Source organism: Bactrocera tryoni, unplaced genomic scaffold (genome assembly GCF_016617805.1).
Source record: "Bactrocera tryoni isolate S06 unplaced genomic scaffold, CSIRO_BtryS06_freeze2 scaffold_25, whole genome shotgun sequence".
Lineage (NCBI taxonomy): Eukaryota > Metazoa > Arthropoda > Insecta > Diptera > Tephritidae > Bactrocera > Bactrocera tryoni.
Window position 1 is genome coordinate 14,909,239 of NW_024395977.1, and position 72,089 is coordinate 14,981,327.

The window sequence follows — 72,089 nt, forward strand, 5'->3', positions numbered from 1 at the left end:
ATTTTTCTGTTTGTATAATTTGATAATAAAATGTTTTGCCCCACAGAAGCCTCAACCTCATTTTAACGTTCTGTCAAGCTTCATTTTTGTGAAATCGCCACATGAAAAGCAAAACTGTACGAGCTGGATGTCAAAAAATGTAAACAAAGAGAGAGCTGTTTCACTTGGTATTGCACATTTTGCTCGAACCTTTGAGAATTTACTCGCTCTTGTCAGTGTGTTGTAGCTTAGCAAACGTTAAAACGTTTTCTGTCTAAATTTGACATTATCTATATAAATTATCTATATTATCTATCTATATAAATAAAAATGAATTGTTGTTCGTTAGTCTGATTAAAACTCGAGAACGGCTGTGCCGATTGAGCTGACTTTGGTTTTAAAATGTTTGTCGTAGTCCAGGGTAGGTCTAAACGGTGACTTATTTGCTCAAAAATTACGAGTAAGATAGAATAAAACGACAATTCCATTTTCCCATATAAAAGTTGACCACTTACTTGCTGTCAAACATTTGACGGTATTTGTACTCTCAGTTCCACTCGAATTGAAGAATTAATGCGTTCAACTTAACAAGACTTTTGAATCGACAACATAATATCAACTTTGCTCATAACATCGTGTATTTAAATTTCAATTTCAAATTTCAAAATATATAAATATAATTTATGTGTTGACATGTTTGATGGTGCCAACCTTACAGTGTTACCAACTCTCAAAAATCCTTTTATTATAATAACGGGGCATCTCTGCCAGTGCAGACTCCACATTGCTCATTGCTTACTAGATATATAATACTACATAGTTTGCCATATATCGTAAGCTAGAAGCTGTCTCTTCAGCAGTTTAACAGCGCAGTTTTCATTTATATGAAAATTTCGAAGAGGGAACATATCCCATTTCCACATATGCCGACGGCATTTTAATTTTGGTAATATGAAAATTAGAAGAGCGAGTTAAGACATTATTGTGTTATATTATAAAAATAAAGTACATTTTCAAAATAACATTTAATATTTAGTATAATATTGTTAATTTATAGAAATATTATGCAAATTGGGTTGGGAAGTCTTAAATTTAAAAAACTTATACAAGCATAAATCAAAATATCTTTTCTCATTTTAAATTTATTATTTTAATTGGTATATAAAAGTTATGCCACAATTATTATATATTAGTCCAAAAATATAAATTCTTATTTTTCCCAGAAATACATTTGTAAAAAAAGGATCTTTATCCTTTGTTATTGTCTTATTTTTTCCAAAAATACATTTGTAAACAAAAGGATATTTATCCTTTTTTTATGTTCCCCACAAAAGATTTAAGGAGTTCAAGAGCTCAAAACGTGCCCTACATCAGCTACCTACCCGACGGCATTTCGCAAATGATAAAATAAATTTTTCAAGAGCTCAAAGCATACGCTACATCATCTCGAACCTACCTACCCTACGCTTTTGCGCAAATGATTATATCATGATAGCAAATGCCCACATACAGATTTGGCAATGGCAATAACAGTTAGTATTCTATAAATCTATCCTGTCGAGATGCCCTGTAATAAGTGTATCCGAACGTTCCATTGTTTTGTCATCTCATGTAAAAAGCACGTGTATCCGAACGTTACATTGTTTTGTACATACATTTAGAGACTTTGTGCTGCGCTCCTACTTTAACTTCCTTGGTTTTGTCATCTCATGTTAAAAAAAAGAAACATTTAATTGGAGAAATAAGAAAGTAATAAGTAAGTAATAAGTGTATCCGAACGTTCCATTGTTTTGTCATCCCATGTAAAAAGCACGTGTATCCGAACGTTACATTGTTTTGTCCATAAATTTAGAGACTTTTTGCTGCGCTCCTACTTTAACATCCTTGGTTTTGTCATCTCATGTTTAAAAAAAATAAACATTTAATTGGAGAAATAAGAAAGTAATAAGTAAGTAATAAGTGTATCCGAATGTTTTGTCCATAAATTTTGAGACTTTTTGCTGTGCTCCTACTTTAACAACCTTGGTTTTGTCATCTCATCTTAAAAAAAAGAAACATTTAATTGGAGAAATATTGAAATACTGCTAAAAGTGATTTTCTTCTCGCTGCTTACAATGCCGAGGAAAAGAAAACGACCTGACATAGGTCGTCGAAGTCGTGTAAATGTGCAATGAGCTACTTTACGCTCCAACCGCACTAATGACCAGCAAGATGCTGATAATGATAACAGTCGTACAAGTATGGGAGAATTACGTTCAAGAGTAAATAACTATCAAGTGGATAATGGGAGAATGGAACGAGTTCGTGCACATCGATCACAACAGCAGCGAGCACGGGATAACGAATTTAATCGATTCCGCAGACGCAATGCTCCTGTAAACCTCGAACGAAGAGCATTTTCCTACGATCCGGAATTTGATTATAGTGCCGACAAATCTGTGACGATTGGATAAATGTCAATCATTTGTCAACATTGTAAAGCATTAAGGTACAGTAGTGAACCTGCAGGATTATGTTGTGCTGGTGGCAATGTACAATTGCCTCAATTGGTTCCACCACCTGAACCGTTACACTCATTAGTTAATGGGATGGAAAGTGAGTCTAAACACTTCTTGTCTAACATCCAAAAATATAATAATTGCTTCTAAATGACATCGTTTGGTGCAACGCATATAGTACAAGACGGGTTCATGCCTACTTTCAAGGTAGTATACCATAATTGTTTTAGTGAAATTCTAATTTGTATTTTTATCACAATTAATTTAACCAGTTCTTAAACAATTACAGATACAAGGACAAATTCATCACCTACTGGGGGCAATGCTGCCAGTGCCAGATGCAGATCATAAATTTTTGCAAATTTATTTTATGGGCAATCAAGATGTGGAAGTTGATACACGTTGTGGTCATAATCCAACTGTCAAGCGAATCATTGTCCAACAACTGCAAACATTTCTTCACGAGAATAATGAATTAGTGAAGATGTTCAAAATGGCACTGGATCGGATGCCAAACAAAACACCTGCTGGAGAGCATGCAAGGAGGTTTAATTCACCGACAATAGATGAAGTGGCTATTGTCGTTGTTGGAGAGAATTTGCAATCAAGAGATATTGTACTTCATCGCCGGAACAATGAATTGAAACGTGTATATGAAACGCATAGAGCTTATGATGCTTTACAATACCCATTAAATTTCTGGCAGGGAGAAGATGGGTATTATTTTAATATCAAAATGGTTAATCCAACAACAGGTAATTAGATTATACAAAATAAAATATTTTATATGTTCAATATATAAATGTATTTTTTTTATCATATGTACTTCCAGGTGCTGATACACACAAAAAAGTCAGTGCCATGAATTATTATGCATACAGACTCATGATCCGTGAAGGTGAAGTAAATCACATTTGTATGTGTCAACGGCTCTTTCATCAGTATGCAGTGGACATCCAGTTAAAATTGAGACTGAAAGATTGATATACATCCGTCTTAACCAACAGCAGCTTCGATCTGAAGAGTACATTCATCTTCGCGATGCAATCAATGCTGACGGCAATGTAAATAATGTAGGAAGAATGACAATTTTACCGGCCACTTACATCGGAAGCCCGCGCCACATGCACGAGTACGCTCAAGATGCGATGTCTTATGTTCGAAAGTATGGCCGTCCAGACCTATTTATTACATTCACCTGTAACCCACAATGGATTGAAATAAAAAAAGAACTGCTACACAACCAAACACCACTTGATAGGCATGACATCACAGCCAGAGTTTACAAGCAAAAATTAAAATCTTTAATGAATTTCATTACAAAGCATTGTGTGTATGGCCAAGTACGTTGTTGGATGTACTCTGTTGAGTGGCAAAAGCGTGGTTTGCCACATGCTCATATATTAGTCTGGTTGGTTGACAAAATAAGGCCAGAAGAAATTGATTCCATTATTTCAGCCGAAATTCCTGATGAAACGGTTGACCTAAAATTGCATACGATAGTAACTAAACACATGATACATGGACCTTGCGGAGTTTTCAACAACAGCTCACCCTGTATGATCGACGGCAAGTGCTCCAAACGGTACCCGAGAAACTTGCTTGCTGAAACCATCTCGGGAATCGATGGTTACCCATTGTATCGTCGGCGATCAGTTGAGGACGGTGGACGATCTGTAGATGTCAAGATAAAAGGACAAGATTTTCATGTAGACAATCGTTGGATTGTGCCGTTCTCGCCCATATTGTCCAAAACTTTTGAAGCTCACATCAACGTGGAATTTTGTAACTCTGTGAAATCCATAAAGTACATATGTAAATATGTTAACAAAGCTAGCGACATGGCCATGTTCGCAGTAACAAACACAAATGATGAAGTGTCTCACTATAAGATGGGTCGCTATGTAAGCAGCAATGAGGCTATTTGGCGCATATTTTCGTTTGCAATTCATGAAAGACATCCCACTGTATTGCATTTGGCAGTTCATTTAGAAAATGGACAACGAGTGTATTTCAACCCAAACAACGCTGTGGATAGAGCGGCACGTCCACCTGTGACCACATTGACAGGTTTCTTCTCAATTTGTGCAACTGATCAATTCGCTCGCACTCTGATGTATGCTGATATGCTGTGCTACTACACATAGAACGCATCATCAAAGTCTTTTCAGCGTCGTAAACAAGGAGCACCACTTGAAGGATATGAAAATGTATTTGCCACAGATGCTATAGGCCGTATATATACAGTACATCCTAATAACGATGAATGTTATTATCTTAGGTTGTTATTGGTGAATGTTCCTGGTCCGACATCTTTTCAACAATTGCGAACAGTTGATGGACATCTGTGTGCGACTTACCGTGAGGCGTGTCAATTATTACGGTTGCTTGAAAACGATTCGCATTGGGATGATACGCTCAAGGATTCCGTGATATCTTCATCGCCGCATCAAATTCGCACACTGTTTGCGATTATAATATCGACATGTTTCCCCTCAAATCCGAATGATTTGTGGATGAAATATAGGGATGACATGTCTGAGGATGTGTTGCATCGCGTGCGTTGTGAAACTTTGAATCCTACATTGGAAATTACGGCTGAGATTTACAATGACACATTGATCATAATAGAAGATATGTGTTTGTTGATGGCAAATAAAGTATTGTCGTGTTTGGGCCTGACAGCACCCAATCGTGCTATGCAAGATGCATTAAACCATGAGTACGATACTCAAGCTATGACCGAAGCAGTTCGCACAACTGTTCCGCAATTGAACGAAGAACAAAGGATTGCGTACGATCGTTTAACACAAGCTGTAAACAGTGGGTCTGGGGGGATTTACTTTCTTGATTCTCCTGGGGGTACTGGGAAAACGTTCCTAATTTCATTGCTATTAGCAAAGATCCGATCGCAAAATGAGGTAGCCCTAGAGTTGGCTTCATCTGGAATAGCAGCAACTTTATTAGAAGGCGGACGAACTGCACATTCAGCCTTAGAATTACCATTAAACATGCATATCAACGAAAGGCCAGTTTGCAATATTGCCAAAAATAGCGCTATGGCGAAGATTCTCCAAGTGTGCAAATTGATAATTTGGGACGAATGCACAATGGCCCACAAGAGGTCGCTGGAGGCACTAGATAGGACGTTAAAAGATTTACGTGATAAACAAAACATTTTTGGTGGAGCTATGATACTGTTGTCAGGTGATTTTCGTCAGACTCTTCCAGTAATTCTTCGATCGACTGTTGCTGACGAAATAAACTCATGTCTAAAATCATCAAATTTGTGGCGGCACGTAAAGACACTACAATTAACTACTAACATGCGAGTGTTTTTGCAACAAGATCAAACTGCGACTGTGTTTTCGAAGCAGTTGCTGGATATTGGCAATGGTAAGGTCGCAGTTGACAGCTCGACCGGATTAATGACTTTTCCCACAGATTTCTGTCACTTCACAGAATCGAAAAAGGAGCTTATTCAGGGTGTTTTTCCGGACATTAAACAACAATATAATAACCACGATTGGCTAAGTGAACGAGAAATATTGGCAGCAAAAAACAAAGATGTCGATGATCTCAATGCTACCATTCAGAATTTCCTTCCAGGAGAGTTGTTTACGTTCAAATCAGTTGACACGGCCACAAACCAGGATGACGTAGTCAACTATCCTACAGAATTTTTAAATTCATTGGACTTGCCTGGACTACCACCATATAATTTGAAATTAAAAGTAGGGTCAGTTGTCATCATGCTGCGTAATATTAATCAACCTCGACTTTGCAATGGAACGAGATTGGTTGTGAAGAAACTCATGAATAACATCATTGAAGCTAAAATAATCAAAGGAAAATACAAAGGAGAGGATGTCTTAATCCCACGAATACCTATGATTCCAACGGATTTGCCATTTGATTTTAAGAGGTTGCAATTTCCCGTGCGTCTGGCGTTTGCGATGACCATAAATAAATCGCAAGGCCAATCGTTGCAAGTTTGCGGAATAAACTTGGAGTTTCCCTGTTTCGTACATGGACAATTATACGTTGCGTGTTCGCGTGTCGGAAAACCAACATCCTTATTTATTTACGCACCGCAAAAAAAAAACTAAAAATATTGTCCACCAGAAAGCACTATGTTAATTAACTGTGTATGATCATAACTGTGTTGTATTTAATTTAAGCAAAGATTTGTTTATCATGTTCACGGTCCAGAAACGAGCACATTCAAGAAAATTTTAAATTTTTTTATATGAAGTGTATAAATATAAATAAATGACTTAATATGTATATAATATGTGCATTTGGATCCTTAATGTCAACGTGTATTAGTAACTCTTTATTTCCATCAACTTGGAGAACCACTTGGCTCGCCAGGACATAATAATATGGTGGAAGTACTAGGCGACTCGGACAAATCTGATTCGATCAGAACATTATCAATGTTGAGCTGCTGGCTGTCTTCAATAACATCAATATCTACCAGAACATTCTTGATGTTGGGCTCTTCAATAACTTGAATGTCCTGTATGTCTTCGGCCGATAAATTTAATTCACAGAATGTCTCCTCAGATGATGAAGATGGCATTGTAGAAACGTGTTTTGGTTTAGATAGCAGCTTTTGCTTCACGCGTATTATTCGTTCTACATTCTTACCACACTACGATTATGTTGATGCGACGAATATCTTAATAATAATTTAATACAATCTGGACAGTTATTATTTTTTTTCTGCCGATCCATCCAATTTTTACAAAACGGACAATGCATTTTAAGGAGTTGAGGGATATATAGCTTCACTATAACTATATTATAGTTGTTTGAATTCTTTATTTTCTCGATGACAGATGTAGTTCTTCTTCTTTTCCTAACCATGGGCATCGTCAAAAAAAAACGGCAGATGTAGTTTGATAGTTATAGTGTAAATATTTGTCAGTATTCAATCAAAAAAAAATTGCCTATGGTAAAATGTCACTTGAAATGTTAACGTCTCTTTGCTGTGCATCTATACTATAATTCTTTAATACTCCTAAAAATCTAAAAGCAGCAAATTTCAATAAAATTAAAAAAGTATTGTGTCGTGTGTTTGTGACTTACTAAATATGCCTCCAATAATTAGGCGGTGCGAAGTTCGCCGGGTCAGCTAGTTATAAAATAAAATTGCTTCCGGTATTTGGCTTCACCTTCACAATCCTTTGTGTAGTGTAGGGTTTAATCAAATTGACTGCCTTGTTCTTTTTCGGAATATAGCTACAAATCGAAACGAGATTATCGTGAAACCCGAAAAGAGTAGAAAGCAACGGACGAGACGGATTTTTTTTTCAAGTCCAATGGTTGCCAATCGTTTGGCTCCTGTTAGTGTTGTGAAAAAGTTGTCAGCTACTATTGTACTGCCGGTGTTTTCTTACCGTTTCACAAGTTTGAGCAATACATTTTCTCCTTGGTTCACTTCACGCTCTCCGCCATCCTTTTTTCCCGTGTACAATATACCTTGCAATGGGTATTTTGTTTGTGAGTCATATGCCCACCAGATTTTCACACCGTATATGGCTGGTTTTGATGGTATGAATTGCGTAAACTTTGTCTTGCCACGATACGGAAACAATTGCTCATCAATCGTTAAATTTTCATGCGGCTCATAGTTTCTGGCGAAGTTTTTATTTAAAAAATTCCATATATCGCGAATTGGTGCAGCCTTATCAGATTGTAGTCGGAATGAACGTGTGCGGCCATCATCGAAACGGATACATCGCGTCAATAACTTGAATCGTTTGAGTGGCATCGCCGCTCGAAAGATGGGAAGAGCATCAGTTTGCCACAAAAGTGGTGTAAACTGCATATTATTGTGCGTTACACCAGAAGCAATAAGAATGCCAATAAATGCATAAAGTTCGGTGCTAGTGAAATCCACCCAAACTTTAGGTTTTGAGGTTAGATTTTCTGCATTCCATTTTGCAAATTGGTCTCTTCCATAACGATTTGTTTGACTGATGATAATTAATGAAATATTGGTAGTAAAAAACTGTTTGAATACCTAAATGGGAACAGAGTTTTGTTGCTTCGATCCAGGTCTAAAGCGCATAATATTGTGTGCACGAGTACGAATTGCTTCATTAGGCCCTTTTTTTCCATTCTTTCCCATCTTTACCGTAGTAAGAAGCTTCAGTAGCAGCTGGAGTTTCACGCTCTTCTTCTTCTACACCATCGATTACTTCCTCTTCGTCGCTATCTAATATTTCATACGGCTCGATTTCGATTTCATTTTCAATATCCGATGCATCTTCAAATGGCACATAATCGACATCTCTATCATCGTCATCGCTTTCGAATGGATCCACTTCTTCACGCACAATATCATTATTTTCATTTTGAATGTCATTTACCAATGATGATGTTAAGCGAACAACATCTGCACTGATGTTTCTAGAACGTAATCGTGTATTATACTAGTACACATATTCCACTTCATCACTCATTATTATAACCAAAGCGAGCAGAATAATAAAAAACAAGATGAGAACTGGCGCGAAATATACGTATTTTCACAGTAATATGTTGTGCGTTGAACTACATATCTGTCATCAACTGACTTGCATAATACAAAAGAATACAGAAAATGAGTTCATTAGAGAGAGGGAAGAAGAATACTGTAGCAAAAATAAACACACAAAATCCTGGTTTTGTTTGTAAACACACTCTTCTTTTGACTTTCCCTCTTTTTTTCTTCTTTCGCATGAACAAGTCGAGCGCAAAGAGCTCGCTATAGACTCGAATGAACATATTTATGCATGTGAGTATGTTTATATGAGTGCTAGATAAACATACAAACCAATTTGGACAGGTAACGAACATGAAAACAGATAAATCAACCATGCGAAGTGATAGAAACATACCAAAGTTCATATATTTTCATACAAAATATATGGGGTCTAGCCAAGCACCATTGGTCTTCAAGAATCGACTATTACCTCGGTTTCATACAAAAATTGTGGTTTTTAATATCTAATAATTAACAAACACTTTGCGCTAAACTTTCACACGTTCAAGTAAAAGAATATTGAAATAAGATTTACGATTTTTTAAAGGTAGAACTGATTGTCATAGTCGGGCTCGGGTGTCACCCCTGACATTAAATTTAGCATATCAAAATATTTTTTTTATACAAATAAAAAAAATTAATACTAAAGCTTAAAATGGGCATAATTTATATCAAAAAAGTTTACGTACACTAATGATTATTTATATAAATCAAAAGTAATTACAATAGTTTTAGCGGGTTTTGGCCTACAATTTGTTGCTAGTATTATCCCAAGATATCGAGGTATGCTCCCCACTCAATTTCTAGATTTATTTCCGAATAATTTGACCCACTAAGTCCATGATTCAGCGTTTTGGCCTTGTTTTGATGAAATTCGATGTTTTCGAACACGATTTTTCAAAAAGTTCCAGATGTTTTGAATAGGATTAATGTATGGTGATTGCGGGACCTATGGATTTATTTTTAATTCCAAAACAACCCTGCACATACAAGATGAGACGGGTGTTTTGGGTCGTTATGTTGTTATTAATAGAAGTGGCCACTATTAACAGCCGATTCAAACACACTTAAAGTGTAAATTCTTTTCTTCAAATGTTCAGATACATATGCTTTTCCATTTTTAAAATGTACCAAAAAAAATAAATCCCCAAACAGTAGGAAATGTGTTGAATAGTGCTGGTTTCCATAGACGAATCGCACGTCGTAAAGCAAACATAAGTATGATTAATAAAAAGAACAGCTCGGCGGTTGCTAAACAATATTTAAATAAAACGTATTGATTTTGGGAAAACATTGTGTTCACCGTCAAATCAAAATTTAATATAATGTATTTGGTTCGAAAAGATCACGAAAGATCGAATAGTGTGGAGGAAGATCAATGAAGAGTCGCAAAGAAAAATGTATTGCCACGGTAGGAGTAATGTTATGGTTTGGGGGTATGTGGCTGCATCTGGAGTTGAACATTTGGATTTTTTTAGTAAAAATAAAAAAATTGTATTCGTTTAGGCCTTCGAATTTAATTACTTCTCAACAGAAAACATGGCATAATGCCATCATTAACCATATCATGTGTGTCGGGCATAGTTTAGGCGAATTTCTTTTCCCAACTTGTTAAGTGATGGTTTTTTCCTTTCTAAATATGTATGTAGCTTTCTTAATCACTGTTTGAATATTCGGTTTGTTAGTTTGATTTTCGAGGAGGAGTCGTGAGAATTTGAAGCATCTCTGGATATGTCCTTCCGAAAAGTTCTTTCCATATGTTTCTTTATTTCGAAGAAAATAATTTTAGTTCAGCTATATATACTACATATATTTCGATTTTGAAATTTCCCTTCACAGTTAAAACAAGTCCTCTTCCCATATTGTACAACGATTTGAAGAAAACTGTTTTATTATACACTAGAAAAAATTTAAGACCATGGTTGCAATGACAATTAAAATCGTATTTAGAGGCGCTTATCTAATAATGCAAAACAGGAGTATGTTTTATCTTCGAACTTAAAACAAACCTTGAGTAAAGATATAAAGGTACTTCCCATACGCTATATTTTGCTGTCAGTGAGATCGTATCAATTTAAAAGCAACAAAAATATTTACGAATTTGCTTGCAATAGAAAACTAGGGGAGGGCATTAAAACTGAACGAAAGGGGACGCTAATCTGATATCGATAGTGTAAATAAAAAGTGGAAGATTTCAAGTTCTGTATGCTTGCAAGCCACTTTGGAAGTTCCAGCAAAAACTCAAGAGGTAGCATTTCGAGAAAAATACAGTATAGTAAAAGATACAAATTGTGTAAAACACAACATTCAATTCGCAACAGCCCAAAATTTTTACAAATGAATGTTGAAACCTGAATAACCACAATAAAAAATAATGGTAATTTTAATTGTCTAGCACTATCGCATTGCTTTAGGGATTGCAAAAGCAAATATTCTAACAGAATATGCAGGGGACACAGCAGTCTTCTGCATAAGGAATTCACTCGCCAGTCCCCATCCCACCGCAATGATCAAGAGCATCAAACCCGCCAACCATAATTCCAATACAAATTCGCAAGCCTACATAATCCTCTTGTAATTCAATGAAGGAAAAATCCATCACCCACTTAACTCATGTATGAATCTGATTTTTCTAGGCACTGCTTTAGTTCAAGTTTTTCACAAAGGGCAAAACCAAAACTTGTGAACTCATCCTTTGTTCAACAACAAAAAAACTCATGTGCTTATCTTAACAACATTAACCGATAACTTACCCACTCACTCCGGTTTTAGCTTAGCTGACCCTCACTTCTTTAAACCCAGGCCTGTGGACGTCCTTATCGGAGGTGACGTGTACCCACAATTAATTCTTAGTGTTGTACAAAGAAAGGTACTAGGATCACTACTACTACAAAAACTGAATTTAGTGGGATTCTATCTTGAACCATACTCAAACAACTCATCGAACTCTCAATAATGTCATTCTTCAGCCAAATGTCCCTAGATAAGTTATTCACACAATTTGGTAAATGGAAGAAGTTCCGAGAAAACATATAACCTCAATATTAGACACCTTGTGTGAACAAAATGATCAATAAGCAACTTAGAAACTCAGAAAGGCGTTTTGTAATAACATTACCCCTTAAAACTTTTGAAAACATAGAGGTATGCACATAGCATATGATCCAGCGGAGAAAACGCTTGCATATTATCTGCCACATCACGCAGTTATTAAACCCGATCGGCCCAAACAGAAACATCAATGATGTACTATACGAGTACATTGGACCTATTTTTCAAGCAGACATGGTAATATTAGTGGTAAAATGTGGTTACATTTAGTTTTAATTGTACATATTTAGCCATTCATACACTAATTAAATTAGCAGATGATGTATAAGAAACCATCAATTTGAAGCGGAATGTACGCTGATGATGTACTTGCGAGATGGGAAGAGATGAACTCATCGGTAACTGTGTAGTCCGTAGGATTTGCTCTACGTAAATGGTCTTCAAATGATCCAAAAGTCTTACCAGGAATCCCAAAAGAGCATTTATTGGACCCAAACTTATTTAGTTTACCGGAATCCAATAGCAGCTACTTAGATACTAGAAATAAGATGGAATGCCAAAATGATGCATTCTTCTTTCTTGTTAACCACATATAGGATAAGACATCATTTACAAAGAAAGAAGTGTTATCGTTGATTGCTAGGTTGGCTCAACCCAATAATAGTCACAGCCAAAATAATAATACAGCAGCTATGGCTTGATATTATCAACTGGGATGAGAGTTTTAATCCTTAAATCTTTTTCAATGGAAAAATTTTAAAAAGAATTACAAAGCTTTAAACCTCATTGAAATTTCTCTATGGACCCACTTCTCAACATCGGCGACCATTGATTTCCACGAATCCTCTGACCCATCTGAAGAAGCCTAGGCTGCAACCCTATATACATATAAGCGTTTCTACCCATGAAACTTTTTGCAAGCATAAAAGGTATATCCTTACCAAGGCTAGAGCTTTGCGGAGCAGTTTTTCTATCAAATCTGGTGGATGTGACCTTACCACAATTAAACATAACCCAATATCACAGTCACTTTTGGGCAGACTCAACCATTGTTCTTTTCTGACTTCGGAAACCCTATGTTTATGTGCGTCCTCTGCTTCGTACAGAGTCGGTACAATTACCAAAAAAGTTGAAACCGAAAATTGCAGTCACATTGAAAGAATAACCCAGCAGAACACCTCTGGAATTGGCGAACAATATTACGGACCCCAATGGCTAAAAATTGACCATTAACATTGGTCAGTAACGCAAAAACCGCCGAGGGCATACTAAATTGGTTCTCCTCTTTACCCAGAGGCTTTCGAGTTATAGTATAGATTTTGTTCGAATGCTTCACCCAACAGAACAGAAATAACTGCAGACGAGTTCAAATCTACTTTATTTATAAATGAAATAGTTTTGAATTTGTTAATAAGGGATTGTGTTACCCTTATGTATCTTCACCAATTGGACACGATGAGGCATTGACTCCACCAGTTCTTTTAGCACAGACATATCAATTTTGTCCCATTCGGTTAAAATGGCATGCTTTAGTTGCTTAAGGCTGTCATATTGCTTGGAAGATGCATTAATTTTGCCTGAAAGAATTCCCCATAGATCCTCGATCGGATTCACATCTGGACTTAAGGCAGGCCACTCCAGCAATCCAATTTTCCGAGAGTTAAAGAACGCCTTTTTCTTCTTCGCAACATGGATCGGTGCATTGTCTTGCTGAAAAATCCATTCATCGCCATGTAAATCATCAGCAAAATCAAGAAGTTCGTTTTCCATCAAATCAATCTAGATTTCTGTCGTACCGTTAGTAGAACATAAGTTATAGAGACATGACTCCCACAGTAGCCCCAGTGTAAGCAGAAGCCGAGGTACAGTGTAGCGATCAGCGTGCGCTCTCTTAATGTGCATACATACCTTTTAGAGAAGAAAGAGGAAGTACACACAGAAAGTACGGGGTGCTATTACCCATACAGCGTCACTTGCTTGGCTTGAACTCATTCGACCAAAATACATACACGTGAATCAAGATGTTGTACAAAGCGGAGTTAATGGCGCGGTTGTTGAGGCCCATTATATCAATATCATCGACGTACGCAAACAGCTCTATACTCTTATGAAAGATGCTACCTTCCCTATTTAGTTCCGCAGCTTGAATAATTTTCTCCAAGAGTAGATTGAAGAAGTCACGCGAAAGGGAGTCACACTTGTCTGAAGCCTCGTTTGGTATCGAACGGCTCGGAGAGGACCTTTCCGATCCTGGTGGACCTTTTGGTATTGCTCAGCGTCAGTTTACACAGCCGTATTAGTTTTGCGGGGATACCAAATTCGAATACCAACATAAACATTGATTATTGTCGGAACACTCACTTTTAATTTAAACGTTCATTTTTAATTATAAGACCTATATTTTTCAAAGGAACCAATAAATTTACTAAAATTATGGCATGGTGTTTTTTCTTCTAATTAGCACCTATTTATTTTAGGAAAAGAACTTTAAAAATCATAATTCTTAACGCAATAATACTTTCTTTTTCTAAATAGCACCTATTTTGGGATAAGAACTTCAAAAAATATAATTTTTGGTTGTAATTTGATTCGTATTTCAAAATTTAAATGATGGTAACGCTTCATTGACCACTGATGTATACACCTAATATGACAATTTCAAACTTCGAGTTGTATATGTAACTATATTTAATATTTTATTGTAACTAAGAACATGTTTTCTTACATGCCATGTAATTAGCGACAATATGAAAGAAACCGGTCTAGACATTGGTCTAAATCTCATAACTCTAATACGAGTATAATAATTTCATATCCTATGGTTCAATGTTTTCCTATATCTTATATATAAAAATAAGTTGGGTTTTTGTCTGTTCGCTATATCTGACTAAACCGTCACATGAAATGAAAGATGGCCGGAACCACTTTAAAAGGAATCCAATTAGGATAGTTTGTAAAAAAAATTAGAAAAAGTGCAGTTTTAACCGGCTTACGAGCGTAAATTAAAAAAATAATAATTTCTTATTTATTACAAACTAGCTGGCCCTAGTAAGTCACAAACACACGACACAATACTTTTTTAATTTTATTGAAATTTGCTGCTTTTAGATTTTTAGGAATATTAAAGAATTATAGTATAGATGCACAGCAAAGAGACGTTAACATTTCAACTTACTTATATCAGCTTCAGCAATACTGTCTTCTTCTTCACTAGCAATGTACCATACTTTTCAGAAGATTCACCATCTGGCAATTCTTCCAACAGTATCCACAATGTCTACCATTATTGTCTGTATTTGGGTTTCTGTCAGAACGACAAATTTGCTGAATCAGATCAAAACTCCATCGAAATCAGTCAAAATACCCACCGATGCTCGGTTACGTTTCATTTTATAAAATATCTAGAATGCCTGTCGTTTTACACAAAAATTAATTGGCAAAAATGGCGCGAAGCTTCCTCTAGCCACTTTGAACAGCAGATGGACACTGAAAGACCTTATGCTGCCCACACGTTAGACTTGATTCTGCCATGTTTTATAACAAATTATAAAAAAATATCTTGCACTTTTTCAAAGCGATTTCACTCAATGCAGGAATTTGTAATCTCTTTTATGAAATACTAGCTGACCCCGCAGTCGTTGCCCTGCGTGAAATTATGTGTTTAGAAATGAAAAAGTTGAATTTATCATTTCACTTTTTTTTCAATGCACTGCAGCTTGATAAACAACATTTTTTGGTTTCTGTTCCGGTGTATAGGAAAGATTGTTTTCCAACTCGTGAGCAGGCCACGTATATCTGGCCGAGTGAAAAACATAGCATTTCCAAATGTATACCATACACTATGCGACTATCCTTGTGTCTCAAATGCAATTTTCACTGGAAACTGAATACGTTTGAACTGAAATGGCAAATCGTTAGAACTCAGAGGAATTCGTAGAATCAAGCATTCTGCCCCTTTGTATTCGATAGCTGTGTCACAATCAGTCAGGTTCCATTACACAGTTTCGGCGCCTGAAGATTGTGGAACATAATAACGACAGATCCAACTTTGAGACGCAAATGATGCGGTGGCATACCAAGCCTATTCAAAGAATTTAGAAATTCCACGATCGATCAATTTGTATGAGCGCAAGTCTCCCGGAATTTGACTTTGAATCTTCCAGTTTAAGTCAACAACATCAGTATTTTTGGCAGCTAACATTGCGCGTGCACTTAAGGAATTGTAGTTACGATAATTTGTCCAATGTCCGAATATTCGTGATGAGTTCATCTTTGGTGAATTGGTAAAGGGAAGATGGAATTGATATCAAACCACCGGAAGTATCAACTGGAATTTACCCATTTCCAATTCTTAGCGAATACGATGTAAAATGTCTTCGGCAATGTCATTTTTGTTCGTATTCCATAATTGACGCTAATTTGATGGCTGATCATCGCGAAAAGTGTGCGAACTTCATTCCAGTGATTATCATGTTCCAGCAAATGTAATTGCAATTGTATGTATAATATCAAGATATTGCCGAATAGAGCAAGTTCTTGCAAACGGTTCACTGACAAAATTTGAGAAAAAACTTGTAAATGTTAATTTTGTTGCTGGGGGTGTTTTCTCTGTCTGTACTGTATTCTCTGTGCTGAAATAGACTATATGGTCATTCTCCAAATTAACTGCGAGACGCGGAAAAGTCGGAAAACGTTCATGAATCGCAAAAGTAAATATCACACAAAGCGCTTTATTGTAGTTCACGTATCCACCGTATCGTTCAAGATCAGTAACCGCCATGTTGCTTCCTTTGGTGACGTATTTACACACGTATTTTATCGATTACACCAAACTGCAATACGCAACATTGACATGACTTTTGAATGTGAATTAGACAACAGTGGCGAATATGGTACGATCCATATGTTGTCGACTTGGATGTGTTGTTAACTTTGATATTCACGCCTCTAAATTCAATGCTAAATGTTCGGCCATTGTCATCTGGTGAGCGACGCTGATGTATTGGATATCCATCATTTCTAGTTTGTGTTTCCGAAAGAAAAGCAACTGGATAGTGTTTCTTACATTTATTGTCATACATACAAACCGAAGTATTGGTTTCGTATAATTCTGCTTCTATCTCTGGGTCAGGAATTTCTGCAGAAATGATTTCATCAATTTGATTTGGTGTAACCACCATCCACCATCCAAAGAAGAATATATGCGTGCGGCAAACCTCTCTTTTGCCACTCAACAGAGTACATCCAGCATCTAACAGCACCACATATACGTTGCTTTAAGATAAAGTTGACAAAACATCGCAACTGTTGTTTGAAAAGTTGTCCTCTGACATCGTGACGATCGCTTGCTGATTGCCCGCGATCCATAATTTCATTCGTATGTCATCGCATCCTGGGAATACTCTGTCATGTGCCATGGGCTGTCAATATACATACTTATGTTGATGCCAAAACGAACGCGACCTCATCGTGGCATCGTAACAAATTTCAATCTGTAATTGAGCACTTTGTGTGAAACACACATAACGTTTTCACGGTATAAATTTCAATAATTTTTTTTTTTTAATTACCTGGAATAAAGAAAGCAAACGACAAATTTGACAATTGAAAAACAAAAGGAAAAAAGTTGAAAAAAAAAGTTTGTATGAAAAAAAGTTATTTTTTTGGAATTGTCCAACTTTCCGACTTCACGAAAGGCATACGGTTTTTTTATTTCTAAACTTTCCTCGATCCACAGCGAACAACCTCTGAAAATTTCATCAAGATTGGTTCAGCTGTTCTCGAGCATTAGCGTTACTAACAGCATTCATTCGATTGTCTGGGAAAAAGAAGGGGGGAAGGGCTCGTTTTAGGGGTTTTCCGGCAATTATTCGAATTTTACCATAAAAACCATCCTTGAGCCTCAACGAACATTTTAAAAAAGCATTGGCAAAATTGGTCCAGGCGTTTTTGAGTTATGCGCCAGCATTTAAAATCATGTTCGGTTTTATTTCCTTTTTAAAATCGTATTTGAAAATTTATTTTCTTCATATTTTTTTTCGAAAAATTTTACAGAATTTTCTTAAGTATTCTCCTTGTTTCTGCGGAGACCTGTCCAAATTAGTGGTAATCACCGAAATCGGTTCAGGCGTTCTCCAGTTATAAGCGTAGTAACTAACGTCACTTTCCTTTATATAATAGGTTGTCAAAAAAGTCTTGCGGTATTTTCGCTAGTTGGCGCTGAAAGCGCGTAGTTCTAGTTTTATCTAGTGGAAAAATTTTAATCCACAGGTACAGTACAAAATTTTTCCGTGTCAGGGAGACCAAGGAGTACACGTAGTGTCGAGAATATTGCTGCCGCTAACGCATCAATTGAGAAAGATCAGTCACTCACACGTCGTTTTTAAACTTAGGGAATCTCTGTGACGTCGTTTTATCGAATTTTGCAAAAACATCTTAATTATCCAGATTTTCATCCAAAAATCATCTTCAGCGATGAGGCTCATTTCTGGCTGAACGGCTTCGTCAATAAGCAAAATATGCATAATTGGCATTGTATCCCGAAAAATTATGGTTTGGTGCGGTTTATGCAAAAATCGGTCATTTTTGGGCAGTGTTGCCTACTCGAAATTAATAAATTCACCTAAATGCACGAAATTTTTGTGCATTACACATGGACCAAATGCGCAAGTTAATACAAATTAAGCACGCTTATAGCATTGACAGACGGCAGCGTTAAACCAGATTAATTGCATTTTTCGGGATTAATTCAGGAGTTACCACAGCTAACTCCGTTGCTGAATCCAAAAATAACTCTCAAAATTTTAAGGAGTTTGTGAGATTTTCGTTGGCAACATTGTTAAAAATGGCTAATTTTCGTCTATTGTGAATGAAATACAAGCAACCCTGACAGCTGTTTATCAAATTCTCAATATAATATCAATAAAACTTCTATGTTATGATGCAGTTTTAAAAATAATGTGTTGATATCCTTTTGTAAAAAAAAATGGTTTGGTAAAAATTGGTCGGCTAACAACCGTAATGTTTATCTTCCATGAATTTTCATTGAAAATATTATAAAAAGGACAATGAGCTGTTTATGAGAGTTTCAAACTCGCATATCTGCCGTCTGTCACCTACAAATTTGGATCTGATTAAGAGCACAGTTAATCCGGATTAACGCTGCCGTCTGTCAAGGCTATTAGTCTAATTAGGTCTTTCGTCCGTCAAGGTTGTTATCTCACGAAATAGCCCAGTCAATTAGCCGCCTTGGTCGTGTGATATGACCTATGCCAACAAGCCAGCGACGTTTGATAAACATCGTACGAATATCGAAGCTGAAATTGCAGCAGTATTGGCTGTTTTATGCTTGAAAACCTTCGAAAATTGGGTTCAGCGTTCGACTTCAGCAAGCGTGCCTGTGCTGGCCATGCAAAGGCAATCGAGTTCCGTACATAATGACATTCATTGATATTCCAAACCGTTTTTGTTAAAACAACTTTTGTAGCGCTCTTATTGAAAAACTCGTTATTAACATGCTACATATTAAAAACGCAATCATATAGAGTAATGTCACCCGGAATTTCGAAAATTCTGATATTAGTTATATAGAGACTAAGTCAAGTGGAGGATGGAGCCATGTGTAGAAGTTCACGCAAGTGAGGAAAGTTCTCTGATCGCCATTCACTTGGGAGTGGCCAGAAACGATTCTTTTACACATGGCTCAAGCAGCTCACAACTTCCGGTCTTTGACCAAGTATCCTCTGGGTAGCCTAAGAACATCCGTTCGAAGGCGAGCTAATGTGAGAAGGCGAAACATCCCCTGCTTAGGGTTGTGCGCTGGGTTTGGGACCCGCCACGTAAAAAACACCCCAATGAAAAGAAAGCGACAGCCTCGGAAGAGAAACCCCCTTTTGATGACGACCATGGCAAACGAAATAAGGACTACGAAATAAGGGCATGCACCTGGAATGTCCGGACCCTTAATTGGGAAGGTGCCGCTGCCCAGCTGGTTGATGTCCTCGCGAAAATAAAGGCTGACATCACCGCCGTCCAAGAAATGCGATGGACGGGACAAGGACAGAGAAGAGTAGGTCCTTGTGACATTTACTACAGTGGCCATATAAAGGAGCGCAAGTTTGGTGTTGGATTCGTGGTGGAGAGAGACTCCGTCGCCGAGTACACTATCATTCACTCCGGTGAATGAACGTCTAGCCACAATCCGCATCAAAGCGAGGTTCTTCAACATATCGCTGATTTGCGCCCACGCCCCGACGGAAGAGAAGGACGATGTGACCAAAGATGCCTTCTATGAGCGCTTGGAGCGCGCTTATGAGAGCTGCCCCCGCCACGATGTCAAAATCGTGCTTGGCGACTTTAACGCCAGGGTGGGCAAAGAAGGTATATTTGGCACTACGGTCGGTAAATTCAGCCTCCATGACGAAACATCCCCAAATGGGTTGAGGCTGATTGACTTCGCCGGGGCCCGAAATATGGTTATCTGTGGTACTAGATTCCAGCGCAAGAAGTTACGTCAAGCTACCTGGCTGTCTCCGGATCGAAAAGCCACCAACCAGATCGATCATGTTGTGATAGACGGAAGACACGTCTCCGGTGTTCTAGACGTGCGTACGCTACGAGGTCCTAACATCGACTCGGAACAAACACAAGGAAGGTTCGAGGTCGAGAAGCTGCAATCACAACAGACAGCCGAACGATTTGCTACTATCTTGTTGCAGCCAAGATACGCACCCGCCTCTGTGCAGCAAAAAACGCACGTCAACAAACACAAGGAAGGTTCGACGTCGAGAAGCTGCAATCACAACAGACAGCCGAACGATTTTCTACTCGGCTTGCACTCCTGCTCTCTGAGAGCACTCGTCAACAACTCGGTATAAGGGAACTGTGGGACGGCATTTCAAATTCCTTACGTACAGCTGCAACCGAAACCATTGGTTTTCGGAAAGAGCAAAAGAACAGTTGGTACGACGAGGAGTGCCGTGTCGCAGCGGAGAGAAAACAGGCTGCCTACCTCGCAACGTTACGATCGACCACTACACGTGCGGGATGGGATAGATACCGAGGAAGTTGAAGAGGGAAGCGAGACGCATTTGCAGACAGAAGAAGAAAGAGGCCGAAATGCGTGAGTACGAAGAGCTTGACATAAGCTGGCCGACAGGGGTAATGTCTCGAAAATTCTACGAAAAAAATGCGGCGGCTTAGCAGAAGGTTTCAAGACCGGAGCATACTCTTGTAGAACCCCCAAAGGTGATCTAGTCACTGATGCCCAGAGCATACTTAAATTATGGAGAGGAACACTTCTCCAGCCTGCTGAATGGCAGTGAACGCACAACACCAGGAGAAGAAGAACCCGATTCCCCAATCGATGACGATGGAGCAGACGTTCCATTACCCGACCATGAAGAAGTTCGAATAGCAATTGCCCGCCTCAAAAACAACAAAGCGGCAGGGGCCGACGGACTACCGGCCGAGCTATTCAAACTACGGCGGCGAAGAACTAATAGGAATTGCATGCATCAGCTTCTTTGTAAAATATGGTCGGACGAAAGCATGCCCAACGATTGGAATTTAAGTGTGCTATGCCCAATCCATAAAAAAAGGAGACCCCACAATCTGCGCCAACTACCGTGGGATTAGCCTCCCTGAACATCGCATATAAGGTTCTATCGAGCGTATTGTGTGAAAGATTAAAGCCCACCGTCAACAAACTGATTGGACCTTATCAGTGTGGCTTCAGACCTGGAAAATCAACAACCGACCAGATATTCACCATGCGCCAAATCTTGGAAAAAGACCCGTGAAAGGAGAATCGACACACACCACCTCTTTGTCGATTTCAAAGCTGCTTTCGACAGCACGAAAGGAGCTGCCTTTATGCCGCGATGTCTGAATTTGGTATCCCCGCAAAACTAATACGGCTGTGTAAGTTGACGCTGAGCAACACGAAAAGCTCCGTCAGGATCGGGAAGGACCTCTCCGAGCCGTTCGATACCAAACGAGGTTTTCAGACAAGGCGACTCCTATCGTGTGACTTCTTCAACCTGCTTCTGGAGAAAATAGTTCGAGCTGCAGAACTAAACAGAGAAGGTACCATCTTCTATAAGAGTGTACAGCTGCTGGCGTATGCCGACGATATTGATATCATCGGCCTCAACACCCGCGCCGTTAGTTCTGCTTTCTCCAGGCTGGACAAGGAAGCACAGAAAATGGGTCTGGCAGTGAACGAGGGCAAAAACGAAATATCTCCTGTCATCAAACAAACAGTCGTCGCACTCGCGACTTGGCTCTCACGTCACTGTTGACAGTCATAACTTTGAAGTTGTAGATAATTTCGTCTACTTAGGAAACCAGTATTAACACCACGAACAATGTCAGCCTGGAAATCCAACGCAGGATTGCTCTTGCCAACAGGTGCTACTTCGGACTGAGTAGGCAATTGAAAAGTAAAGTCCTCTCTCGACGAACAAAAACTAAACTCTATAAGTCGCTCATAATTCCCGTCCTGCTATGAGTAAAACACCCTCTGTAAATTTCATTGAGATAACACACTTATTGGCCGATATATGTAGTACAAAGTCACTCGGAAGATCGAAAATTTTTATATTAGATATATGGAGCTAAGGGAAATATTTGCTCGAATCAACCCATTTTCGGCACACACACACACCATTGCCAGGGAAAAATTATACTTGAATTTCAATTACATATAGTGTATATTCACACATTGACCGATATTTTCAATCAAAAGTCAACAATAGATACTTGAGTCCAAATATCTGGTACCTAGGGGGTTGAAGAATTAGTATTGGATTTGAAAATTTTTAGGTAATATGGTGGCACACACTAAAGCCATTATTCGTGCAAAGTTTTATCCCGTTCCTTCAATTACTTCTGAATTTCTGTACTTGAAAGTGAAAGAATTAAGTGAAATTTAAAATTGTGCTATATGAAAAGTAGGCGGGGTTGTTATCCGATTTCGTTCATTTTCATGTTGTGTCTAAGAAATATATGTATAAGAAATGTTTGGTCAGAAGCATGTCACTGTGCAAAATCGGATGACCGTGACCATGAATTAGGCTATTCACCTTTGTGAGAGCACCGCTTATGCATATGTACATCAATTCTTACATCCATATACATATGTTACGGTTTTCTATGATTTGTACATAATTGCATTTTTTATGTTCTCAATTTTCACTTGCACTTTGCAAGCAGGTATGTATATTCATACATTTTTCATACCTACGCCCTCATAAGCATATACGCACAAGCTTACATAGCTAATAAGAAAATTAAGAGCAAGAAGGGATAATAACCGTTGCTAGCATAATATTAAGACATTATTAGTACAGCATTAGGATAGTTAAGAGTGAAATAAAATTAATGCATAATAAAACTTAAATCAAATAAAATCAAAATATTAACTTGGCATTAATCTATTATTGGGCTCCTACATAATTTGGCGACCGTGACAGGACATGTGTTCTACATTTATTATTTTCGATCAAGAAATGCCAATAAATTAATGTCTAAGTTAATTTAAATAATTCGTTTGTGTAGTGCTGGCAACAGCTGGCTTTGCGTTTGTTCAACCAAACGGAATTTGGCCACATCATCTCATCATCAGAAGATGTGTAGCGGTATCCAACAACCTTAATTAACGGATAATTACGGGGCATCTCGACAGGATAAAATTTATGTTATACTAACTGTCAAACGTATTGCTATCGCCATTGCCAAATCTGTATGTGGGCATTTGTGATCATAACATAATCATTTGCGCAAAGGCGTCGGGTAGCTAGGTTCGAGGATGATGAGGAACAATCGGCTTTGTCCTCGCTAATTCAAACGCGTTCAACGATTCTTCGCAACCTACATAATATAAAGCAGCGAATTGCTTGTGAAAAAGTCAAAAATGATAGGCATGTATCCTATCCTACTGTCCTACTTTCAACAAATTTGTGACGTCCAGAACAATATTGAAGCTCTTTCCCCGTCAGACCAATCTAGAGCAGAAATTGAAAAAACGTACATCTCAACAAAATCTAAAATACTTTCGTTAGTCAACCCCAGAAACCGCGTTTCTGAGTTGAACACTAGCATTTCCAACGCAACAACTTTTGGAAATATCAGCAGTTCACATAATCGATTGCCCTCACTAAAATTGCTTCAATTTGACGGGAAATAGTATTCTATATGCATAGCCTAAACCAGGGATGGGCATATTAGCCCTCAGTGGCATTTTGCCCGTGCGGGCACGAGTGCACATTTTGAGGGCTAGGTGAGGGGATCGTCGCGGGAATTAAAGTTTACACTTTATTATTTTATAAAAAAATATATTTTTAGTTCCGTAGAGCGATCTTTATTTAATCACTTAATGAACAGAAAAAAAGATGTTGTATACAAGCGGGTGCTTGTGTTTATACAAAAAACTTAGCTTCAAAGTAATATGTTTATCAGTTGTAGTTTTGTGGTTTCTATTCTATTGTGGAAAAGTACTGAAGTGGAAAAGTACTGATGTGGATGACAATTAGTTTAGTTATTTGGATAGTGTTATCTTATAGTAAGTGATGTCAGCTTACTGCTAGGCAGATATATATGTGTGGTAGCTATTATCAGTTGGGTTCAGTGTAAGTCATGTATTAACTCCCCCCTCCTTTATTGAAAAGATCTCCTGATCTTTTTATACGCTTGTGATTGCATCTTTCTTTAGGAGATGTTCCAATCCGTGAGCCTTCAGTATTTGTTCATACCTTTTTTGTTGATTTTCTTTAAGTTTTAGAGTTTTACATCTCAATATGGCATAATACAATTTAAAACTTAAGTATATTGTTGTAGCTAGTATACATATAATTATTAGGGTTACAAATATGTTTTGAATTGGGTGTTCTTCGTATGGTATAATAAATTTATGTAGTTTTTCAATGTTATTAAATTTATATTTTGAGTTTGATTGTAATATATCTAGGAATTTAATATTATTTTCTTCTTGTGACAGGATATATTTTTTTATTTCCTCGTTTTGATTGTGAAATGTTATATTAATTAATTTTATATTTTCTTTAAACTGCACTAGGTATGTTCCTGTGATAGTTTCATTATTTATTTTATTTTTACCATTTATTAAAATATTTCCTTCATTTATTTCAATTATTTCTTCATTTGATTCTTCTTTTACATTTCATTGTGCTTTGAGGTTTAATAACATTGTTATTGTACAAGTATCTGTTTTAGTTTCTTGGCATATAAATTTTGATAAAATATTTTTACAATTGTTAATTCTTTTTATTTCGTTTTTATATTTAGATACTTTATTGTCTAATTATAACTTCCCATGTCGATATGCTATTGGTGTAATATCATATGTTTCACATTTTTGTTTAATTATAGGGTATTTATATATAATAATAAATGTGTTATTAATTCTACAAGTGTGTATATCCGAATATTCCATTATATTTATTACAGGAATGTCTGAATTCTCTAATTTAATAATTTTTTCTATATCTTCCGTGTTTAACGATGCAGAGTAAAAGTTTTTATTTTTAGCGAAATTGATTGTTAAAGTTAAGTCTTCAAGTTCTTTGAGTATTTCTTGTAGCATTACTTGTTGATGAATTGTTTTATAATTAAAGGATTCCAACAGTTTTTCGAAGTGAGTGTTGATTAACCTCTGTTTATTATTATTTTTTACTATATCATTAATTTGTTGTTTTATTTTTATCATATCGTCATGATCTGGTACGCCTGTTATAAAACTAAGTGCTGATCCTAAGAAATTTATGCTCCGTTTCTTTTCTTCTAATTATTAACTGATTTTTAACACTTCTATTCTGTTGACTAAGGCTATGTCCCTATGTAATTCCGGAGAGTTTTTAGCTAATGTTGAGAGTGTGTCATAATGTTCTAAAATTTTTGTTAAGTTTATCATGTGATATAAGTAATCTGATTCATTATAAATGTATGACGGATATGTCTCGGTTAAAATAAACTTTTTATTTTCCACATTAGTTATTTGGTATTGTGGTGATTTGTTCACTAGAATTATTAACAATATTATCGGGTAAGTACGCATTTCGTATGTTATCTTTGTGAATTAGTTTTATTTTTCGTTGTAAGCACCGTATTTTCTTTATTTTCTTGTACTATGTGTTTAATATATCTTTTGTTATATTTTTGTCTTCTCACTTTTCTCATAAATTATTTGTCCTTGTTTAAAATCTTTTTGGCTTCTTTTTTTATTATGGTATTCTAACATACGTTCTTGGTTTTTTTCTATATTATTTTTCACTTTTTCGTTAATTTCCTTTTGATTTAAAATAAGTCTACTGGTTTTTCCTTTGTCACCTAATGAATAGTCCTGTTATATTCCTTGACTGCTGAGAATATTTCTTCTTCCATGGTTGTAGTTCTGTCGTTAGCTTAGCTAAAGTCCTCGCGATTTCTAATATCGTTGAATGTAACCTTTCTACTTGTGCGTTGGAAGTTGAATGATTATTTGCTGTCTTTTCGTGTTTAATTTGTAATTTATTTAATAATGCGGTTGTGCCTATGCCGACGAATATGCTTTCATTATCGGTCATGAGTTCGGTACAGTTCGGAAAAATTTGTGATAACACTTCTTCTATTATTTCATGAAAATGTAGTTTACTTCCTAATTTACGAAAATATGCGTATTTAGTAAATCTATCTATAGAAGAGAGATAACTTTTGCCATTTATATAAAATATGTCCATTTGTACTGATGTGCCTGGAGTATTTGGTACTGGGCTTTTCCTAATAATTGTTTAATTGGTTTCCTTTCATATTTATTCTCCATGCAGTTGACACAATTTTTCACTATCTTTTCTGTGTCTCGTTTTAGTGTTGTGTGTCAAGTTTCTAATATTTCTTTATAGTTGTTTGAGGAGCGTTTCTGTGTGCTCTCTCTTGTGTAAAGTCTAATATATTTTCCCTATCTTTTTGTTCTATTATATCATTGTAGTTTGTTTTTGTGTAAATGCTTTGTAGTAGGTTGAAAATATGTTTGCTATCTTTTCTTTGTGTTTATGCCACGTCTCTAGGAGTCAGTGTGGAATGCTGTTACTATTTTAGGTTTCATTATTTGTTTTAATGTTTTGAATCATATATTCTTCCAGTGTTATATTTTTATTTATTTTCATGCCCTGGTTTGTATTTTAGCTTGGCACCTGACATTATGTTTATTTGTCGTGATAAAGCGTCTGCTACAATATTTTCATGCCTGGTTTGTATTTGAAAACTGGCACCGTATTCCTCTATCAAATTTTTCCATCTCTTTAATTTAGTATTCGGGTTTTTTTCTGATATGGAAAATATTAAAGACTGATGGTCTGTGTATATAGTTAGGTCTGCTATTCCGTATAAATAATTTCTAAATTTCTGTAACGCCCAAATTATGGCTAACATTTCCTTTTCATTTGTAGAATAATTTTGTTCCGTTTTCGTCAATGTTCTTGATATGAATGATATAGGATTTCTTCCTTGGCTTAGTACTGCTCCTATTGCGTAGTTACTAGCATCTGTGGTTAAGTCAAATCCTTTATTAAAATCTGGTTGATATAGTTCAACTTTTTCTTTTAATTTATTTTTTATTTCATTTATAGCATTTAGTGCTTCTTTATCTAATTGTAACTTTACGTTTTTACTTTTATTTTTTGAAATATTTCCGTTTTCTCCTCTTAGGTAAATTGTTAATGGCTTTCATATATGTGCGAAGTTCTTCACGAATTTCCTATAATAGGAGGCTAGTCCTAAAAATGATCGTAATTCCTTTAGTGTTTCAGGAATTTTATATCTATTTATTGCGTCTGTCTTACTAGGGTCCATGGTGATTCTTCCGTTATGGATTATGTGTCCCAGAAATTCAGTTGTTGTTTGAAAAAAATTTGATTTTTCTTCCGAAATCTACATATTTGCGGAGTGTAGTGTTTGTACTATATTTGTAACATCTTTGATATGTTGCTCTGGGTCAGCAGAGTAGAACAAGACGTCGTCGATATAGACATATGCACACTTCCCAATATATGTTCGGAGAATATCATCCACACATCTCTGAAATGTTGCCGGAGCGTTCTTTAATCCAAACGGTAATCGAAGGAACTCATATTTAGCTCCATTTACCGAGAAGGCTGTTTTTTCCCTATCTTCTGGTTTAATTAATATTTGGTGGAATCCAGATTCCAAATCTAGTCCTTTCTTTGAAACTGTCCATATTGGTGAGTTGTATGGACTCTTGCTTTCTTCAATAATGTTGTTTTTTAATAATTTTTCTATTTCTTGCTTTACGAAATCTTGGTCTGCATAAGGGTATGGATATTGACGAACCCAGACTGGCTCTTTAGTCTCTGTCCTAATTTCTGCTTGTATCGTTGTTGTACACGGTAATATCTCATTATTATAATTATTCTTCATTAGCTCGTGTATTTCTTTTTCATAGGTTTTATTCCCTATCGTATAATTAATTTTTTCTTGATTCCTATTCTGTAGAGTACTCTCCTGTTCAAATGATGCCGAGTAGTCAAATAGATCTATTCTAGCTTTCATTTTACGTAAGGGTGCGAACAGAGTGGCCGCTTGTTGCCGAGCCGAGCCGACTGACGCTTATTGCGAGAACCAATGCGAGAAAACTGGTATTATACAAATTAGTACAAATAAGCGCGAACAGGTCATAGTGGGCGCCGAGCTGGTCAGACCGCAAAGCTGGTTGAATGCGAGAAAACAGTTTCAAAGCGTATTCCAGCGCCGACAACATTGTTTATTCTGCGAAAAGCTAGTTTTGGACATAAAATTCTTTGGAAAAAGTGAAATCATGAAAATCATATGCTGTCATTCATCATTTAATGGCATTCTTGTTGAACTTTTCTTGAGTACAGTCGTGTGTTTTGGTTTATTTAAAATGAATGTAGAACAATTAATAAGTGAAGTTTTTTCTCGGCCGGCTTTGTGGGATCAGAAAAATAAATGTTATCATAACCGTGTTTTAGTGGAAAAGCTATGGATGTCCGTTGCTTCAGAAATGAAAATACCAAGTAAGTTACATTGAAATTTATTATATTTTATTCATGCATACGAAATTACAAAATTTATCTCTTATTAATATACCATTTTTGACACTTGTTTTATTGAATTCTTTTATGATTTTTCCAAAATGTTCTTTTTGCACTTCTTCCTTTAAATTTTCATCTAATCCTTCTAAATCAATAATTATGTTGTGTAGAAGGCATATACATTTTACAATGAGTTCAGCGAACAAAGGATCCGTTTCAATGGGTTTCCATAATATTCTGAACCTTGCACTTAATAACCCAAAGGCGCATTCAATGCACTTTCTAGCTCTTGAAAGCCGGGCATTAAAATATTCATGGTCTTCCGTTATCTCCTTTCGGCTATACGGCCTTAACAAACATTCTATGTATAGTAAACATATTATCCCATAGAACTTGGGTTGTCTCCTTAACAATAGCTCCTACTGTTGACTTGCCTAGCCGAAACGAAAAAGCTAGTGAGGCAAATGATGCTCCAGTTGCCAGAAATCTAAATAAGAAAGTTAAAACAAAAATTGTTATTTAAATTTATATTATATTATTTGTATAATTTTTTGTATTTTATTGTTTAAATTCATGTATGCATATAATTTTTATCATATTTTAATTATATGGTTTTATTTGATTTTGCAGAGGAAGACTTAAAAAAAATGGAAGTATTTACGCGATCAATTTCGATGTGAAGTACGCAAAATTCCAACTCCACAATCGGGGGATGCCGCATCACAAATTACTTCGAGTTGGCCTTATTTCAATTCTCTACTGTTTTTAAAGGACCAAATGAAATACAGAAATTTAAGTGGTAATTTAAAAGCGTCAAGTGTAAAAGCTATCCAAGAAGAGGTTGAATATGAAGAAGAAATTGAAGATATTATCAACACTTCACAAGTCGAAGAAACAAGAGATCTGTGCGACAATGACGAGTTCAGCTGTGAAGTTCCATCGAAAAAAAAAAATACCTCTAACAGCACTGCCCAATTGTTGGAAATTGAAAAAAGAAAATTGGCACTGCTGGAAAATAAAAAAATGGAAAAAAAGACTGTATTGGATGAAGATGAAGCATTTTTTGTAACTCTTTTGCCGCATATTCGGAAGTTGGACCCAGAGAATAAATTTCTGTGTCGAATGGAAATACAAAATGTACTTTATAAATACGTGTATGCAAAAGTTAAAAATATGCCCACACTGTCCAATGAAACTTCAAGATACGCGCCTTTGTCTTCACCAATCAGCGTTTCTTCTGAAAGCTACCAGATAAATTCTTTAGACCTTAGCACAACACCTTGTTTTCAACCGATCTCATTTACCACAGTTGAAGGTACAAATATACCATCAACTTCATCATCATTGGTTCCAGACCAAAATACAATGGAAACTGTAATTTATTCATCTATAAATTCCTCTTAATTAATTTATATTATTTATTTTTAATTTTTTTGTTTAATTTTTCTTTTTATTTATAAAAAAATGTATTCATGAATTTAATACGATATAAACTGAATTTAATACAATAAATACAAATATATAAAACATAAAAAATTTCTTACCTGAAAGTTACTATCAAGCGTTCACATGGACATATTGGTACTTTAATAAAATTACTCCACTTCTTTTTTAATTTATCACCAATATTTTCGAGAATATAGTCGAAAGTTTCAATACTCATTCGAGTATATTCTTTAAACTTGGCAGGATATTTTCTTAAATCACTATATAAGTGATGAAATTCTCCAAATTCACTTCGTTTATCATTTATTGGATGTTTTCCAAATGATTTTTTATTGATAAAATACTTTAAAACAGTAGCCGAAGCTAAATACTCATCATCTGACGAATCCATATCTTTTCACTTCAATTTCACAAACACGAATGAACAACAAACCCAAATGCATACATAAAACACAAATAATAGATAAAATATCAGCGCTGATTCTCGCATCCACTATGCACACTCAAACTTGTTTCTCGCATGAACAAGTTCTCGCAATAAGCGTCAGTCGGCTCGGCTCGGCAACAAGCGGCCACTCTGTTCGCACCCTAAGGCGTTGCGTTGCACTTCTTTTGATAGAGCTTCTATCACAAATTCATTTTTGTGTGACATTTCTATCTTGGATAATACTCCGTTGAGTGCTTGATTCAGGTGATCGTAGTATATGTGGAGAGGTTTTTCCCCTTGTCGTATTCTCATCATATCTTCCTCGAGTACATAGAGTGGGCGTTGATCTGCATAAGAGTCGTCTAGGGGGTCTATGATTTCATCGAAGTTTAGCTTTGTGTTGTTGTTGATGAGGATTTGTGCAGCTCGTCCTGTGATCTTTCCTCTGAGAAGGATGAGGGCTTCAGTGTAAATGTTTCGTCCACGAAATATTTTCACATTATTCATTAGAGTTATTGCTAGTTTTCTCCAATTTCTGTATTCGTGAAAATCTCCACTAAACACTGTTATTGCTGATTTGAAGAGTCCTAAGTCGACTTCTTTGGGATTAGTGTATGTACAGATTTCATCCTAGGCTTCTATTATTGGTGTATTACCTATTTCAGCTTCGGCGAATTTTTTCTGTAGGTCTTGCACGATTATTTGAAGTGCTACGATTTCTGCAGCGTGTTCAGCCATTTGGTTTGTTGGACCGGTTTGAAAATTTGCTTGAATTTTAGTTACTGGATTCAACCTTATTTCTTGTCCTTAAAGGATTTTTGTATCGAATCCTTTGTTGTTGACAGGTCCTTTTTAGTTTTGGGACACTTTCCTAGGATATGTTTTTATATCCTTCACTTGTTAAGGAATTTATTCTGATTCCTTTTTATTAGTGTGTCCCTGCTCGGGCGCCAATTAAAGTTTACACTTTATTATTTTATAAAAAAATATATTTTTAGCTCCATAGAGCGATCTTTATTTAATCACTTAATAAACAGAAAAAAAGATGTTGTATAAGTTAACACCAAAGATATTAGTAACCCCACAGCCAACTTCCGGCACGTGTCTTAAGAATAGTTAACATTCAAATTCCCGGAATTAATTGCAATATTGGTTGTGCCAATTTTTATGCAACGGAAATCAATAATATTGCATTATTGCAGAAATATTAACTTTCCAAAGAATAGCTTGGGCAAAGCGCAAGCTGAAACAATATTGCTATTGCAGCAGTCTGCTCAGTACAATAAACTGGTGATGCAAATAATTAAGTGCATAGCCCTAGCTTTAATATAAATATAAGTACTTGTAAACTAGATCAGTTGGGCAGTTGTTAATTTAAACTCAATAAACGCGGAATCGCTGTCCGCCTAAAACTAAAATTGTATTTTTTTTCGCTCTCACGAAAGTGATTGCGTAACTGGCGCCCGAGCTAAATACAAAACGTAAAGTTTTGTATAATATACCGCGTAAAGCGTGAAATCAAAAAAAAAAAAAAAAAAAAAAACAAGTAAGGAAGGGCTAAGTTCGGGTGTCACCGAACATTTTATACTCTCGCATGGTAAAGTGATAATCGAGATTTCATTATCCGTCATTTACATATTTTTCAAATACCGTATTTGTGTAAAGTTTTATTCCGCTATCATCATTGGTTCCTAATGTTTATACTCGTATTATACAGAAAAGGCATCAGATGGAATTCAAAATAGCTTTATATTGGAAGAAGGCGTGGTTGTGAACCGATTTCAGCCATATTTCGTACATGTCATCAGGGTGTTAAGAAAACATTATATACCGAATTTCATTGAAATCGGTTGAGTAGTTCCTGAGATATGCTTCTTGGTCCATAAGTGGGCGGCGCCACGCCCATTTTCAATTTTTAAAAAAAGCCTGGGGGCAGCTTCCTTCTGCCACTTCTTTCGTAAAATTTAGTGTTTCTGACGTTTTTTGTTAGTCGGTTAACGCACTTTTAGTGATTTTCAACATAACCTTTGTATGGGTGGTGGGCGTGGTTATTATCCGATTTCTTCCATTTTTGAACTGTATATGGAAATGCCTGAAGAAAACGACTCTGTAGAGTTTGGTTGACATAGCTATAGTAGTTTGCGAGATATGTACAAACAACTTAGTAGGGGGCGGGGCCACGCCCACTTTTCCAAAAAAATTACTTCCAAATATGCCCCTCCCTAATGCGATCCCTTGTGCCAAATTTCACTTTAATATCTTTATTTATGGCTTAGTTATGACACTTTATAGGTTTTCGGTTTCCGCCATTTTGTGGGCGTGGCAGTGGACCGATTTTGCCCATCTTCGAACTTAACCTTCTTATGGAGCCAAGGAATACGTGTACCAAGTTTCATCATGATATCTCAATTTTTACTCAAGTTACAGCTTGCACGGACGGACGGACAGACGGACGGACGGACGGACAGACGGACGGACAGACGGACGAACAAACAGACATCCGGATTTCGACTCTACTCGTCGCCCTGATCACTTTGGTATATATAACCCTATATCTGACTCTTTTAGTTTTAGGACTTACAAACAACCGTTATGTGAACAAAACTATAATACTCTCGTTAGCAACATTGTTGCGAGAGTATAAAAAACTATAATACTCTCGTTAGCAACATTGTTGCGAGAGTATAAAAAAAAATTTTGTAACGCGTAAAGCATAGAACGTCGTATACCTAAAAGTACCGGTAGTGCGCGAGTGGCAAAATCTGTGGTAAAATCAAGTGAAATACAGTAAAAACGTTAACTTTGTGCTGTGACCTTTAAGTGATAAACTAGTGACAGTGTGCTAGTGCCACCCTGCAGCAAATTACCCAAAACTGAAGAAGCAAAAAACCGCAGTTGTGAAGGCCCCTTAGTAGCTTCGGCAAAAAGGTGGTATTATGTACCAGCCTACACTCTAGGAAAAAAAAAAAATTAAAACTGATAGTTAAAATAACGAAGATAACTAATTAAATTTATCGTCACCATAAAAAAAAAAAAGCCTGAAAAGCGACAAGCAAAGTAACAATATAAACAATTAAAATACATTCTAAAACAAACCATTTAAAGCTAAAAAAGGCTTCAAAATCAAACTCCTAAGGGAAACAGTGAGAAAAAATTAGTACAATAAAAAGTACTAAAATCACCTATAGCCAACAATTGTACTATCCCCAGCGACTACAACCGTTATATCTATACCAAGAATTGCATCAATCAACATCTCAAGAGGACACCAGCCCTGAGAAGAACATCAGCATCCAGGAAGCAGGATCAATATTAAAGTAAGAAAAATTTTAAAGTAACAATATTATATTAACAATTATAAGATGGCAAATCCAGACAATCTTGTTCGCCCCTCAATTCTCCAAAATAATGCAACACCTACTCCTCAGGCGGCGCGAAACGCTCAATTGAGCATTGACGACTTAACGACTCTCATAGGAAACATAGCAACAGACATTTTTAGGCAACAAGTACCACAAATAGCACAGTCAGCTCTTAACCCAAATGCTAGTTTGTCTTTAGCAACTGACCAAACTATAGAAGAAACCCACAGGACAAATTTAATAGACTTAGATAGGATACCCGACGTCGTTAAATGTTTGAAAGAATTTACCGGTCACGCAGGCGAATTTAATTCATGGAGGAAAAGCGTAGATCTGATCCAAAAAATATACGAACCCCTAAGAGGAACCCCAAAGTATTACGGTATTCTTAGCGTGGTTAGGAATAAAATAGTGGGCAACGCAGACATGGCGCTAGAATCTTATAACACGCCTCTCGACTGGTCTGCTATAACAAAATGTCTTTCCATGCATTACGCCGACAAACGCGACCTGTCCACACTAGAATACCAAATGACCACTCTTATACAGGGACGAAATACAGTCGCAGAATTTTACCAGCTAGTTTACAAACATCTGTCCTTAATTTTAGATAAAGTAGGTTGTCTCGAAATGAGTAATGAATCCTTGCGGATGATGACACAATCCTACAGGGACAGAGCATTAGATACCTTCATAAGAGGGCTGAATGGCGACCTCCCAAGGCTGCTAGGAATAAGGGAACCTAAGTTGACCTGCCCCAGGCCCTTCACCTATGTCTTAAGTTGGACAACCAAAATTTCCGCACGACTCATGCGCATACCTTAAAAAGAACGTACCAAAATAATCAAACCTTTTCAAGAAGGTACCCAATACAAGCTCAAAGGCAAGAGTTTTACCCTCAATTGGCACATATGCTACAAATATACCAATTGGACAGGCAACAACCGCCTGTACAAATCCCAAATATAAACGCTCCCCCCAGGCCACCTAAGCCTCAACCAAGGCCAGAGCCTATGGAAGTTGACCAGAGTATACACTCGCGTAGAATTAATTATATGAATAGGTCACATCGGAACCAACTCCAAGGCAAGAGACCGCCATCGGTCACTAATTATCAGCCAAACAAAAATCAGAGGACTTTCCACATAGATACAACGGCGGTCGAGCAAAGCGAAGATGGAAGTGTTCAATACGGGGAGCCAAGTGACATCCATTTTTTAGCATGAGTAGCTCTTCGCTCCCTTATTTCGAAGTGAAGACGGAGAGCGGTAACATTCTGAAGTTTTTAGTCGATACAGGATCTTCTAAAAATTATGTTAAGCCCGAATTAGTAAAAAAACGCATAGAAAACGAGAGTCCCTTCTATGCTAGATCTATTATTGGTGATATAAAAATCAGCGAGCATACATACGTGAAACTTTTCAAAATCGAGGATAAAATAAGATTTTATCTAATGCCTTCTATTGAAAAAACATTTGATGGTATTTTAGGGAACGATACGCTTAGAGCACTCAAAGCAATAATACACACCGACAAAATTATATGGTATTAAGAAACGGTTTTACTGTTAGCCTTAAACAGCTTCCTTCGCAAAGTGTCAACGTTATTAACATAAAAGAAGAAAATTTGTCTCTCTAAACAGAGAGAGATGTTATGAGAAAAATCGTGAATACACATCCCAAGCTCTTCTCCGAGCCCGACGAGAAACTTACTTATACGACTAAAGTCGTTGGACAAATCCGGACTATCAATGACTCTCCTGTTTACACGAGATTCTATCCCTATCCAGCATCATTAAAAAGTGAGGTAGAATCGCAAGTAGAAAAACTTTTAAAGGATGGCAGTATAAGACCCTCTAGGTCACCGTACAACTCCCCTGTGTGGATTGTACCTAAGAAAGCAGATTCAGCGGGAAACAAACAGTACCGCATGGTCATAGATTTTAGGAAACTAAATGCTGTCACAACCGCGGACAGATATCCAATACCTGAGATATCAGAAGTTATATCTCAACTGGGAAACAGCAATTTCTTTACTGTTCTCGACTTAAAAAGTGGTTTTCACCAGATTCCACTAAAAATCTGATATAGAGAAAAACTGCATTCTCTATTAACAATGGCAAATATGAGTTTACAAGGTTACCATTTGGCTTAAAAAACGCCCCATCTATCTTCCAACGAGCGCTGGATGATATACTCCGAGAACACATTGGAAAATGTTGTTATGTCTATATTGACGACATCATCATTTTTAGTAAAACCCAAGAAGAACACTTTTTTCACATTAATACAATTTTCAATACCTTGGACGAAGCCAACATGAAAGTTCAGTTGGATAAGTGTCACTTCTTCCAAAAGGAAGTAGAATTTTTAGGGTATGTCATATCTCCAAATGGCATAAAAACGAATCCTGCAAAAGTTGAAGCAATTGCCAACTTTCCAGAACCTATAACTTTAAAAGAGCTTCGCAGTTTTCTTGGTTTGTCAGGATACTACAGAAGATTCATAAAAGACTATGCGAAATTAGCAAAGCCACTGACTTCTCTTCTGAGAGGGGAAGAGGGTAGAATTTCAAAAAACAAATCCTCGCAAGTAAAAATAAATTTGAGCAAAGAAGCGATACAAGCCTTTAATAATATCAAGCGCTCACTTACTTCAAAGGATGTTGTACTCGCATACCCCGATTACAATAAAAAATTTGAGCTGGTAACAGATGCTTCCAATTTCGCTATTGGAGCTGTTCTATCCCAAGATTCGAAGCCCCTGGCATTTATCTCAACGAATTTATTTTCATTAAATAAAGCCGAAGAGCACTATGCAGCCAACGAAAAGGAAATGCTAGCCATAATTTGGGCTTTAAATTCATTCAGAAACTATTTGTATGGATCTGCCAAGGTCCAAATCTTTACTGATCACCAGCCGCTAACATATGCGCTGAGCAATAAAAATAATAATTCAAAATGAAGAGGTGGAAAGCCACTTTGGAGGAATACTCATATGAACTTTTTTACAAACCGGGCAATCAAAACGTAGTGGCGGACGCATTATCGAGGATTCCACCAAATGAGGTGCACATTAACACTGCTTTGTCTATAGCAACAAATTCGGATGATAGCTCATTCCATAATTTAATATATAGTATCGAAGCCCCCTATTAACGCTTTCAAAAATCAAATCTTCTTAAAGAGATGCGAAACCTCTACTTACCAATTTAAAATAGTATTCCCAACGTATCATCGCCATATAATAACGGAACCAGAATATTCTCAAGCAAATCTGATTTCAATCCTTAAAAGATACCTCAACCCTTCGGTAATAAATTGTATTAAAACAGAAGAATCCACAATGGGGAAAATACAGGAACTATACCCCTTGCACTTTAGGAAGTATCGCATTAGATTCACTCAAGCAGAAGTCGAAGATGTAACTAGTGAACAAGAACAGGAGGAACTCATAATTAGAACACATAACAGAGCTCATAGAAACAGCAAAGAGAATAGGACACAGATTTTGTAAAAATACTACTTTCCCGGAATGGCAAATAAAATCAAGAAAATTATTAAAATATGCGCCACTTGTAAAGAGAACAAATACGAACGACACCCACCCAAACCCCAACTACAAAATACGCCCATCCCAAAATTTCCAGGACAAATAGTCCAAATAGACATATTCTTGGTCGGTAAAGAACTAATTTTAACTGCTGTAGACAAATTTTCGAAATATGCAGTAGCAAAACCCATTCGGTCTAGAGCAGCAGAAGATATCAGACAACCAATGAGGGATATTCTTTTCACTTTAGTACCGGAAACAATAGTAATGGACAACGAAAAATCCTTTAACTCAGAGACACTAAATTTTATGATTGAAAATGAGTTTGGTATTGAAATACATCGAACACCCCCATATACGAGTTGTTCAAATGGACAGGTAGAGCGGTTTCACTCAACCCTTCAAGAAATAATACGTTGCCTTCAGGTCGAAAAAACGCATCGAACATTTTATGAACTTTTTAGAAAAATCGGTAAAAGAATATAATAATTCTATACACTCTACCACTGGAAGGAAACCGATAGAAATATTTTTCGGAAGACGCGTTAGTAGCGATCCCAAACTGCTAGATATTGATAGGCAAGAAATAATTAAAAACTAAAAGACAAGCAAACCGCCGACCTTTCTTTCCATAATAAAAACAGATTGACACCGAAACAATATTCGGAAGGCGATGAGATTTTCGTAAAGATAAATCGTAGATTAGGAAATAAATTATCAGCTAGATACAAGAAAGAAATCGTAGTACAAAATTATAACACTACAGTCAAAACAAAGTCAGGGAGAATAATTCATAAAAATAATATTTTCAAGCAAACTCGGAATAATTCCCACCGATATTTTAACAGAGACAGAACTCAACTTGATTAATGACTTTGATAGCTACTCTAACATCAAAGTTTCCGTCGCCGTACAAGAACAGAATATTATCATAATCCTTAAAATTCCTAACTATTCACGAGATATCCTATCCAAAATCCTGTTCGAGCCTATCCCTAATGCCAAAAATAAAACAATCATATTGAAAAATTATGAAATACTAGTGGATAATATGAACAATATTTTTAATGTAAATGTAAAGGAAAATCTGAAACAAAATTTGAAAAAAAATTGTAGATGATTGTTTAAAGAATATACTAAACTTCGAAGAAGCATACTGCGATATGCAAACCTTTGAAGAAACCGTTGTAAACGAAATTTTACCTGGTATACTAATATTTAAGAATTTCTATTCTGAAATTGTAATAACACAATTGTAATAAAATGAAAATAAAAATTAAAGGAAATTTTCTTATTAAATTTGAGAACTGTGAAATTAGAGTAATGAATAAAACCTTTTCTAATGTAAAAATGAAAGCATTCGATCAATTTATTTTGCCAAATATGATAACAAAAATTAAATACCAAAATACATCTTTTCCAAATCTAAAGTTGAAATCTTTGTACTTAAACAATTAAATCAAGATGATCACATTAAACTCTTAGTGAATGAAAACTATAAAACGCATATAATTAGTCTAAGCACTGATGTCGCACTAGTATTTATTATAGTACTAGTATTCATTTTGGTATTCATAATTAAGCACAAGCACAAGCTATATGTATCACCAGTATCGCAAGGAAAAACTGAAGACGTTTCAAATTTAAAAAACGGTCCATTTTTACAAGTCGCAATATCTTAGAATATTTTACAAAAACACCGATTGGGGACAATCGATTTAAGAGGGGAAGAGTTAACACCAAAGATGTTAGTAACCCCACAGCCAACTTCCGGCACGTGTCTTAAGAATAGTTAACATTCAAATTCCCGGAATTAATTGCAATATTGGTTGTGCCAATTTTTATGCAACGGAAATCAATAATATTGCATTATTGCAGAAATATTAACTTTCCAAAGAATAGCTTGCGCAAAGCGCAAGCTGAAACAATATTGCTATTGCAGCAGTCTGCTCAGTACAATAAACTGGTGATGCAAATAATTAAGTGCATAGCCCTAGCTTTAATATAAATATAAGTACTTGTAAACTAGATCAGTTGGGCAGTTGTTAATTTAAACTCAATAAACGCGGAATCGCTGTCCGCCTAAAACTAAAATTGTATTTTTTTTCGCTCTCACGAAAGTGATTGCGTAACTTATACAAGCGGGTGCTTGTATTTATACAAAAAACTTAGCTTCAAAGTAATATGTTTATCAGTTGTAGTTTTGTGGTTTCTATTCTATTGTGGAAAAGTACTGAAGTGGAAAAGTACTGATGTGGATGACAATTAGTTTAGTTATTTGGATAGTGTTATCTTATAGTAAGTGATGTCAGCTTACTGCTAGGCAGATGTATATGTGTGGTAGCTATTCTCAGTTGGGTTCAGTGTAAGTCATGTATTAACTCGGGCAAACGTGAAGGGGGAAGTGAGAGCAACGTATTGTACCACTCCATATTTACAAATGAGAGCAACGTATTTTGCCACACCATGTTTACAAATGAGAGCGCGCGCATACATACATGGGAAGTAGCACTGTGGGTAATAACTGTAAAATTGCCTAACAATTTTAAGTTTCTTTGTAACTACTATAAATTTATAAAATATAAAACAAATAACAAAAAGTATAATAAATATTTTATTTTAGCAATCATTTTTTATTATGTCTTTATAACAGCATTTAATTTGGTTTATTTGCCATAATAAATTCTATGTTTGGTTTAATCTCATTTGCTGTAGCTACGCGCATTATTGTACCAAAATTTATATCAGATAAAGTATTTCTTATTTTATGTTTGTTTAATTTCATTATTGAAAAAAATTGTTCACAAGTGTAGGTGCTTCTAAACATAGATATAATTTTCGAAGCAAAAAGTTTCAAACAAAGATATTTCTTTACACAAAGATCTTTATTAAAAGTAATTCTGTCTGAAGTTTGCGCAAACTTATTTTTATAATCTCGCAACAATGTTGCTAAGGAGAGTATTATAGTTTTGTTCACATAACGGTTGTTTGTAAGTCCTAAAACTGAAAGAGTCAGAAATAGGGTTATAAGTGATCAGGGTGACGAGTAGAGTCGAAATCCGGATGTCTGTCTGTCCGTCCGTCCGTCTGTCCGTCCGTGCAAGCTGTAACTTGAGTAAAAATTGAGATATCATGATGAAACTTGGTACACGTATTTTATTCCATAAGAAGGTTAAGTTCGAAGATGGGCAAAATCGGCCTACTGCCACGCCCTCAATATGGCGGAAACCGAAAACCTATAAAGTGTCACAACTAAGCCATAAATAAAGATATTAAAATGAAATTTGGCACAAGGGATCGCATTACGGAGGGGCATATTTGGACGCAATTTTTTTGGAAAAGTGGGCGTGTCCCCGCCCCCTACTAAGTTTTTTGTACATATCTCGGAAACTACTATAGCTATTTCAACCAAACTCTACACAGTCGTTTTCTTAAGGCATTTCCATATACAGTTCAAAAATAGAAGAAATCGGATAATAACCACGCCCACCTCCCATACAATGGTTATGTTGAAAATCACTAAAAGTGCGTTAACCGACTAACAAAAAACGTCAGAAACACTAAATTTTACGGAAGAAATGGCAGAAGGAAGCTGCACCGAGGCTTTTTTTAAAATTGAAAATGGACGTGGCGTCGCCCAATTATGGACCAAAAACCATATCTCAGGAACTACTATACCGATTTCAATGAAATTCGGTATATAATATTTTCTTAACATCCTGATGACTTGTACGAAATATGGGTGAAATCGGTTCACAAGCACGCCTTCTTCCAATATAACGCTGTTTTGAATTCCATCTGATGCCTTTTCTGTATAATACGAGTATATACATTAGAAACCAATGATGATAGCGGAATAAAACTATACAAAAATACGGTATTTGAAAAATATGTAAATGACGTATAATGAAATCTCGATTATCACTTTATCATGCGAGAGTATAAAATGTTCGGTGACACTCGAACTTAGCTCTTCCTTAATTGTTTAAAATAGTAGATCACTGCAGATCTATTAGCTCAAGCTGTAACTCCTGTGGTGCATTGCGAACATCAAAGGTAAAAGGAACTACGAAAATGTCAAAACTTTCTTGAAGTGTTTTTAATACTGTAAATCTTTCACAGAATTCAACTAATAAATTTGAAAGCTCACAACAATATTTTTCAACGTTGAGCTCTTGATTTTCACCTAATGTCCTTAGACGAGGGAAAAAATAAAAATTGCTTGCAGCGAATTGCTCTTTCCAAAGTTCAAGCTTCCTTTTAAAGCTTTTGATTGCGTCAATCATGTCGAAAATTAAATTATGCTTTCCTTGCAATATTAAATTTAAATCATTAAGGTGTTCCGTAATATCAGCTAAAAAGGCTAAATCCGCTATCCATTTTGGGTCGTGCAATATTTCGAATGATTTATTTTTGAATTTCTGTAGAATAAAATCAAAACATTATTATATATCCGTTTACGATGTACACAAAACATTACCAGAAAGTTCGAAATTGATAACCTCAAATCGTAAAATCTTGAAAGTGTTTTCCCACCACTTAACCATCGTGTTTCTGTGTAATATGGTATGTCCCCATAATCACACTCCATACTTTCAAGAAATTCTTTAAACTGACGATGATTGAGGCCATGAGATCTCACTAAATTGACACATTCAACGACAACATCCATTACATGTGTAAAAGATAACGACTTAGCACATAGGGCTTCCAGATGTACCAAGCAATGTACAGCAATGAAGTCGTTATACTTTTCTAGATTAAATTTGCTTCTAAGCCTGCCTATAAACCCGCTTTTGTGACCCGTCATTGATTTACCACCATCTGTTGCCACACTATGCACTTTGCTCCAGTCTGTGCCCTTTTCAGCAGCGCAATTCATAACGGCATTAAAAATGTCTTCTCCTGTTGTAGTTCCTTTCATAGGTATTAGGTCCAGCACTCTTCTGTGATATTGAACTCAATATCTGTGCCCCGAATGAACACAGCCAACTGTGCAATATCGTTTATATCTGTACTCTCGTCTAGAGCCAAAGATGCAGAAGTAAAGGTGGAAATTCGGTTCTTTAATTGCCGTTCACTATCACTTGCCATATCCTTTATTCTTCGTGCAATGGTTCGGCGCGATAAGCAGATTTTTTGATATTTCGGAAGATGTTCTTTAGTTAAAGTTCCAGCTGCTTCCAAAAGGCATTCTTTAATGAAATCTCCATCAGAAAATGTATGGTTACCTAACACCATTTTAAGTGCAATCGCATAACTAACATAATAGATTGCAACATTACTATCAACAGAACACTCCTAAAAGTAGAATATTACAGATAATACCATATTTGAAATGACTTAGTAACCTACAAACCTCTTCTTTAATGTTGCCTAACGACTTTAAGTTCATAAAAAAATTGGTACGGGATTCACCTGTATACCTATCATATTCTTTATGCTGCGATTCATAATGCCTTTGAATATTGTATTTTTTCATCTGAACATGTTTTTTACATAGCAGACATTGTATGCTACCAGAACTTTCCTGACAAAAATACTTTTCTTCCCATTCCACATTAAATGGATTAATTTTTCTTTTCAAATTTTGGGCACTGCTTTCTTCCTCTGATAACATTTCGGCGGATTTAAATTATAATAATTTCAGTTTCTGAACCACTGTCCTCAAACGCATATAAATACATAAATGAATCTTATGAGAGCGCCAACGTAAATAATTACCCAACAACCCTTCTTCCGCCCGCTTACCTTAGAATTTCCAAAGACTTGGGTTTTCCCCATAGAAACGACTCTGCTGATTGCAACGCAGGGTTGCCAGGCTCGAAATACTGTAGTAATTATAAAAATTGTTTTCAATATGTTCGAAATTTTTTTAAACTAACTCAAAATCAGAATCAAATGCTATTATTTATAAATATATAAACTAGTTTTACTAGTTAGATTTCAGTTTTGATATTTTATATTATGAAAAATTGTAATTGAAAAGTTATATGTGTGCAAAACTACATATGCGTATTGAGTAATGGCAACATTGTTCGCATGAAAACGAGAACAAAACGCTTGCCGCTTCTGGCGGAGGGAGGAGCGAAATACGATCTTTCTTCTAATAGCGTTTGTATTCTATTTGTGTGCTTAGCCACTCTCAATCAATAATGCCATACCGCGCAAATATATTTTTATTTGATGATTTTTTATATTTTTGAAAATATGTGTTCCCTTTCTATAGCGCGTATTATTATTTTAATACATTTCCAGAGGCAACTTAGATTTTTAAAATTTAACAGAACAATTATAGAAAAACCTCAGTTCTTTGAATATTTTGATAAAACAACTCAGCTGAAAATATCACAAATCATATATTTATAGAAGCATTTTCATTAAATGGAACTGCAATATGTTTAAACAAAATATATAATACATACTGGTCACAAGTATATTTCTTTTATATATGCAGATATGTACATATAAAAGCCCAAAACTTGAGAAAAGTTTTCCCAATTGTAGCTAAAATGAATTTTTACAACTGGCATCACCACCATTAACTGTTCTATCTCATGTATAGTGGTGTGAACAAAATTGGAACAACTATAGGTGTTGTGAAGTTTTAAAATGTGGTGTTTTCTTATTAAATAAAATTGTTTTTAGATACAAGTATAACTTATATATTTTTTCCTAACAGTGATTAGAATTTCCCACCATGCAAAGGTAAATAAAAACAAATTTTAATGCGAAGCTCTAAACCCTGCAAATTATGTTTACTTCTTTTTGTTCACACAACTGTACAATTGCGATATGCAGTAAACTTCCGCTCTTTAATTTGTGTACAATGTCAGTATTGCCGCAACCACTCTGCGATGAACATTAAGTTACGGAGGAATGTAATTGATTTTTTTCGCAACTTTTCGCAACTTTTTATGCCCTTTTCTCCGTAAACTGATATTCCCCTCATCTAGCCCCCGTGCGCACTTTGCTAACTTTGCGGGCTAAAAATGTGCCCATCCAAGATGTATATCAAACAAGTAAGGAAGAGCTAAGTTCAGGAGTCACCGAACATTTTATACTCTCCCATGATAAAGTGATAATCGAGATTTCACTATCCGTCATTTACATATTTTTCAAATACCGTATTTGTGTAGAGTTTTATTCCGCTATCATCATTGGTTCCTAATGTATGTATTATACAGAGAAGGTATCAGATGGAATTCAAAATAGCGTTTTATTGGAAGAAGGAGTGGTTGTAAACCGATTTCACCCATATTTCGTATATGTCATCAGGGTGTTAAGAAAATATTATATACCGAATTTCATGGAAATCGGTCTAGTAGTTCCTGAGATATGGTTTCTGGTCCATAAGTTGGCGACGCTACGCCCATTTTCAAACGACTTTATAGAGTTTGGTTGACATAGCTATAGTAGTTTCCGAGATATGTACAAAGAACTTAGTAGGGGGCGGGGCCACGCCCACTTTTCCGAAAAAATTACGTCCAAATATGCCCCTCCCTAATGCGATCCTTTGTGCCAAAATTCACTTTAATATCTTTATTTATGGCTTAGTTGTGACACTTTATAGGTTTTCGGTTTTCGCCATTTTGTGGGCGTGGCAGTGGGCGGATTTTGCCCATCTTCGAACTTAACCTTCTTGTGGAGCCAAGAAATACGTGTACCAAGTTTTATAATGATATTTCAATTTTCACTCAAGTTACAGCTTGCACGGACGGACGGACAGACAGACATCCGGATTTCAACTCTACTCGTCACCCTGATCACTTTGGTATATAGTATAACCCTATATCTGACTCTTTTAGTGTTAGGACATACAAACAACCGTTATGTGAACAAAACTATAATATACTCCTTAGCAACTTTGTTGCGAGAGTATAAAAAGTTTACGTACACTAATGATTGTTTATATAAATCAAACGTAATTACATATTTTTAGCGGTTTTTGGCCTACATTTTGTTGCTATTATTGTCCCTAGACATCGCTGTATGCTCCTCACTCAATTTCTAGTATTATTTCCGGATATTTTGACCCACTAAGTCCATGATCCAGTTTTTTGCCTTTTTTTGATGAAATTCGATGTTTTCGAATACGATTTTTCAAAAAGTTCCAGATATTTTGAATAGGATTATGGAGTTATTTTTAATTCCATAACAACCAATCTCGTACAAGATGCAAAGTGTATTTTGGGTCGGTATCCAGTTGGAAATTGATTTTTCTGCTATTGACAGCCGATTTAATTAACACACTTAAAATGTAAATTTTTTTCTTAAAATGTTCAGATACATATGCTTATCCATGTTTTCACTAATAAAATCCAAATGCCCAACTCTAGATGCAACCATACACTACTATTTAATTAATAATTTTGAAAAAGTGGGAGTAACCCCGCTCACTCCCACTTTTTAAAAATTTTTAATTAAACGAAAATTATAAATTAGCCCACAGGTGCATATGCTACTACAATCCCCTGTACTAAATTAGATTCTTATTTCTTAATTTACTGCTCAGTTGATATGTTTTCAGTTAATGACGGTTTGGAGGCGCGACAGTTGTCCGATTATGCCCATCAATGAATTCGTAACATCAAGCTTAATCAAGATATTTCAATTTTTACTATAGTTACAGCTTCCACGGACGACAGACAGCCACCCGGATTTCAACTCTTCTCGTCATCTTGATCATATGTACATATATATGTACATATAGTATGTATGAACATAGCCCCAAAGCCATCTCGCTTAGTTTAAGGTGATTCATACAACCGTTAGGTGAACTCAACTATAATATTCTGTAGCAACTGGTATAAAAACAAAATAAAGATACTAAGGGGTTACATGGGTTTTCTCAAGTAAAAAGCAGCCTTTTTCAAAAACTTTTTTCTCAGGTAAAAAAATGAAATATTGTATTTCAGTTATTTATAATAACAAACATACACTGTTAACAAAGAAATTCTGATAGTTTTGGAAAAAAATATTTTAAACTCGGCCATTGCGACGCCATTTCCGGTGACCCCTCGGAAAAAAGATGCGCCCGGGTTGGCAGGATAACTCCTTACATCTAAAAAAATTGGTATTTAATTTAATAAAAAAAACCAAAAATTGGATTTTTGGCAGACATTTCCTCACTTGCGTGAACTTGTACACAGGGCTCCATCCTAAAATACATATAGTACTTATACTTTGATGAATATTTGAATCTCTATACTTCTTCATACGACATGAATGACAAATGTATTTACCCATGTATGCACGAGAACTGTCAGTTCTTCCGCACCGGGCGTCGGTCGGTGTAAACTGTGCAACGGGGGACACAAAATTCAATATGTTCGGAATGGTATGAATAAACAAAAATTTTTTTATATATTATAAAAGGTAAACGTTTTCAGCGTTGTGTTAGATAGTTTGCAATTTTTTTAGAGAGTTAATTTTAACATGGAGTAAAATTTAGTCTAAAGATATATTTATGAGCTGCACCAAAATGAGCGCTTTTTATTAAGACTCTAAAGAGTAATTTGTTACTCGGATCTAACTGCTATTTATACTAACTAGCTGATAGCACTGGCCTGCAAAGAAATTTTGTTTCCTTTACATAACAATGAATTATTATTATTGATTGAATAGTCTTCTTCTTCTTAATTGGCGTAGACACCGCTTACGCGATTATAGCCGAGTTAACAACAGCGCACCACTCGTTTTTTTCTTTTCGCTACGTGGCGCCAATTGGATATTCCAAGCGAAGACAGGTTCTTCTCCACTTGGTCCTTCCAACGGAGTGGAGGTCTTCCTCTTCCTCTGCTTCCCCCGGCGGGTACTGCGTCGAATACTTTCAGAGCTGGAGTGTTTTCATCCATCCGGACAACATGACCTAGCCAGCGTAGCCGCTGTCTTTTAATTCGCTGAACTATGTACATATGTCAATGTCGTCGTATATCTCGTACAGCTCATCGCTCCATCGAATGCGATATTCGCCGTGGCCAATGCGCAAAGGACCATAAATCTTTCGCAGAATTTTTCTCTCGAAAACTCGTAACGTCGACTCATCGGTTGTTGTCATCGCCCAAGCCTCTGCACCATACAGCAGGACGGGAATTATGAGCGACTTATAGAGTTTAGCTTTTGTTCGTCGAGAGAGGACTTTACTTTTCAATTGCCTACTCAGTCCGAAGTAACACCTGTTGGCAAGAGCAATCCTGCGTTGGATTTCCAGGCTGACATTGTTGGTGGTGTTAATGCTAGTTCTTAAATAGACGAAATTATCTACAACTTCAAAGTTATGACTGTCAACAGTGACGTAAGAGCCAAGTCGCGAGTGCGACGACTGTTTGTTTGATGACAGGAGATATTTCGTTTTGCCCTCGTTCACTGCCAGACCCATTTTCTGTTCTTCCTTGTCCAGCCTGGAGAAAGCAGAACTAACGGCGCGGGTGTTGGGGCCGATGACATCAATATCATAGGCATACGCCAGCAGCTGTACACTCTTATTGAAGATGGTACCTTCCCTATTTAGTTCTGCAGCTCGAATTATTTTCTCCAGAAGCAGGTTGAAGAAGTCGCACGATAGGGAGTCGCCTTGTCTGAAACCTCGTTTGGTATCGAACGGCTCGGAGAGGTCCTTCACGATCCTGACGGAGCTTTTGGTGTTACTCAACGTCAGTTTACACAGCCGTATTAGTTTTGCGGGAATACCAAATTCAGACATCGCGGCATAAAGGCAGCTCCTTTTCGTACTGTCGAAAGCAGCTTTGAAATCGACGAAGAGGTGGTATGTGTCGATTCTTCTTTCACGGGTCTTTTCCAAGATTTGGCGCATGGTGAATATCTGGTCGGTTGTTGATTTTCCAGGTCTGAAGCCACACTGATAAGGTCCAATCAGTTTGTTGACGGTGGGCTTTAATCTTTCACACAATACGCTCGATAGAACCTTATATGCGATGTTGGGGAGGCTAATCCCACAGTAGTTGGCGCAAATTGTGGGGTCTCCTTTTTTATGGATTGGGCATAGCACACTTAAATTCCAATCGTTGGGCATGGTTTCGTCCGACCATATTTTACAAAGAAGCTGATGCATGCTCCTTATCAGTTTTTCGCTGACGTGTTTGAATAGCTCGGCCGGCAATCCGTCGGCCCCTGCCGCTTTGTTGTTCTTGAGGCGGGCAATTGCTATTCGAACTTCTTCATGGTCGGGCAATGGAACGCCTGCTCCATCGTCATCGATTGGGGAATCGGGTTCTCCTTCTCCTGGTGTTGTGCATTCACTGCCATTCAGCAGGCTGGAGAAGTGTTCCCTCCATAATTTAACTATGCTCTGGGCATCAGTAACTAGATCACCTTTGGGGGTTCTACAAGAGTATGCTCCGGTCTTGAAACCTTCTGTAAGCCGCCGCATATTTTCGTAGAATTTTCGAGCATTACCCCTGTCGGCCAGCTTACCAAGCTCTTCGTACTCACGCATTTCAGTCTCTTTCTTTTTCTGTCTACAAATGCGTCTCGCTTCCCTTTCAACTCTCGGTATCTATCCCATCCCGCACGTGTTGTGGTCGATCGTAACGTTGCGAGGTAAGCAGCCTGTTTTTTCACCGCTGCGACACGGCACTCCTCGTCGTACCAGCTGTTCTTTTGCACTTTTCGAAAACCAATGGCTTCGGTTGCAGCTGTACGTAAGGAATTTGAAATGCCGTCCCACAGTTCCCTTATACCGCGTTGTTGACGAGTGCTCTCAGAGGGCAGGAGTGCAAGCCGAGTAGAAAATCGTTCGGCTGTCTGTTGTGATTGCAGCTTGTCGACGTCGAACCTTCCTTGTGTTCGTTGGACAACATGATCGATCTGGTTGGTAGTTTTTCGATCCGGAGACAGCCAGGTAGCTTGATGAATCTTCTTATGCTGGAATCTAGTACTACAAATAACCATATTTCGGGCCCCGGCGAAGTCAATCAGCCTCAACCCATTTGGGGAAGTTTCGTCGTGGAGGCTGAATTTACCGACTGTAGTGCCAAAGACATCTTCTTTTCCCACCTTGGCCTTAAAGTCGCCAAGAACGATTTTGACATCGTGGGGGGCAGCTCTCATAAGCGCGCTCCAAGCGCTCATAGAAGGCATCTTTGGTCACCTCGTCCTTGTTTCCGTCGGGGCGTGGGCGCATATCAGCGATATGTTGAAGAACCTCGCTTTGATGCGGACGGCGACGGAGTCTCTCTCCCACCACGAATCCAACACTAAACGTGCGCTCCTTTATATGGCCACTGTAGTAAATGTCACAAGGACCTACTTGTCTCTGTCCTTGTCCCGTCTTGGACGGCGGTTATGTCAGCCTTTATTTTCACGAGGACATCAACCAGCTGGGCAGCGGCACCTTCCCAATTAAGGATCCGGAGATTCCAGGTGCATGCCCTCAAATTGTAGTCCTTATTTCGTTTGCCATGGTCGTCATCAAAAGGGGGGTCTCTCATCCGAGGCTGTTTAAACTTTTTCATTGGTATTGTTTTTTACGTGGCGGGTCCCAACCCAGCGCACAACCCTATGTAGGGGATGTTTCGCCTTCTCCCATTAGTTCGCCTTCGAACGGATGTTCTTAGGCTACCCAGAGGATACTTGGTCAAAGACCGGAAGTAGTGAGCTGCTTGGGCCATGTGTAAAAGAATCGTTTCTGACCACTCCCAAGTGAATGGCGATCAGAGAACTTTCCTCACTTGCGTGAACTACATCCTCCATAGTACCAAATAGAAATATTGTATCAAAAACATTCTATCACTAATATTTTTTTACAATGGAACTTTTAAATAAAATTTAATTTTTAGCAATATAATAGGTTGTCAAAAAAGTCTTGCGGTATTTTCGCTAGTTGTCGCTGAAAGCGCGTAGTTTTTGTTTTATTCGTCGCATCGGGTCATGCTATACCTTTTTGGAAAGCTCATTTCACGCGCTAACACATGTTTGATTGATTGTCGTTCGTGAGTTATAGCGTCGCAAACATGGAGCAAAATAAAGAGAAAATACGGCATATTTTACACTACTACTACGATAAAGGCAAAAATGCATCTCAAGCCGCCAATAAAATTTGTGCAGTTTACGGACCCGATACAGTTTCCATTTCCACCGCACAACGATGGTTTCAACGTTTTCGTTCTGGTGTAGAGGTGGTCGAAGATGCGCCACACTCCGGAAGGCCTGTCGTCAAAAAGAGCTGGGCATGAGTCATCAAAAATTCATTTCAATTGCAATAAAAAAAAAATTCAATAAAAATACCGCAAGACTTTTTTGACAACCTAATATTTTAATCATATATTTATTTTTTTATCACAATTTTGGATACAAGCCATGAAAAAATGTTAAAATGTATATTACAATATGTTTATTACTTATTATTAGTATTTTACTATATAGTATTCTTTCTTTGTATATTTTCAAGTGGAGTTTCGCGACGAATAAACATTTTGCATTGTAGCGCCTCGCTATGCGCATATAATCTTGATGAAACCGCTAACCATGTTCATCTGATACGTATACTGCTCCAAGGTTAGGTGGGTAAAAATCTAAGTGAGAGTCCAAAAAAATTAATTTTTGAAGACATGTGACAGTACTCTGGTAGTGTTTCCTAGAAAATTGTGGCACACTTCGACGAAAGCAGTCCATGCTCTTTTTCGGACTCTTTCAGTTTTATTTTAAAATATATGTCCTTCATGGGCTCGCGTGTTTGGGGACCCACAAAGACCCACTTCTGTTAATATTGCATCACTGATTGGGGGAATTTTTTCTTTAGATACTGAAAGCTTTCTCCATCTTTATTCAGGGCTTAACAAAATTCTTCATAAGACCCAGAAATTAAACTTTAATGGTCTATTGAAGAATCATCAGGTGCTTATCAAATAAGTAGATTTATATGGAAGAATATAAAATTATAAAAATATCAGGAAGATCTCCAAAAGTTCGTTGATGATTTTGATCGGTCGAATAGTGACTGTGAAACTGATGGCCACAATATGCTACCTTTTTCTGGCGCACAACGATAAATAAAGATTTTATAGGGTTTAAAAAACCACTTCGGAAGAGTTGCAACATGCAATTGAAACAAAGTTGGATTCAGATTCGAGGTAGCGACCGCTTTACACCCGAAATATTATCGTTGCACACGCCCTGTCAGTTCTTTTCATATTTTGTACAGAGTAGTTTATATTCTATACAACAAGGTATATTACACCCACTTAGCACCACACTTGATGAAATTAAACGATTTATGGGTATTAACTATCTCATTCAGTAATCAAAAAGCGTATAAATTGGGGTGATTACGGCAGCCCTCGTATCATTGTAGCTTTGACAAGAAACCGTCATGAGAAGATTCGACAATTTTGCACATCAACAACAATATCGAAATGCCTCGTTGTCGTAATACTGAGCAGCAGGAGGACGAGCAACAAGCTGCAACAATTCTATTATCGCGTGAATCCTTGTCAGCAAATATCTTTGATCGTCTATTCAAAACACGGCCTTTGATTGAAGCACTTAACAAAAATTTCAATAAGGTTCCCAAAAGAGAACGACTTTGCTTTGATGACCAAATTTGTGCCAGACAAGCCCCACCCTTGGGGCTACAAATTTCTCTTGATGTGCGATGATTCAGGCTTTTGCTACAATTTTGAAATTTACTCGGGGAACGAAGACAATCCACTTGAAAATGAACCGAACTTATGGGCGTCATCTAATGTTGTAGTTTGTTTGAGCCGCACTGTGCCACGTTTCGTCAATCATTGTATTATATGGAGCTCAGTTACAAAGAAAGCGAGCCGGAAGTAACATTGAAAGTCACATTTCTGCGAAACGATCTCGTCCTAACAGTGCCCCGCTACCGCCGCGTGATATACTAATTTTAGATAACATTGGACATTTTTCTAAAGAGGAAAGATTTCTTTGCATTGAATAGGCTCCGAAACTACTTGGCCGATTTGAAAAATTCTTTCACTGTTGGGAAGCCACAATATCTGTGGTGAACATATTCTATATTAGGTTAGGTTAGGTTAAATGGCCGATCAAAGATCACACGTAGACTCATAATGTAGTCCTTTGTGATACCATTTAAAAAGAACTCCCGTGTTCGGACTTACAGATTGGCAAAGTGCTTTGTAGCCAATACATAATTACACAGACGCTTAACTTCAACTCCCGCCAGTTCGGTGGGATGCCCGAAGATATGCGCCACCAAGTGTCTAAGTCTTGACCTCCCAAACGCGGGAGAGTCAAGCAGGAAATGCTGGCTTGTTTCTACCGCAACTTCTTCCGAACAGCTTTTACAGTCAACGTCTGGTAAGATATCCATTCTTGCCGCATGTATGCCGATAGGACAGTGGCCTGTCAAGAGTCCCACTACAAATGAGAGACTAGTCTTACTGAGGGCTAAGAGATCACTAAATCTCTTGCGATCTATCTTGAGCCTAAAGGCCTTCGCAACCACACAAGGCCCGATGCTGGCCCAGTGTTGGACAAGCATCCGCGTGGCTCAGCTATCTAACAGTAGAACACAAGAGGATACGGGAGCACCGATCCGTTCACATTCTGCCGATAATGATTCTTGGGTGCCCTTCCTTGCTAACTCATCAGCTTTGCAATTGCCTGCAATTCCGCTGTGGCCCGGCAACCATACCAGTCTAATCACGAAAACTCTGGCTGCTAGAAATAGCGACGTTAGACATTCTTCGACCAACCCTGAACGCACTGTGAATGAGTTCAATGTTAGTATTGCCGCTCTGCTATCTGAGTGAATGGTCACTTCCCTGAAAGTGGATGCACTCCGTAGCAGCAAATTTGCTGCTACCTTGATGGCTGCGACCTCAGCCTGGAATACACTGCAATAGTCGGGAAGCCTGAAACAGAAATTTATTGAGAGCTCCCGACAGTTGACTCCTCCACCGACCTTCCCCCCAAGCTTTGACCTATCCATGAAGAAGCTTGCTGCCCCCATCCTCTAACGGCTTCTTCCCACCCATATCGTCCTCGCCGGTATATGGGCAAAGAAGGAGCCGCCAGAGTTCGATGAGACGACTCCATGATCCAGATGATCCGGTATGCAGTCAAAGTTTGTGAGGATATTCGAATGTCCAGATACGCGTTCTTTTAAGAATCCAGATTCTCTGAGTCCGATAGCCACCTTCGCGGCTATGCACCTACCGGCAATGTCCACCGGCGTTATGTTCAAAATTGCATTTAGTGCCATGGTTGGGGTGGATCTTAATGCAGAGGATATGCTAATTAGCACAGCCCGTTGAACGCTTTCGAGTTTTTTGGCAAGTGTGGTCTTCCCTAAAGCCCTCCACTATATAAAGCCACCATAGGACAAGATGGGCTTGACTACGGTGTCATAGAGCCAGAGGACCACTTTCGGTGGGAGGCCTCAACTTTTGCCAATAGCTCCTCTACAGCAGTATAAGGCAATAGATGCCTTTTTTGCTCTCTCCTCGATATTCGGCTTTTAAATATTTCACTGTATCCTCCGGTTGCAGGCGAATACCTCCTATTTGCGGCAGCGGTGCCCACGGGATCTTATATTTTCTGCCGAATAAACCATTTCCGTTTTATTTGGGTTAATGGCGAGTCCACTTCCGACCGCCCATTTCGTTAGAAGGCTGAGATATCCCTGCGTTCACTCGTACACGGTGCTAAGGAGCTACATCGTCTGCAAAGGCAATCACCCGACAGCAGCGATCCTCTAGTTTTTTGAGCAATTCTTTAACGACTACGATTCATAGAAGAGGAGAGAGAACCCCACCTTGTGGTGTTCCCTTACTAACGCTTCGCCTCGCACGCGCGCTGCCCCATTCTTTTTCGATCACTCTGTCGCACAGAAGACTGAGAATGAGGTCCTTGAGGTTCGATTCAACCCCAAGACCGTCAAGAGCAGTTACTACTACCTCAGGCAGGACATTGCTGAAAGCTCCCTCGATATCAAGGAAGGCCCCAACAGCAAAGTCCTTGGCTTCAATGGCTTCCTCGAGCCATGACACGATAGTATGCAAGGCAGTATCCACTGACCTGCCTTTACAATAAGCATGTTGTGCTCCAGACAGATAGTCTCTCGGCATGAGCCTCCTAATATACCAGTCCATCAGCCTCTCCAGAGTCTTTATCAAAAACGAGGAGAGGCTGATTGGCCTGAAATCCTTGGCCGCGACATGAGAGCTCCTGCCAGCCTTCGGTATGAACGTAACCTTTAGTCGTCTCCAGGCCCCCGGGATATAACCTAATCTAACGCAGCTCGCATAGATAAGTGCCAACCAGCTGCATGACACTTTCACAGCCTGTTGCAGCTGCACTGGTACGATGCCGTCTGGTCACGGGGACTTGAACGATTTGACCGAACTAATCACCCACGTCAAGTGTCGCTCATCCACAATACCGACAAAGGCCGCACAATCGTCATCCAGCACCCCGAGAGATCCCCTCGCAGAGGACGTGTTGCTCGGGAAGTAAGCGTCGAGAAGCATCTGAAGTGTTTCTTCACTGCTGTCGGCCCACTTCCCATTTGCGTCCTTGAGATACCCCAGGGACTGTGGGTTTTTTACGAGAATACGCCTGAATATAGAGGACTCGTGGCAGCCTTTCACTTTTTCGCAGAAGCTATTCCACGATGTCCTCTTAGCCTTTCTTAACTCAGACTTTTATATTGAAAGTCCTGTTTTATACAAAGCCCAGTCATCAGATAACCCACTTCTGCGGGCCCTGTTGAATAAACGTCTACATGACGCCCTGATATATGAGAGCTCCGTAGTCCACCATAGAGGTTTCCCTTTGCCCTTCGGTGTTTTCAATGGACAGGACCTCTCCAGCGCAGCATTGCACGCCGAGCTGAAGACTTCAACCCACTCCTCCACCGCATTGGTAGTGGCCAACGAGTCAACCCCCGGTGCGCGTGGGAGAGTTCGCCGAAGCCTCCTGCGGTAACCATCCCAATCCGTGTTCCTAGGGTTTCTGAAAGATATCCTAGGCGGACCGTAACAATAAAGTCAAAGAGCGACTCACCTCTATTATTTGTATCCGAGCTACTCCAGATTTGGTGTCGCGAGTTAGCGTCGGAAGCGATGATGACGCTGTTACCACTCTTAGACGCTTCGGCTAAGGTCCTCCTCAGCAGTAAGGGAGGTGGCTCCACCACATCATCGTGTGGCATGTACGCGGAGATAAGCCAGAAATCTCCGGTGTCACACTCCAGCTTCGCTGTCCCTATGTCGGCGTTGCTGAAATTAGGTAAAAGAAATACCGTTAATTCATTCCTTACCGACATACAGGCTCTGCTCCTACCTGCATCCTTGGCCGTCAGGAGCCTATGGCTCTTTGTCCTCAATCCAGATATCCCGTTGCCAGTCAGCCACGGTTCCTGGATCAGGACGACATCAGCTCCGTCTTGTTCTAGACGAAGCAAAAGGTTGGCGGAGGCCGCCTTCACATGCTGGAGGTTAATCTGGTGGAATTTCATCCTTCAGACTTTCCTCCAGGAGCTCTAGGTCAGCGCCCAAATCGTGATCGACCCGCACCTCTTTAAACAGTTGTTCGAGGTTGAAGACGGTGTCGCCGATCGACGAACCGCCCCCAGTACTCGCCACGTCCGAGAGATTCGGGTCGATTTCCACGGTCGCTTGACCGTCAGCGCCCTCTGTCACATCCACCGCAGCCGCTGCTTGAGTGCCATCAGCTCTGGCGTCTGATGGAAGTACTTTCAGTATGGCTTCCTTTGTTTTGCTGAGAGGACCGATGGATTCCGCATTTAGCATTATCAGCGCTTGCCGATATGGTTCATCGGTTCTCTCTAGCCTTAAAACATTCCAGTCCTGCGTTGGAAGTGAGGGATTGCGATATCTGAGGATTTCGTCAATCTCGCTTGCAGTGGAAGGTTCGGCCGCCAGCCAAACGCGAGCCCTCGATACCTGACCAACATGCTTGTCACCGTAGCGTTCCAAGATCTTGGCCGCCAATCAGCGGTCCGACTTTAGCTTTCTCGCTAAATCTGCTTTGCTTCTACTCCCAGTGGATCCTTTCATAACTCTAGCAGAGGTTCCTCTGCTAGTGCTAGCAATTCCGCCGCGTATGAAAGGTCCACCCTTCGCTACTTCTCCTGCCGGCGGACTTGCGCCGGCTTCCCCCATTTTGCTACCTGATGAGACACCAACTGGAGACTTTGTCCTGTTGCTGCAATTGCCCAGCGACGGTTTCGTCGCCGTAGGAGCAGCAGCCCCACCTGGGTTGGATCTAGGTGTCGATTTCGACAGTCTTTCACCGCCCTTCGTCGTCTTTCCGTCGTTGTTGTTGTTTGTATTATTGTCCATTCAAAAAGGTTCCCCACTCAGAGCCGCTATCCGCCCCCGAAAAAGTAGTCGCCTTTTATGGTCCCAAGGTTATCTCAGTGACGAGGCCAAGGCGAGGGTTGACGTACGTTGTACGCCCTTATTAAGCAATACGTTCAGAGCCGACCAGTGCAAAGAAAGAGTCATCTCCAACTTAACGACGAGGGGAGCCCTGCCAGGGTTTTAACGGGACGGGGGCGGTTGCGACATTAGCCCGACAGCCATTTCTGATGAGTGTTCCCTCATCATACTCAGGTGCCAGAATGCCGCCACCACCAGCCCAGGGTTCTACCAAATCCAAATAAATGTTTCTCAAAAACCAGTCCAAAGCGAAAGGTCGTCCAAGGAGTTGTAAGGCCGTGAAGGCCGCAGGTCATTTAGCGTTACCCAGGATGCACCAGCTTGGAGGCGACCTGCCCTACATCCCAAAATAGGCTATATTAAATTTTCAAAAAAGTTGGGGATTCATACTAAACCCCCAATAATGTTACCCAAGGTTTGAAAAAATGATCAAAAAATGTTCTTAATTCGCGTGCGCTGTGAAAACGATTGATTATAGAACAAATTAATGTACTACGCAATGGCAGATCCTATAACTTTCTAGAAAAGATATTGCAATAGCATATGTATAACTATTATAGTTTTGTCACTATAAGTGTTTTTATCATTTTAAAAAATATGTACATATATAAATGACACCGCTATTAAAGCTTTTTTATTTATACTTTGGAATTAATCCTAAAAATTACTTAATATTTAATTGTATTTTAATTCTATTATAGAGCTTTTGAATTATTCAATTTGGACATTCCATTCGAAAGAAATCACAAGTTTAAAATTCTATTATTATTTGAAAACTGTTGCATGGTCGCGGTTGAAGCTGCTAGATTAGGCGACACCATAACGGAGCAACTCTGCAGGAAAAAGTTTATAGTTTCTTTGTGTGGGCGTTTGATATTTAATATTTAATTTTCAAAATGGCTTCGTGCAGATTCGATCTCCTAAACCGTTTAAAAATTTGAAGATCATGAAAAAGGTTAGGCTATTATTATTTTTTCGAAATACTGTATTTTTAATATACTTAACATAAAATATATTATTATTTAATAGGATTACTGATTTCAATAATTTTTCCAGAATATTCATTAATCTATTTGAGGGTACTAATTTCAGTAAAAAATATCTACACGCATGCCAACAATTCTCATTGAAATATTAACTGTAAACATACATATATACCAGATGCGCACATATGTATGTATTTACCTTCTTGTACTATTCCTACCTACCTTCAAATAATATTTAATATTATTCGCGCGGTAGATCCACTAAGCAGCAGTCGTGTGCGAAATTAAATAAATTTTACTAGAATATACAATGTCTATACTGACTGTACACTCGTGGCCACGCAAACCTTACCACTATACTTTCTTAAATTTTTTTTTCGGACTTTTCGTTCGTTCGGCATTTCCTTCAATTTTGTTTTTTTTATGTTTTTAGTAAGCATAAGTAAACTAAATTATATTATCTAAATATAATTATAGTTTATAATTTATTACGTTTAATGAGTAAAACACAAATTAACTTTTCTTTTCTTATACAAAAGCGGCTGATTTTATTGTTTTTAAAGTGATACACCTTCTAAACTTCGTGCTTCAATTAAAAAAAATAAAATAAAATATTAATTTAAAATATAGAGAAAATGAAATTAAATTAAAAAAATAAAAAATATAGTGCTATAAAATGTAGTCAAATATGCACAGTACTTGAAAATTTTGAATGGTAAGGTTTGCGTGGCCACGAGTGTTGATTATATATATATACTCGTAGTTTAAATTCGTATAGCAGGTAATTCAACCCAAAATAAAATATTTTTATTTTTTTTCAAAATAAACAAAGTTTTTTTTCAGAACTATTCAAATCCATTTTTTTAATTTTACAGTAAATAATATAATGTAACTTTTAACTATCCAAACTGCTTTGCGCCTCAAGAAGTTGTTATTATTTTTCAATTACATTTGTTTAGATTTTAAGAAAATAATTTAGTACAGTTTAACTTTTTTGATTTTAAAATCAACAAAACATCTAGATCTCAACTTTCTAGAAATACTTCCCAGGCGAGGGAATTAAAAACACGCCGTGATGGAGAATCTTAATCAGAAACTGAAAATCGTCTTGCAAGTCGAAGAAAATACCCACCGTAATCGCGTGCCGGAGAGTCGAGTATCGAACGCTCACAGAGGCTTGCTCAACAAAATTTAAGGACTTCTCAAGTACCCGCGCGGGAGTCGAGTATCGAACGATCGCAACGGTTTACTGAACATAGTTTCAGAACCTCCCAAGATCGCCCTCGAGAGTCGAGTACGGAGAATGTGCATCGGCTTAAAGAACAAAATATTATAAATATATAAGCTCGCTCTAATTAGCCAAGTTCTGAGCGTGAGCATGAGAGAAAGACAACCGACATCAACGGCTAGAGGTCGTAATCAAGGTTTTGCTAATAGTAACTGTTGCGTCAGGCAAGATATATATATTTAAACCTACAACTAGAATTAAGAAAATTGAATTATAAGAATCGTTAAATATTGAATTATTAAAAATTAAATTAAGAAAATCTATTATAAAATACTTACCTTAATAATGCATTCATAATACCAATCTATTACTTACCTTAATACGTACCATAATCTGTTACAATATTTAACGAAAGTTGAAAATGATTATACTTACCCCTGTTTAATACATATTTATATTACCATTAGTTTAAGCCGTTAGTTTTAAGATTTAGGCTTAGCAATTAGATTAAGAAATAAAGAACTCTCTTTTGTATTTGAACCGTGGAATCGAGCAGACGTATTTTCATTTTTTAGCGCAATTTTTTCTTTCGACAGGCAATTAGGTTTCTTCATTTTATTCGCACATTCCCAAGTTATATTTTCGCTTCTCAAAAACGCTTGAGAATTTTCAGTAACAGATTATGCTTAACACGGAGCCATGAGTATGATTTGCTCTTTTAAAATAGAGGGACAAGTGTATCATCTAATAGGTAGTATTTTACCATCATGAGGCCAAAGTCCACAATTCTTGCAAATCTATTTCATTTCAGACGCAGATTAGCTATCATTACGGCCAACCATAGCGTCAATGCTAAAAATTTATTTAATTAACGTACAAACCACACTGAATAGCAACAATACGAGTATGTATATCCATAAGATGCTTTAAACAAAACATAGTTGGTGACTCTTCAGATAATTTAAAGTTAACAAAATAAATTTGATGTAATAGTTTACAGGGAAGCTCTGACTCAATAAATTATTTTTTAGGAGCAGAGAAAGTAAAATATATAGCATCGGCCTTTTTACAAACATTTAAAGAGAAGAAATAATAATACAAAAAAATATGCTTTCATTTTCGAATTTCCTTCTTTTACTCGGAAAGTTTGTGTGGAAGAGTGTGTACAAAATTATAACTTTAGAAATGATTGTTTACTACCTACTTACTACTACTTAGTTTAAATATAAATATGCATGTGGGTAATGAGTAGCTATATATACCGCACTTCGATTTAATTTATATTTTATTTTATATACTTTGGTTAAATAGGTGCAAAAAGTTGATTAAATCTAGTTAAGAATTCGTTCGGTGCTATAAGCTCTATCCACTTCGACACATCCCGACAAAATGATCCAGATGATCTACTGTATTGTACGTTACGTTGATTTTTAGTCCTGTCAGTGCTCAAAAACTTGTTTTACTTGGTATGGATCGAACAATTTTGGTCTAAATTTTAAACCTTTACCATATCCTTCTTCTTCTTCTTAATTGGCGTAGACACCGCTTACGCCATTACAGTTGCGTTCACAACAGCGCGCCAGTCATTTCTTCTTTTCGCTACATGGCGCCAAGTGGAGATTCCGAGGAAAGCCAGTTCCTTCTCCCCTGGTCTTTCCAATGGAAGGGAGGTCTTCCTCTTCCTCTTCATCTGCTTGTCCCGGCGGGTATTGCGTCGAATACTTTCAAAGCTGGAGTGTTTTCGTCCATTCGGACAACATGACCTAGGCAGCGTAGCCGCTGTCTTTTAATTCGCTGAACTATGTCAATATCGTCTTATATCTCATACAGCTCATCGTCCCATCGAATGCGATATTCGCCGTTACCAACGCGCCAAGGACCATAAATCTTTCGCAGAACCTTTCTCTCGAAAACTCGCAACGTCGACTCATCAGTTGTTGTCATCGTCAAAGCCTCTGCACCATATAGCACGACGGGAATTATGAGTGACTTATAGAGTTTGGTTTTTGTTCGTCGAGAGAGGACTTTACTTTTCAATTGCCTACTCAGTCCGAAGTAACACTTGTTGGCAAGAGCAATCCTGCGTTGGATTTCCAGGCTGACATTGTTGGTGGTGTTTACGCTGGTTCCAAAATAGACGAAATTACATACAACTTCAAAGTTATGACTGTCAACAGTGACCTCCCTGCGGGGAGGGAGATAAGAATATTCCCGCGGTAAGGCATGCCTGTCGTATGAGGCGACTAAAATCCAAATGCACTATGTCCGACATTCACATGTCTGGTTTATTGAATGTCGGCATGGTCAGAGATGTCAGAAAAGTGCTATATTGAGATTCTATCATATTCTTTGAATGGGTTTGCGATTATATAACAAACACTAAATGGATTTGACGGACAACACATCATACAGTCGGGTTCTTAAGAATTCCTTGGAATTCTTGGGGGCTCGACTGGCAGTAGCTTAAGCGCAAGCTTGGGCTACAGGTCACACCAAAGACTAAAACATGGTACCACGATGAGCAGCCGCCCCTGGAGTTCGCTCCAGTCTGCTCATTGGGTCTTGGCCCTTTGGGGAGATTCGTGGTGGCTGTGGTTTAAACCTAAATGCAGGAAGGACTTAGTCCAATGTGGAGTCGCACTGCGGCCGGGTGCCGGACCCAGAGTACGGCAGAGGTCTTAGATGGGCCTCGCACCCGACCAAGGTGGAAAGGGAGTCCCACCTTTCAATTTGGAACCAAAGTGTATGTGTGTGTGGCAGGCACTCATACCTTGGTTTCTCCAGAGTGTAGTGTAGGTGCACACACTTACGCTTTGGGCCGCTGATCAACGCATTGTTTTGATCTGTGTGTTTCTAGTAATAGAAAACACCGTGGATTTGAGCCTCCTTAGGCAGATACCCACGTTAAACCACATTGGATTCTGTCAACAGTGACGTCAGTGCCAAGTCGCGAGTGCGACGGCAGTTTGTTTGATGATAGGAGATATTTCGTCTTGCCCTCGTTCACTGCTAGACCCATTTGTTTTGCTTTTTGTTATATCAATATCATCGGCATACGCCAGCAGATGTACACTCTTGTAAAAGGTTGTACCTGTTCGATTAAGTTCTGCAGCTCGAATTATTTTCTCCAGCAGCAGATTGAAGAAGTCGCACGATAGGGAGTCGCCTTGTCCGAAACCTCGTTTGGTATCGAGCGGCTCGGAGAGGTCCTTCACGATCCTAACGGAGAAGCTCCTGTTGCTCCACGTCAGTTTACACAGCCGTATTAGTTTTGCGGGGATACCAAATTCAGACATCGCGGCATAAACGGCATAAAGGCAGCTCATTTTCGTGCTGTCGAAAGCAGCTTTGAAATCGACGAAGAGGTGGTGTGTATCGTTTCTCCTCTCACGGGTTTTTCCAGGATTTGGCGCATGGTGAATATCTGGTCGGTTGTTGATTTGCCAAGTCTAAAGCCACACTGATAAGGTCCCATTAGTTTGTTGACGGTGGGCTTTAATCTTCCACACAATACGCACGATAGAACCTTATATGCGATGTTGAGGAGGCTAATCCCACGGTAGTTGGCGCAGATTGTGGAGTCTCCTTTTTTATGGATTGGGCATAGCACACTTAAATTCCAATCGTTGGGCATGCTTTCGTCCGACCATATTTTACAAAGAAGCTGATGCATGCTCCTTATCAGTTCTTCGCTGACGTGTTTGAATAGCTCGGCCGGCAATCCGTCGAGCATTACCCCTGTCGGCCAGCTTATCTCTTCGTACTAACGCTTTTCGGCCTCTTTCTTTTTCTGTCTACAAATGCGTCTCGCTTCCCTCTTCAACTCTCGGTATCTATCCCATCCCGCACGTGTTGTGGTCGATCGTATCGTTGCGAGGTAGGCAGCCTGTTTTCTCTCCGCTGCAATACGGCACTCCACATCGTACCAGCTGTTCTTCTGCACTTTCCGAAAACCAATGGTTTAGGTTGCAGCTGTACGTGAGGAGTTTGAAATGCCGTCCCACAGTTCCCTTATACCGAGTTGTTGACGAGTGCTCTCAGAGAGCAGGAGTGCAAGCAGAGTAGAAAATCGTTCGGCTGTCTGTTGTGATTGTAGCTTTTCGACGTCGAACCTTCCTTGTGTTTTTTGACGTGCGCTTTTTGCTGCACATAGGCGGGTGCGAATCTTGGCTGCAACAAGATAGTGGTCCGAGTCGATGTTATGACCTCGGAGCGTTGTACGCACGTTTAGAACACTGGAGACGTGTCTTCCGTCTAACACAACATGATCGATTTGGTTGGTGGCTTTTCAATCCGGAGACAGCCTGGTAGCTTGATGTATTTTCTTGTGGAATCTAGTACCACAGATAACAATATTTTGGGACCCGGCGAAGTCAATCAGCCTCAACCTATTTAAGGATGTTTCGTCGTGGAGGCTGAATTTACCAACCGTCGTGCCAAAGATACCTTCTTTGCCAACCCTGTCGTTGAAGTCGCCAAGCACGATGTTGACATCGTGGGGGGGGCAGCTCTCATATGTTAGGCGCTCATAGAAGGCATCTTTGGTCACATCGTCTTTCTCTTTCGTCGGGGCGTGGGCGCAAATCAGCGATATGTTGAAGAACCTCGTTTGAATGCGGATTGTGGCTAGACGTTCATTCACCGGTATGAATGATAGTACTAGGCGACGGAGTCTCTCTCCCACCACGAATCCAACACCAAATTTGCGCCCATTTATATGACCACTTTAATAAATGCCACAAGGACCTACTATACTCGCCTCAGTTTTTGTCCCGTCCATCGCATTTCTTGAACGGTGGTGTCAGCCTTCACTCTAACGAGGACATCAACCAGCTGGGCAGTGGCACCTTCCCAATTAAGGGACCGGACATTCCAGGTGCATACCCCCAAATCGTAATCTTTAGTTCGTTTGCCATTGTCATCATCAAAAGGGAGGGTCTCTCATCCGAGGCTGGTTGTTAGTTTTCATGGAGGGTGTTTTTTTTACGTGGCGGGTCCCAAACCCAGCGCACAACCCCATGTAGGGGATGTTTCGCCTTCTCACTTTAGCTCGCCTTCAAAAAAAGAATAAATAAAGATAAAAGAATCATTTCTGGCCACTCCCAAGTGAAAGGCGATCAGAGAACTTTACTCACTTGCGTGAACTTCTACACATGACTCCATCCTCCTTTACCATATTAGGTACGCTCAATTGCAACTAACTCACCAACTTTATATTGAATTCTTTCTTTCCTGTTTTTATTAAAATACCTACATATTATTTTCCTGCGGTGATTTTCTCTATTTTTCTGCGCTTCATTACGTTGAGCCTTTCTGTGTTTAAGCCCTCCATGATAATGCATCTCGCGCAATGCTGGCACAGCATTGACACGCATTTCGATTCCAGTGAGCATGCGAAAAGTAGAAAACCTTGTACTTCTCTGCGGTGTGTTTTCCGTTTGATGAACTCAATCTAAATACCTGTACCAAGATATTTGATTTTCGCCACGCATCTTTGAAACACCATCGACTATCACGAAGATCTAGTTATACGATTTCCATGGGACCAACGTGGTCTGCTTGATAGGTTCCGAGAGGTCTGTCTTCTTTGTGTATTGGTGACAAAAACCCTTCTTTCTTACCACTCTTACTGTCCTGCTATTACGCATTCAATGCAACCTCTTACGGTCTTTGCTGCCAAGTATGGGATATAAAATGTGTTCCTAATCGCATCTATTATGTTTTTACCTAAAAAATGACCTTATTTATAAGCAACTCGAATAACTACGCTTTCCTTCAAGGTTTGTACGACTACTAGTTTGTAACGAAGCTTTTTTCTGCCCCTGCTCCTTACAAGTATAAATTGCTGAGGTATACTCGCCGTGTCCAGGGTTCGTTACAAAAAATTTGTAGATACTGGGGCTCCTCTGCGAATCGTACTTTATTTCATTCAACTTATATTAATATGTAAAATATAATATACATATATTGATCTATGTTACAGAATTGTCTTCTGCGTTGTACTGTCGTCGCCCGAGGACGACGCTGTCAGGGTATCGGTTCTGTGTGGTCCGTTAGGGCAATACCGTTTCCCACTCTGCTGCGTTCCTGGGTGCTAGACGACTGGCTGCTCTCTGCCACGACGATCACGCTCGACTACTTTTGCCGACGCTAGTGTAGGCTTCAATGACGGTGTCCTGCGGCGTACGTTGACGTTCCCGTGCTACGACGACCATGCTCAGCTATTTCTGCCGACGCTCGTGTAGGCTTCAATGACGGTGTCCTGGCATACACGTTGACGCTCCTCCGCAACGACGACTGCGCTCGACTACTTCTGCCGGCGCTCCTGTATACATCGATGACGCTATCCTGATGTACACGTTGACACTCGCGTGCTACGACGACTACGTTCGGCTACTTCTGCCGACGCTCGTGTAGGCTTCAATAACGCTGTACTGGTATACACGTTTACGCTCCTCTGCTACGCTGGAGAGGTCCTTTTAACCACTTTTGCCGCGTAGAGATCCCGGATCACGGAAGACTGTGTTAGCGGCCGCGATGTTAAAGGTTGAGTTGGTCAGAGGATAAACTCACTACCAAGCTCACCCTTAACAGACGCGTTCACAAGTCAGGGTATCAAGACTAGCCAGAGGATAAACTCATTGCGTAGTCTGATGCCAAGCGTGCGTACGCTGTCACAGTCCCGTGCTGACTCCCTGATCATCCGTCACCTAACTCCCCAGCAAGCCTGTGCTGCGTGCTAAAACATTCGCAACATGTTGCGTTGGGATGGCGTGTGTTGCTGGGACGGAGTATGTTGCTGGCAGTGGTGTGGTTTTACCGCTGCGTATGCATGCTTGTTGTTGTTTTATCTGCATGTCTGATTTCTCCGTCTTCGTGGTATCCCGCTGTATTGCTTGCGTGGCGTGGTTTTACCGCTGCGTATGCATTGTTGTTGTCATTTCATCTGCATGTCTGGTTTCTCAGTCTTCTTGTGTTTCTAGAAGTGGCGTGGTTTTCCCGTTGAGTTGTTTACAATAGGGTGTGCCTTTATGGGTTGTGTGGGCTAAATTCTGTATAGATATTTAGTTCTCACAAGTTCCTTAACTGGTCCCTTGTAGAGTAAATTGTAAAAATTTTCATACTCTCCGAATTCCAATGCCTTAATCATTGCTCGGACCCAATCGTCGTCTTGCTGTGCCTGCTAAAGTCAGTGATGCAACGTATCCTGAAGCAACAGGCATAAAACCCTACTGAGTGCGTCCATAAGGCTTTAAAGGCACGTCTTTTTTCTGCATGGTCATAGTGAAACCCAATTACCATTATAGGCACCTCCAACTCATAAGCATGGTATCTCTCTTCTGGCGGTTTTGTATTCCGGATCATGTATTGTACAGGTTGACATATTTGGTTGGCTATGGTCGTTTTGGAGCAAACTGCCCCCATATCCATACACGGACGCATCGGTGTGCACCTCGGTTATTGCCTTCAGGTCATAAAGGCGAACTACTGGTGCACTTTTAAAGGGAAGCTTTCAATTGCTGGAAAGCTACAATCATTGCCAATAGACAATTCCGTACCCAGACGTAGCATGTCTGATAAAAGTTTAGCTAATCCTGCGTTACCCTCAATAAGACGTCTAAGATATGATGGCAGCTCTAAATAAGCTGCACGGCCTTACGATAGCGTGGAAGGGAAAATTTTTTACTGCGCGTAGCTTAGTTTCTGATCGTCTAATAGTACTTTCTCTATTACGTATCCCCACCGTCTTTATGAGAAACTGACATTTTTCCATTTTATTTGTAAATTAAACTCTGCTGCTAGCCCCAAAACTCGACGTAACTTGTGGATGACTTCATCTTTGGCCTTAGAGGAAATGGTAATGTCAAACAAGGTAAACCACGCATGTACCGTCGTGGATCATCTCCCTCAAAATCGATAAACTAAATCTCGAAAAAACCTCTGGGGAATTTGATATTCCAAACGAGAGGAAACGAAAGTCGAATTACGGGCGATGCAGGATTGGACGTACTAGGTTGTATGATATCTTCATTCAGCCATTTCCCTATCTGCTGTTCTAAAAGATACTTATCCGCGTAAGGCATCCCACGTGGACACTGATAAGTTGGTATGTCATCCGTTTAAGTGACCTTTATTTCGATATGTGATTTACGCGGACCTTTCGGTCTGTATTCTTCAACCGAAGTCGCTATTTCCACCCCAACACTTTTGGCCTCGTTTTGGGTTGGTCTCCTTTTTCTTTACAAACTTCGCCCCGTTTTTTGTCACATCTAAATTAACCCAAAATATTGTTGCCTATGATTAGCGAAAAACAAATATCTCTCTCTCCTACTATATGAAACAAGGATGTCAAAACCATCGACGCGAATCTGCCGTGAAAATGAACCCAATGTGGTAAGTTCACTTTACCCTATTCCCATCAACCGGCTTTTATCATTATTTAACTCTACGTCTCCTAACATCATTAACACATCGTAGTAGAGTAAGTAAATATCGTGTCGAGCAATGCAGAGAATTTGAACCCATTAAGTGTAATTTCTTTGAAAATTACGCGTTTATTAAACATCGCTAATTCTGCGTTGGTTTCGGTATTTGCCCTTTCGACCTTCCCTCTATATGCGATTATCCGCATTTTGATGCAATGTGTTCACTTTGTCCACATTTAAAAAAAATGTCAGACTGTTGAGAACAGGTGTTCGCTAAATGTCCAATGACACCCGACCTAACACAACGTCGCTTTTCTGCCGCTCTGAGTCTCTTGAGGACTTCCACGTAAAACTTGGCATTGACGGGTTGTCCACGAGGAAATTATTCATCGTGGACGATGCCTTTGAAGTCGAAAAGACAATGAGCATTGTTTTCCCTTTGGATTTGGTCATTCAGCAACAACCCCTACCCGGCCTCCAAGTGCCACCGAAACACACCACTTCTTACTAAATTAACATCTGGTTAAGCCTGCTTGATCATATCAAACGTCTCTGTCGCAGATTTATCAAGTTTCACACAGAATTTAATCGCGTAACTCTGCTTTAACGAACGCTGCATTTTCAGCTTGCACCACTCGCAGAAACGCGTCGCTGCAAAGTGCAAAAATTGTTGTGATTTATGTGAGTACCTGCCGGCGACGGCTTTACCTCACTGTGCTTTCTAGAAGCACATAGATCCATACAATGCGTTTTTCCGCGCCCCAAAGTATTTTTGGTTCCAATAGGTTTAGGTGGAAAGGTTCAAATAGAAATATTTAGTATGCGCATTAATTTTAAAGAATTATTTATACATCCGTATAATGATAATACTAATAATTACTATTGTATCAAATTTAAATTTAGTCAATTTGCAAAATAAAAGTAAACATTATAATTTATATGCAGCTTATTTGTATGATGGACTCCGGCTCTGCGCCTTGCTGCTTCCTTTCTTATCTGCCTCCACAGATGTGTCGAACTTTTCCGCTGCGACCCTTTACCATTGGATGCGTTGAATGTTTCAGCTTTCGCTAATAACAACCACCTGTTAGCAGCTACCACTGCAAACAGTTGTATTCGAAACTGAACTTTACAGCCACCGCTGCCGCCGCCTATTACCACTTGGTTGTGTCGAACTTTTGCCACCACTGCAACCACTTGTATGCGAAACATCGATTTGTAGGACACCACCGCTTTTCAAGTTAACTTTTTTCGATTTAACAGTTATTTCGGTTTTCTTTTCGATTTCACTTCTGTAGGTCCCGCCACTTCGAACACCAAACTGTAATAAGTTCTTATATGTACCGCACGTCGATTCAATTTATATTATATTTTATTTATTATTTTTAAAAAGGTGCACAAAAATTATGATAGTAAAACTATTACAAAAATTCGGTGTTATAATATTAAATATGGCAAATTATTTTCTGCGCGGCGCTTCCATATTAGCTCTATCCACTTTGACACATCCAGATAGAATGATCCACACGTTTACTGTATTGTCCGTTATGTTGATTTTCACGTGCTGAACACATAGTGCCAGTTAAGGAACGTATTCCTTATAATAGTATCTTTTTAAAATATCCTTAGCAAACAATCATCAAAACAGCCTTATGTTTCAGTAAACGAACAACATAAAAGAAAAATCATCAAAATAACCTTATCTTCGAACAATAGAAGTGCACTATCAGTACAACAAACAATAACAACCCAAATAGTTATTTACTAGAAAACAATCAGCATCTCAATAGTATAAGTAGCACTAAGATTCATGTAAACAAACCTAAACAAACAATATATGGTATTATATCTAAACAAATTAAGAACTAGTAATACTAAGTAAGCATACTAGTTAGCATAAATAGAAGTAAGAACTGTGTAATAAGTTAGTCTTAAGAGTATTAATAAAGAGTACACTTTTCGGTTCAGCTCAAAAATATATTCTTTTGACTCATTTTTACTTCTGGTAAAAATTAACTAGCGTGACAGACTACAAGTGACATCTGTCAAATATTAAAATTCACATTATCTTATGGACACAGTTATTCAGACATTCGTACGACTACACGACAGCAGGCTCTCAGTTGTCGCTCTCGCTAACTTGAAAATATTTTTCAATTTGCACAAAAAAAAAAAAAATGAAAAAGCATGAAACCTCTTGAACATACCTAAACTTGGAAGTATATCAAATGTCACCTTTTGATGTACAGGTATGAAACCTATGCCAATCCATTGAAAATATTATTTAGAACAACAATTATTGTTTGAAAAACTGTCGTAAATTTGCGTAAATCTCATACTTACTGAGACATTGCAGTTTTCAGTCGTAAAATAAAACAGCAACCAACAGTTGACAGCGCGCGCCGCGCACTTCCCGCACCTCGCTCCGTCATGTGCTGAACACATTGAGCGCGACAGATTGCAAGCGACATCTGTCAAATATTAAAATATTATTTTGACAGCTGCAAGACTGCAGGCCGTCAATTGTCGCCTTCGCTAGCTTCAAAATATTCTTATATTTGCCAACGACAGTAGAGTTGACAGTAGAGAGGAGTGATGCTACGTATACTTAAAATGTAAAATCATTCAAAGCTCTAACAAACCTGACGTTAATTTACAAACAAAGGCATAAAATGGCTCTGTTATATCATTTGTAATAACAATTGATAATTTAAAACAAAAATATTTACCTACATATTTACTTCTTTTTTGCATAAAATATTGCACTTTGAACAAAATACTTAAATTTCATTGAGGTGAAAGGTATTCGTATGGAAACAACGAAATTGTGTACATACAAAATGGACAACTGTGTTGTTTTGTGTTCATGCCGGCCATTGTTATGTCGCTGCTTTCTTACAAATGTTCATGTAGTAGGATTCACGACGTAATTTACAGTTCACTGTTGTGCTGTCATGTCGTGTCGCTCCTATGTGTTCAGAGCGTCAGTCAACGCTATTCGGTCAGTGTTGATTTGTCCCACCAGAGTTGCTTTCGGCCAATGTTGCCATCCCACATGTATATGTCTTTTTATTCATACCTAGAAGAAATTAAAATGTACAAAGAAAGTAAGTTACATATTTGTTGTAATAGACAAATACTTATATTATATCGGGTGATTTTTTAAGAGCTTGATAACTTTTTTTTAAAAAAAACGCATAAAATTTGCAAAATCTCATCGGTTCTTTATTTGAAACGTTAGATTGGTTCATGACATTTACTTTTTGAAGATAATTTCATTTAAATGTTGACCGCGGCTGCGTCTTAGGTGGTCCATTCGGAAAGTCCAATTTTGGGCAACTTTTTCGAGCATTTCGGCCGGAATAGCCCGAATTTCTTCGGAAATGTTGTCTTCCAAAGCTGGAATAGTTGCTGGCTTATTTCTGTAGACTTTAGACTTGACGTAGCCCAACAAAAAATAGTCTAAAGGCGTTAAATCGCATGATCTTGGTGGCCAACTTACGGGTCCATTTCTTGAGATGAATTGTTCTCCGAAGTTTTCCCTCAAAATGGCCATAGAATCGCGAGCTGTGTGGCATGTAGCGCCATCTTGTTGAAACCACATGAGTCAACATTTAAATGAAATTATCTTCAAAAAGTAAATGTCATGAACCAATCTAACGTTTCAAATAAAGAACCGATGAGATTTTGCAAATTTTATGCGTTTTTTTTAAAAAAAAAGTTATCAAGCTCTTAAAAAATCACCCGATATATTATATTAATAAGATGTGATATTTGATTTGAATCATTATTGTTTTCATACCACTTTTGCAAGGTATTGACGCATTCAACTGCTTCGCTGTCGTATTGATCATCGTCTCATTGTTTTATGTGATTTTGATTCATGGGCTGCAAACAACTATCACCGGGGAAGAATAGCTTAGAACTCATCCAAGACTTTACGAGTTAGCATATTCCAATAGGTTTTCAAACCCCTTCAAGCAACGATAATTTGCGAATTCACTATCAATAGTTTCAACTTATGCGAACCATCTGCGTTCGCACACAATATAAATTTGATTCCTTCCTTAGCTATTTTTCATTCAGGTGAAATTGTTTTCCAGAGTGCAATTTGGCAGACTC

At 38.2% G+C, this 72,089-nt stretch overlaps 1 protein-coding gene across 2 annotated transcripts; it reads right to left on the bottom strand.

Annotated features, from left to right (window-relative positions):
• Window positions 1-29,185: 29,185 nt before the first annotated feature.
• LOC120780520 lies at window positions 29,186-57,891 on the bottom strand. 2 transcript variants are annotated; one of them, XR_005705891.1, is made up of 3 exons: window positions 56,207-57,891; window positions 55,928-56,142; window positions 29,186-29,616 (listed from the first exon to the last, which is right to left on the bottom strand). XR_005705891.1 is itself a non-coding variant. In XM_040112789.1 (2 exons), exons 1-2 carry the CDS (start codon window positions 30,964-30,966, stop codon window positions 29,469-29,471), a joined length of 441 nt encoding a protein of 146 aa, XP_039968723.1. In that variant the 5' UTR covers window positions 30,967-31,127; the 3' UTR covers window positions 29,186-29,468. The 2 variants fall into 2 exon arrangements, 1 of the variants encoding a protein (XP_039968723.1); XM_040112789.1 differs by lacking the exons at window positions 55,928-56,142; window positions 56,207-57,891 and adding an exon at window positions 30,674-31,127.
• Between the last annotated feature and the right edge of the window lie 14,198 nt (window positions 57,892-72,089).

Excerpts from the sequence above, each read along its gene's own strand:
- LOC120780520 (XM_040112789.1), bottom strand. The coding sequence starts at position 30,966 with ATGGATTCGTCAGATGATGAGTATTTAGCTTCGGCTACTGTTTTAAAG. Across the intron at positions 29,617-30,673 it reads CGCTTGATAGTAACTTTCAG|ATTTCTGGCAACTGGAGCAT; the intron begins GTAAGAAATTTT and ends TTTCTTATTTAG.